The following is a 72,089-nucleotide window of genomic DNA, read 5'->3' as shown; positions in this document are numbered from 1 at the left end:
GAACACAAATGTCACTTTGACAGAGCTCCAGAGTTCTTCTGTGGAGATGGGAGAATCTTCCAGAAGGACAACCATTTCTGTAGCACTCCACCAATCAGGCCTTTATGGTAGAGCGGCCAGACGGAAGCCACTCCTCCGTAAAAGACACATGACAGCACTGCCAAAAGGCACCTAATGGACTCTCAGACCATGAGAAACAAGATTCTATGGTCATGATTGAACACTTTGGCCTGAATGCCAAGCGTCACGTCTGGATGAAACCAGGCACCATCCCTACGGTGAAGCATGGTGGTGGCAGCATCATGCTGTGGGGATGTTTTTCGGTGGCAGGGATTGGGAGATTAGTCAGGATTGAGGTAAAGATGAACGTAGCGAAGTACAGAAAGATCCTTGATGAAAACCTGCTCCAGAGCGCTCAGACTGGGGCGAATGTTCTTCTTCCAGCAAGACAACAACCCTATGCACTGTGCGAGCTAAATTACAAGATTATGTTAAACTACTTATGCATCAAATAAGGTTTGATGAGTACTCTTTCATCTGTGTCTGTGGGTAAGATTTGGTGGGTGAAACCGAGAGAGAGATGGAGGAATCGAACAAAACCCTCATTGTCTCTAACCATTCTTCATCTGGGAAATGGCACCGGGTGCAGATGACCACAGGATGAACCCAGGATGGCTTGTGGTGCCCCCCAATCAACATGGGAGGGGTGGAACCAGTCAAGAGTAAGCATTTTTAGTGTCAGCTATATAAAAACTCTGAATTGTATGTAAAGGTAAAGCTCTCTGCAACACACTCAAGAGTTTGGGGTCGACGGCTTCAATATTGCAATAATGCATCGATATTAAATGAAGATGATTGTTTGAAAATATGACAAAGTCTCTCTCAGTATGAATTTCCACGACAGCACACAGCCAAGACAAAGCAAGAGTGGCTTCTGGACAAGTCTCTGAATCTCCTTGAGTGGCTTAGCCAGAGCCCAGACATGAACCTGATCAAACATCTCTGGAGAGACCTGAAAATATCTGTGCAGCGAAACTCCCCATCCAACCTGACAGAGCTTGAGAGGATCTGCAGAGATGAATTGGAGAAACTCCCCAAATACAGGTGTGCCAAGCGTCATACCCAATAACACTCGAGGCTGTAATCACTGCCAAATATGCCTCAACAATGTACTGAGTAAAGGGGTCTGGATACTTATGTGAATGTGAAATTTCAGTTGCTGTTTTTTGGCAAAAAAACTCAAAAAAGTGTTTTTGCTTTGTATTTATGAGGTTTAGAGTGATGAAGAAAAAAAACAATTTAATCCATTTTAGAATAAGGCTGTAACTTAAATGTGGAATAAGTCAAGGGACCAAATACTTTCCGAATGCACTGTAAAAAGACTGACCCACCCCATCAAACACTTTCCATATCAAAACTGGGACCATTCGTATATCAGACACATCTCCCGTGGGGCTTTGGAAATTGTATTAATGATGAATATAATTTACAATGTCTCGATGTCTTGTCCTTTAACCTTTCTAGCGCAGGAGTTGCGAAAATCAAAAATATTTTTTAGAAATATGTAACTTTCACACATTAACAGGTCCAATACAGCAAATGAAAGATAAACTTCTTGTTAATCTACAAATCATGTCCGATTTCAAAAATGCTTTACAACGAAAGCACAACATAAGATTATGTTAGATCACCGCCAAGTCAAAAAAACACACAGCCATTTCTCCAGCCAAAGATAGGAGTCACAAAAAGCAGAAATATAGATAAAATTAATCACTAACCTTTGATGATCTTCATCAGATGACACTCATAGGATACCATGTTACACAATACATGCATGTTTTGTTCGATAATGTGCATATTTATATCCAAAAATCTTAGTTTACATTGACAAGTTACGTGCAGTAATGTTTTGATTCCAAAACATCCTGTGATTTTGCAGGAATACTCACAATAAACATTGATAAAAGATACAAGTGTTATTCACAGAATTAAAGATAGACTTCTCCTTAATGCAACCGCTGTGTCAGATTTAAAAAAAACTTTAGGAAATGCAACTTGACTACATAGACACTGTGTATTCGGTAGGCCAAGCTTTGAAAAACTACAAACCTCAGATTTCCCACTTCCTGGTGGATTTGGCTCATGTTTTCGCCTGCCATATGAGTTCTGTTAAACTCACAGACATCAGTCAAACAGTTTTAGAAACTTCAGAGTGTTTCCTATCCAATACTAATAATAATATGCATATATTAGCATCTGGGCTGTTCACTCTGGTCACGCTATTCATCCAAATGTGAAAATTCTGCCCCCTATCCCAAAAAGGTTAATGTCCCACGGACTGAGACACATGTTCCACTGAGGACGTTTCTCAGTAGCCTAAGAAGTCAATGTTACCACTATTGGCACTTGCATGTTTTGTACAGCACTGTAATGCAAGTGGCTGAAAACACATCATTGGGGAGATGGGCTCTAACAAGATGTTTAATTGTATTACCTTAAATGCATAAAGAGGTGTTATTAATCAGCGCAGCAATTTCACCGACTTATGAACCAAGTCCAAAGTCTATGTCATAAATAAGGGTCAGCAAGTTTGATGTGTTGCAGTATAAAGAAAGATTCATTACAAGTTGCATTTTAACAAGATTTTCTGCATGAATGCGTTTTATTTTTGTTTTATGGCGGGGCCTGATCAGGGCACTGTGTGAGAAAGGCCAGATAAATTGCCTGAATAAAAAATGTATCACTCTCACTGTCAATTAGTCATAGGCATTGGAATACTCACTTTTATTGGCGTATATTTCAAAAATATGGTACAACCCACCAAAGTCAGGACAGCTAGAATGTTCGATTCTCACCGGATTCATTAGATAATCCGGTCCTCATGTTGGCTAAGTGGTTCGGCCAAAGAGGTTGATTAGTGTGCGAGTCGGGAGAGTCAACAGTATTAGAATTTATGTGGAATGATGAATTAAAATTGGTTGGCAGTAGCCTGTTCTCTCGAGTTTCTGCCTGAACCGATAATATCTGCCTGCCTGCTTGCCTGCCATCCCTCTTCTGGAATCCTGACACATTCTTCTGTACTATATCAGGTTTAAAGGCCCAGTGCAGTCAAAAAATGTGATTCTGCTGTGTTTCACATTGTGAGGTTGGAATAATACTTTGAAATTGTGAAAATTATGATAATGCCCCTTTAGTGTAAGAGCTGTTTGAAAAAACCTGCCTGAAATTTCAGCCTGTTTTAGTACGATAGAGTGTTGGCCTGTCTGCTAAATTAGTTAATAGACCAATCCTCTCCGCCAATCATAGCTAGTTGTCCATTTTACCCTTCCCAATTAGACCACTCCCAAACGGTCCTAGCTAAATTCTTGCTTGAGTAATTGCTCTTTGCTAAGAAACTATTTTTGTTTATTTTTTAAAACATTTTTTAAATGAAAACAATCACCTTACAGTACTTAACTGTTACCCAGAAATGGTTTGATATTGATATAAAAAGACTACATTGGACCTTTAAGTAAGATGGATTTTCACACATTTCATTCCTTTGAAGGTCTAGAGGCTGACGCACGGCTGAAGAACATCCTCAGACTGTAATGTCTCGGAATATAAAGTGATGGATGTCTACATGAAGAAGAGTGCACATTAGCTGTTGTGTGTTGCAGACTTACACTCAAAGATTAATATAGAAATGAAAGGATGAGAAAAAAAAGAGAAAAAATAAGAACATTCAGGAACAAACGGCTCCACAGCCAGAGTCCCCACATCATCTCCAAGTCTCATTTATTGATCTTGAATGTCCTTAAAAAAATTGAGCTCTTAGTGTCTTTCAGCTTCCCAACATTGAGATATGATTTACTTTGCTGTCTTTTCTCCTAACACATTGGTTGGGAAAGGTATAACACATAGCAGAACTTTTATAGCAGTGTTGTAGCAATATTTACAATAATTGATTGTGTAGTGGGGCAATGCGACACAGTAGGGTGCATTCAAAATCTTGATAGTGTCGATTCATTTGTGTATTCATCTGAAATCCTCCCCTTAGATAATGAGCGCACCTGCTCCGCTTCATAAATTGCCATCATGCTTTAATAACACACCACTTGAATGTCACAATGTTATCTTTGTGTTGGTATTCCTTAGGCCACACCAGTATAATCACACAATCTCAGATTTGACTGTGCTTGACATAAAGCTGTCAGACGTGCTCAACAAAATGAATGACTCAATCAACAACCAAGGATACATGCTCATTAATTTTGATTAATTGAAGAGTTTTAAGATTTTTGAAAGATGGATTTCATATATCAACAGGGTCATTCACACATAAACATAAGACAGTGACAAAGTGGCATTACACTCGATGGACTATACTCATTTCTTAGAGGTATTTAGATTTGACATTTGTGCACGTAAATCATTAGTTGATGTCAATGGGACTAATGTGAGAGTTCCTTATGAAAGTATGAGGACTTGATTTTGTTTTGTAAATCACCTTGAATATCTATGGAGATAGAGCTTGTGACCAGAAAATAATTAATACAGCCTATTGAACTGTTCCACATTTTGGGTTGAACTAATTTCTCTTCTCGGGGACACAACGTCTCTCTCCCCAATCTCTCACGTGTATTCGTTTATTTTAACCATTTCAAAACAGATGGGGAGACACAGACAGCAATACACTGCTAAGGCAGTTGTGTATGTGTTTACACAAGAAGTGATTAATAATCAACATCAAGCCTCCAACTGGCTCATATTAATAGATAGGTGTTGTAATTACGATCGCACAACTGGCCTGGTTTTTAGTGCTCACTACCAGCGCTTGTTTCTGACGTTGTAATAGACTACAAAAAGTTGGATATTTTTCTATGGGATTTTGGCAAAGGGAGGAGGCAGTTAAAGAGGCAACATGAACTGTTAAGTTTTGGTGTCACTGAATTAGGGGGTAACGAATGGTGGCCTCACTGGAAAAAACAACACACTTCTAACAGTTTTTTGTGTCAATCAATTATTCCAAACCAATAGTCCACATTATATGGCTGGCAAGGAGTTAAATGAGAATGAAATGCTGCCTATATGCAAGCCATCTTTTTTACATTATAGTTGATTAATTGTAATAATGATAAAGATTCAATGACATCAAGCATTCAATGATGTCAAGTTTTTCAGATATTCAACACTCAGATATTCAACAGTCATTCTCTTTCTCCAAAACACCCCTCACAATGTGCCAAGGTCTAAAATAAAAACCTTACCATTTCCTTTCATGATAGCCACCTTCTGATGGTCTTCATAGAACATGTGCATGATTCCCACTACAGTATTGTAATTATGAATGCACTTTTAATGTAGCTCAGTACAGTTTTGTCACCCCCAAAATGTCCTATTTTTCCTCATGTAAAAACCCTGTTTTCACACCACCCGTCAGGATGTCAGAAACCCACTTGTTTTCCCGAACACTGTGACGAGGCACTTTGATCACAAAGAAAAGGCTCAGAGAGCGGATGGACAGGTGTTAGATACCTTGACAATGTCACTGCCATCTGGTTTTCCATCACTATCCATATGCATGGAGCTCTATCCTGCCACGACCACACACGTTACACCTCTGTCTCCCCTGTCACAGAGATAGCGGCGGTTGAGCATATTTCCCAAGAGCACCTTGATATGCCCTTCCAAGAGCAGGAGCTACTTGGGAGAACGAGACTATTTCCGTTCACATAATTAAGGGCTATGGAATCTATTCAAATTGTAATTAAATCTTCACCTGCGATAATGTGTAATGATATACAGTGGGGCAAAAAAGTATTTAGTCAGCCACCAATTGTGCAAGTTCTCCCACTTAAAAAGATGAGAGAGGCCTGTAATTTTCATCATAGGTACACTTCAACTATGACAGACAAAAAGAGGAAAAAAAGACACAAAATCACATTGTAGGATTTTTAATGCATTTTTTTGCAAATTATGGTGGAAAATAAGTATTTGGTCACCTACAAACAAGCAAGATTTCTGGCTCTCACAGACCTGTAACTTCTTCTTTAAGAGGCTCCTCTGTCCTCCACTCGTTACCTGTATTAATGGCTCCTGTTTGAAGTTGTTATCAGTATAAAAGACACCTGTCCACAACCTCAAACAGTCACACTCCAAACTCCACTATGGCCAAGACCAAAGAGCTGTCAAAGGACACCAGAAAAAAAATTGTAGATCTGCACCAGGCTGGGAAGACTGAATCTGCAATAGGTAAGCAGCTTGGTTTGAAGAAATCAACTGTGGGAGCAATTATTAGGAAATGGAAGACATACAAGACCACTGATAATCTCCCTCGATCTGGAGCTCCACGCAAGATCTCACCCTGTGGGGTCAAAATGATCACAAGAACGGTGAGCAAAAATCCCAGAACCACACGGGGGGACCTAGTGAATGACCTGCAGAGAGCTGGGACCAAAGTAACAAAGCCTACCATCAGTAATACACTACGCCTTCAGGGACTGAAATCCTGCAGTGCCAGACGTGTCCCCCTGCTTAAGCCAGAACATGTCCAGGCCCGTCTGATGTTTGAAGGAGAGCATTTGGATGATCCAGAAGAAGATTGGGAGAATGTCATATGGTCAGATGAAACCAAAATATAACTTTTTGGTAAAAACTCAACTCGTCGTGAATTGCATCCAAAGAACACCACACCTACTGTGAAGCATGGGTGTGGAAACCATGCTTTGTGGCTGTTTTTCTGCAAAGGGACCAGGACGAATGATCCGTGTAAAGGAAAGAATGAATGGGGCCATGTATCGTGAGATTTTGAGTGAAAACCTCCTTCCATCAGCAAGGGCATTAAAGATGAAACGTGGCTGGGTCTTTCAGCATGACAAAGTTCCCAAACACACCGCCCGGACAACGAAGGAGTGGCTTCGTAAGAAGCATTTCAAGGTCCTGGAGTGGCCTAGCCAGTCTCCAGATCTCAACCCCATAGAAAATCTTTGGAGGGAGTTGAAAGTCCGTGTTGCCCAGCAACAGCCCCAAAACATCACTGCTCTAGAGGAGATCTGCATGGAGGAATGGGCCAAAATACCAGCAACAGTGTGTGAAAACCTTGTGAAGACTTACAGAAAACATTTGACCTCTGTCATTGCCAACAAAGGGTATATAACAAAGTATTGAGATAAACTTTTGTTGTTGACCAAATACTTATTTTCCACCATAATTTGCAAATAAATAAATTAAAAATCCTACAATGTGATTTTCTGGATTTTTTGTCTCATTTTGTCTGTCATAGTTGAAGAGTACCTATGATGAAAATTAGTGGGAGTGGGAGAACTTGCAAAGCGCTCGAAGAAAAGCAGTTTAAAACTTCTTCGGGATCGGTGTCCCTTCCACAGGATGGTTGAGCTAACATAGGCTAATAAATTAGCATGAGGTTGTAAATAACAAGAACATTTCCCAGGAGATAAACATATCTGATATTGGCAGAAAGCTTAAATTCTTGTCAATCTAACAGCACTGTCCAATTGACAGTAGCTATTACAGTGAAATAATACCATGCTATTATTTGAGGAGAGTGCACAATTTTGAATATGAAAAGTTATTAATAAACAAATTAGGCACATTTGGTCAGTCTGGTTACAAAGTTTGAATAGAAATGCAATGATTCATTGGATCAGTCTACTTTGCACGTACATTGGTGCAATCTAGTGGCCAAAATCTAAAATGCACCTCGGCTGAAATAATACATTATGGCCTTTCTCTTGCATTTTGAAGTTGATGGTACAAAAAAATACAAAATAATAGTTGTATTATCTTATAGCAGATATATTGTGTTATATTCTACTACATTCCTTTCAGATTTCCAGAAACTTCAAAGTGTTTCCTTTCAAATGTTACTTAGAATACACATTTCCTTGCTTCAGGGACAGAGCTACAGGCAGTTAGATTTGGACATGACATTTTAGGCGAAAATTGAAAGAAAGAGGCTAATCCTTACATCGCCTTTGCCCAATCTTGATCTGTCCATATAACCAGTGACGAAAACCCAAAGACCAAAACAACTGCAGCTCATTATCTCATGTATCACATTCATTCCCGGCAGATTCCTCAGTCTACACACAGAACCTGCCCACGGGAGATTAGCTATATTCCAAACTGAAACAATTATTACGGACCTATTGTTTTCAGCTTTATCTCTCAACCCCTAGTGTTTTCACATCTGGGGAGAAGAGAAGAAGAGGAAGAGCATACATACTGTTGAGGAATCTACATCTATACAAAGACAAGTGTGATAGTACATTGCAGCAGATGGCAAAAGCATTACTCTTGTCTAATTTCTTTGTGGCATTGTTGATTACATTGATTGGTTGTTCTGTCTGACAGTGTCACACTTGATGCATTTTGCCTCATGTTGATCTAATCTGATGACAAACACCACCTCAACATATTTTGTTATGGGAGACAATTTGCCCTCCGCATCCATGAGATGAAGAGAAATTGGTGTGGCCAGATCTAACCCATTGTTTTTGCTACTTAAATCATTAGAAAAAAAGCTGAATTGTACTTGTGTGGAGTGTAATTTAATAAAAAGCTTTCTATTTCTCTATTTCACTGACAAATGAGGATATTGTGACATGTCTGCCATGGATAGAGCACACAACCTCCAAACAACTATTTATGTTACTGAAATAACATTTCAGAGGACAGGTCAAACTACTGATGTAGCACAAATGCGCAGGGAACTACCTGACTCCTGAAGAACAGAACAATGGCAACTTGTACATTCCTGTATACTAGGAGTGTACAGGCTGACAAGGTAATCTTATCAACAACAAAAAATAATTCTATAGGATGGTAAAAATATGCTGTTTTGGTTAAGCATAATGTAAAAAAGCAAAGGTGTTTATGTGAATTTTGAGAACCGTAATAAAGGTACATGCATTCCATATTGCGATTGTGGACATAATGGGGGTATTGATGTGAAATATGTAGCAAGAGTTACGTAGTTTAGTTAGCATCCCAAAGTGACATTGTCTCCCTGATACCTGTAGGATTTAATTGCGAGAGATAGAGCAGTGTAGATACAGGTCAACCATTGATATCTCGAAGAAACCTATTGACGTTTCCTAGCGGGGCTGCAGCGCAGAGAAATACCACCATCGCTTAAATTACACAGCAGTGTGGAAGACAATATAAATCATTTCAAACTATTGACTGGAGCACGGAACTGTTTTGATAGAGGACTGTGTAAAGGCATACCACAACCAGCATTTCAAACACTGCACCACTCCATCATTATGAACCTCAGGATAGAAGTTATTTGATTGTTGTCTTAGCGTTGTTTGCTTTTTGTTCTTCCAGCCAATGCTTACTGATGTTTTATGGGTAAATAAATCATATTTCCATCCATGGCTATTTGAGTTGGATCTTTGTATGGAAATGTCCCTTTATACTTGTTCCACGGGACATGACTGTGCAAAGCTACGTGGTCTATTTTAATTTTTTATTTTATCAATCCAGAGTTAGGAAATCAACAATCAAGCCTTTGATTATGCCTTGAGATTTGGTGAGAACTAACACTTGAATGAAACATTTACGTTCCCCCAGTGAGCAAAACTCAAGGCGTTGTGGTTTTGTTTGGTTGATTGCCTCACAACTAAGACAGGAAATCAATTTTTGTCCTTGGATCATGCAGGAAGGGAGTCCTCGACTGTGTTATTGTGATGTTACACCTGAATATGCATTGCAAAAACATTGTCCTTCTCAGCTTCCGCCTGCTATAATGGTTGTCAATATTGGGAGAGGGGGTGGCCCCTGTGTAGTGTGACAGTGCTTAAGTGTGCCAGACAGCAACAGGATCAGTTCTGGGTCAGAGACAGGCCATGAATAAGGTCAAGTCCTTTTTTCCATACTCATGAAAAAATGATTCAAAAAATACTGTCTTGTTTCAAATGGTCAATATTAGTGAAATGTATTTCAAATAAATAATCCTGATTTGCATGATCGTGTATTAAACTGTATGTTTGATTTATTTGATACCTTTCCACCTAATCCACTCAAGTCATTAACAGGAGCCCGCTCTTCCCAATTAAGGTGCCACCAACCTCCTGTGCTAGGAGGTGGTGTCACGACTTCCGCCGAAGTCGGCCCTTCTCCTTGTTCGGGTGGTGTTCAGCGGTGGACGTCACCGGCTTTCTAGTCACCATCGATCCATGTTTCAGTTTTGTTTTGTTTTGTCTGTATTACACACACACCTGGTTTCTATTACATATCACGTTCCTTATTTAACCCTCTGGCATATAATTCCTGTTCTGTCCGTGATTGTTTATGTCGTTAGTGGTTGTGTTTTGTGCTAGTGTTTTTTTGTAGGTTCCTATTTGGAATTTTGCTGATATTTTTAGTGAACTCAGTTATGTTACTCAACACCTGTGTCCTGCGCCTGACTCCGCTATAACTCTGTACCCAAACGCTGACAGGTGGATCCAACTAGCCTGTTTTAGTTTTATTATTTCGTATTCTGTTAATAGTTCAAAGTCTATTGCAACGGGGGACACCACCCGAACAAGGAGAAGGGCCGACATACTTGTTTTCTTTCGCCTATTATTGTTCGTCTACAGCCTTATTTGCTCATCTTTATCAAGGGTGCCAATACTTCTGTATTTTTTGATGATAAATTCACTAAACCGTAGCCTAACTTAGCAGTTGCATTGATACATTCTAAATTGACAACAACCTCCCCTCCTAATCTTATTGGAATCTATAGAGATGTTCCACTTTGTAATTATTTACCAATTTCGGGTTAATGTGCTCTATACCCTTCCCCTGACTCAGAGGAGCTAGCTGTGTTTCTCTGTGTGCAAACAATCAATCACAGGAGATGGCGAGTGGATTACAGTCAACTGTCTGTGAACATGTGCTCTTAGGCCACAGAGGAAACAGATTTCCTGGGCATATTGAAATGGACACCACACTGGCTTGCTCCATGACAGTTTAAGACTATTGTCTAAAAGTCTTTAATGAAATATGAGATGAGAACTTTACTGGCGTAGAGACTTCCAACATCCTCCCACTTCCTATGGAGAGTTGTCACAATTCAGCTCAGTGAAAAGTCTTGGTATGTAGGAAGGTTGTCAGCACAGATAGATCAGGGAGGATTCATAGAAAGATACTGAGCAGAATACTCAGTATATTAAAACTAATATTAAAATGTCAAAGCAAGTGGCCTTATCATCCTCACTGTTTAAATGCCAATACTGATTTGAATAATACTGCTGCTGTTTCTTTTTGACATGATCACGTGTACACATCTCTCTCACACACACACACACACACACACACACACACACACACACACACACACACACACACACACACACACACACACACACACACACACACACACACACACACACCAGCTTTTGTCAAATATAAAATTAGGTTCACCTCTGATGCTTCCAACTAATGAGTTTCATTTACTCTCTGTCACAGTCACAGATTGATACATTTGCTCCAGTTAATTGTGACATTCTGATGGACATTTTCAGAAGTGAGGCCAGTTTTTGGAATAGACTCCTTTAGCAAGGACATCTCAGATGCAGATCTTGATGCGTTATCATTTGCAAGCTGTCAAACTGTACATAATAGGTAAATGTGGGGCAATTTCAAATGTCACTTTACATTAATATCTCTCAGGTGAACATACATGCTGTATGCAAATAGGCGTGTAAATATAAACATTATATATTCAGTTTATACTGTATGTGCCCATGTAGCTCCTACAAAATCACGGTCCCATTGTAGCATATTAAAGAGACGGTAGCCTTTGTGGTTTTAGGTTAACATTGTTTCCAAGGCCATTCCTCCACATCACTATCCAGATTCCAGACAATGCTCAAGGCAACATGATTTAAAAGCTTATACAACCAACTTTGGGAACAACTGTGGTGAAAGGTAACAGAAAGAAATACACTTTTCATAACAGAATCCTTCATTTTGCTCGCTTGTTTTCCTATTCGCCAAAGACAATCCTTTTTCTCCATCATGGAGAAAATAGTTGAGAGAAAAACAAACATTCATCATGACTTTTTCAATTTTCTCCTGATGCAGATATTTTTCTCTCTGAGATAACAAGAGAGCAGATAATCAGAAAATGGACAATACTCGCACACACAGATGTCTCACCCATCTCACCCTTCTCCCAAAAGCTTGGCTTCATGTTTATTTCCCAGATATCCTTCAGTTTGTGTTTTCATTTTCTCTCTGCATTTAAGGGGCCCCATCGTTCATTCCTGTCTTGACCCCTCCGTGGCTCTAGATTTGCATTGATTCTCTCACTCGCAATCAATAATAATTAGAAAAGCATTTAATGACTTCATGAACTCTCAACCTCAACAGCTACGTAATTGCGTATTGAGGCATTTATTACTGTTGGGTTATGAGAATATGAAATATATTTATTAATGTCACTGAGGGAGAGAGGGTAATGTAAAACGTTTACATAATGTCAGGATGTTATTTTTAGCCATCAGGGATCCTATGGGAGGGATCCTCTGGGAGGAGAAGAGACACAGTCTGGTACCAATCACCATGACAGCCTTGAGTTGGGGAGGAGTGAGCACTTTGGGGTATAGGTCAGGTCAGATGAAGTGAGGAAGAACAGATATCACTAAGGTTCTGTCTAGCAACAGAGATGCATTGGCTGGTCAGATGTGTAGGAGGAGACTCAGCATAGGAGAACGGGTTATATATCAGTGCTTGTGTGAACAAAGTCTTTGTCTAATGCAGCTGTATTGACTCTCTGGGAAGAATAAATTGCTTTACACTTTCATGGTGTCTGTTGAGTTTTTATTCTGAAAATTATAACCTAACATTACTAATCAAGAGGGTAAAATGTTATCTTTGGGGGTGACGGGGCAGTTTATAATACTCTAACTTGCTATTATTGGGAGTATAAGATTTTCTGAGTGATGATTTAATCCCAGTTAAATTGTGTTACTGTAGGCCTACCACAGTAACAGAAAGGAATGTGCAGCGAATGAGAAAGAGTATGTAGTAGGAGTGTATTCACATACCTTACCTTCAAATTAGCAAGTCTGCGGGAAATGTTTTTTTTTTTGGGGGGGGGGGGGGGGGGGGGGTGGATTATATCTAATTGCAGTTTGTATCTCATTTTAGCTGTGTTTCAAATCTCCTGTTTTATCACCTGACTAACCCACCGGGACCTGGCAAAATTAGATTAAAAGATTAAAGCAGCCATTTGTATATTAATATCAAATCATTTCTGAGTAACAATGAAGTACCTTGCCATTAAAATGGGCAAAAATAGCTGTTTAGCAAAACAACTATTTCTCAAGCAATAATTGTCTTTGAACGGTCTGAATGGGGAGGGAAAAACTGAAGTGAGCTCTTATTGGCAGAGGTTTGGAACCCTCTTTGTTATTGGTCTATTAACCAATTTACCTCATGGTGATGCCACCACAGAAATGAGAAACTCCCGCCTTGCAAAGCTGCTGATCCTGTGGAGATTGTATTTTCAATCAGTAACTATCAAAAAAACGCTGATCAAATGTGTTCACACTTTTACAGTGTTAGTTTCATCAGCTGTTGTGCAATATGATACAAAACACAGGAAAAACAGAATTTCGACTACACTGGTCCTTTAAAACCTGTTTGGGATAGGGGGCAGCATTTTCACTTTTGGATGAAAAGCGTTCCCAGAGTAAACTGCCTGCTACTCAGGCCCAGTTGCTAATATATGCATATTATTAGTAGGTTTGGATAGAAAACACTCTGAAGTTTCGAAAACTGTTTGAATGATGTCTGTGAGTATAACATAACTCATATGGTAGACGAAAACCTGAGAAAACTCCAACCAGGAAGTGGGAAATCTGAGGTTTGTAGTTTTTCAACTTTTGCCAATTGAATATACAGTGTCTATGGGGTCTAATTGCACTTCCTAAGGCTTCCACTAGATGTCAACAGTCTTTAGAACCTTGTTTGTTGCTTCTACTGTAAAGGAGGGGGGAATGGGAGCTGAATGAGTCAGTGGTCTGTCAGAGTGGCATGAGCTGGTCACGCGAGAGTTAGCTTGCGTTCCATTGCATTTCTGAAGACAAAGGAGTTCTCTGGTTGGAACATTATTGAAGATTTATGATAAAAACATCCTAAAGATTGATTCTATACATCGTTTGACATGTTTCTACGAACTGTAACATGACTTTTCTTCTGAACTTTCGCCTGGACCTGCCCGCGCGTCGTGAGTTAGGATTTGTGAACTGAACGTGCTAACAAAAGGAGGTATTTGGACATAAATGATGCACTTTATCGAACAAATCAAACATTTATTGTGGAACTGGGATTCCTGGAAGTGCATACTGTTGAAGATCATCAAAGGTAAGTGAATATTTATAACGCTATTTCTGACTTCTGTTGACTCCAACATGGTGGATACCTGTATGGATTGATTTGTTGTCTGAGCGCCGTACTTAAATTATTGCATGGTTTATTTTTTCCGTAAAGTTATTTTAAAATCTGACACAGCGTTTGCATTTAGGAGAAGTATATCTCTAATTCTGTGCATAACACTTATATTAAAGTTTATGATGACTATTTCTGTAAATTGATGTGACTCTCTGCAAAATCACTGGATGTTTTGGAAGCAAAACATTACTGCACGTAACGTGCCAATGTAAACTGCGATTTTTGGATATAAATATGCACTTTATTGAACAAAACATGTATTGTGTAACATGAAGTCCTATGAGTGTCATCTGATGAAGATCATCAAAGGTTAGTGATTAATTTTATCTCTATTTCTGCTTTTTGTGACTCCTCTCTTTGGCTGGAAAATGGCTGTGTGTGTTTTTGTGACTAGGCTCTGACCTAACATAATCATATGTTGTGCTTTCCCTGTAATGCCTTTTTGAAATCGGACACGGTGGGTAGATTAACAAGAAGTGTATCTTTAATTTGGTGTATTGCACTTGTGAATGTATGAAAGTTACATATTTCAAAAAAATACTTTTGAATTTTGCTCGCTGCCTTTTCAGCGGAATGTTGTCGAGGGGTTCCGATAAGAAGTTAAGAAAAAACCCATACTGAATTGAGATATTCATTCAATATGAGAAATATAATTACCAACAAAGCAGTGAGGAATATTAATAACTCACCTGTATCAAGATCATAAACTTGATATTGATATCGTTGTGAATAGTTATATATTGATTGTCTGACTTTGGACAAACTTGTTTCTACCTCTTAGCTATAATATCATAATCATGTGCAATTTGGGGACAAATGCACATTATCAGCTCAATGAACTATGTACATGAGTAATTTTCCTAAAAGAGCCATACTGTACTCTATGCTTGAGTCACCATCACTATTGTGTGTCAGGAAAGTGATGCAAATGAAAATACTTGAGCGGGCCCCGACTGCTGTGGAAGCCCACAGTGAACAGCATTCATCATAATTGCCCCGCTAATGTTTATTACAATACAATCTACCCAATCAAAGTGGTGTCTGCTCTCACGGTGTAGTTTGATCCACCTGAGGCTGCAGCTGGGGCAGACAAGAGGAGGAGATGCCTATTCTGCCCCCCAAAGAAGGACTGTAAAATAAATGCTAAATGCTGCACATGTGAGAAATACATCTGCAAAGTCCAGGCACACACAATTGCATACTGTCCTACATGTGCTAATTAGAGTTGATTGATTTATGTCATTCATGTTTTTTGTTTTGTATCTATTATCTTATTTTATTCTTATTTAGTGTTGTCTATATACCTTGTGGTTATGGTTCCATAAAATGTGAGAAGACTGGTATTTTGTCGTTGAGTTCTTCATTGTACGGTATATAAGAATATATCACTATGTTGTCAAAAAAAAGACTGTTGATTGTTGCCTTTCAATAAAATGCATTCAAAACTACTTTCCCAACATTTCAACAACTTTCTTAGGCTATACCAGTGTTACCTCTTGCTATAAAATATATGTTTACAGCTGTGCAGTACCTTTAGCAACAATATTAATAATAATAAAAAACCTCTACTTTAGTAAAGAAAACAATTAAGGCAGGAGTTTTGCAATAAAAATGAGTGGTGTCCACTGATTGAACATCTTTCTGCATTGTGAAGAGGAACATGTTCGACCCTTAGGACAAAGGGAGTATACCGAATGTTAAGACTGCACAAGGGTTAAAGATAGAATCCGTTGTAAGGGAAACAAAGTGCCATTGTCCGCCCCACGGCCTTGTTTATTGTTTTGGTTGAATTGATGAATCAGGTGGGGCACATCACACATCAAGGTAAAATAAATTGCGCTAACATGCAGTATGCTGGTGTTCCATCGCACATGCAATGATATCGGAGAAAAAAACAACAACTGTGTTCATTGTTTGCAGTTACCTCTTTGTTGTTGTAATATCGCAAATAGATAGCTCCAAATTCTCAAAGGGTCTCAAATTCTGAAAAACTTAGAAGAAAAACCACAACTGTTTGCCCCATTTCATGTTGAACAACCCTAGTCCTGAATGATTCAATGTGTCAAAAGAGATACATCTTTGGAGGAAAAAAACGGTAGAATTCTTTCTATTTTTGTCTTCTGTCCCATAAGACCACAGCAATGCTCTGCCATGAGTCTGTCTAAGGCCACAGATTGTGCCCTTTCCCATGAGAGACACATCTCTTCCAGCTCAGCAGCCACTGTAGCTTTTGGCTATTAAGGGAGATTCAGGCAATAGATTTTACATTTCCATAATACTGAATTCTTCTTCAACATAACAGGATCTTTTTTTCATCATATTGGTAGAGAGGACATCGTTTATATGTTTCTGCCTAATTCTTCCACAGTTGATTATAGACTTTGCCAACAATGTAGAACTGTGATTCCCACATTTCCAAAACCTTTCCTCGTGTTGACTTGTCACGGTTTAAAAAGTGTAATTGAGTTCATCTCCCCCTCAATTTTTTGGGGAGGGATCACAAAAGTATAAAGGATTCTAGGATACTAGTTCTGACTTTGCTGATAGCTACTTCGTTGAGGAAAAATGGACTTAATATGTTGTTGTCCCACCTAGCTATCTTCAGATGAATGTCGCTCTGGATAAATGACTGAAATGTAACAAGTAAATGTAGGCTCTATCTATCTTGGATGATGGGAGATAGAATATCTTCCCCGATAATAAATATTTTTATTTCCTGCATTAATTGTCACTGCCTCTCTGTGAGTGGGTGTTCAGGGTATGCACATTCCTTTAAACTATTATTACGGTGTAGCGCTGTGCCTTGAACAGTTTCCCTCCTCATTTGCTACTATCTTCACACGCCATTGTTCTGCTAGTGGTATAATCACAAGGATAGGCATTGACAATGTGTTGGTCTATGTATCACTCTGCTCGTAATCCCTGCACTCTGACAATGTGTTACGACCCTATGAGGGCTTTTTGAATTCCCAATCAGAGATCTTTTCTTAGGCGAAAGCATTCTCTCTCTCTGAGTGGTTATCTCCTAATCTCATTTGATTTGGTTTAATAATGTTTTTATTTCTGGGGCATATGTCAACAAAAAAAACAGATGTTACAAACTCTCTGTAACCCCAAATGTTGCAGAGTTTCCACGACCAGTCAGACATGGTATCCATTTGACTAAATGCTCCAGAGGTAAGGATTCTACCCATCTGTCCCTGTTGCTTTTGTTTGAGTGCCACTACAGACAAACAAATGCCAATTTGGATGAGGCTCTATTCACAAAATACCAACTGGGAAACTTTTGTGTGTCTAGACACCACTTACTTTTGAATCCTTAACATCCTGCAGTTCACAGATGTAAAAGTAATTGCTTACATGTTTTTTTATATTTATTTTTTAACACTCTATAGCAAAATGCAAATGAAGTTGCTTACATATCTACTGCCTTGTGCTTCTGCTTCAGAGCTTGACATTAACTTTTCACTTTTTCGTAGGATAGACAATGTAGGATAGATTTGTTTTTACTTGTCTGCTTAAAAAAATCCCTTGTTCAATGAACCATGGATCAAATGGCTAAGTTGGGCGAGGTGGCTAACTAAGATGTTTATCTGTTTCTAAGGTTAAAATATTCAGTGTTCAGGGGAGAGCCTGACTGCATAGGAGTTACTTGACAATTAGGCTATTCTAAGAGTTTTTTTTTTTTTACTTTACTTTTTTAAAAACTTTAAACCTATATTCTTCTTGTCCTACTGTTTATTTTACTTGCCCCGGGCAAGCGGACAAGCATTAATGTTGAGCCCTGTGCTTACTTGTATCCCAGCTCTGAAGTCATCCTCATTGGCAGAAGAAGAAGAAGAAGCATCTTCCTTCCTGCCAAAGGGTCTCAGCTGTTAACAGGCTTCTACTAGACGAGGGCTTCGTTCCCAGAGATGTGTGTACCTTTGATCCATTAAAATAGGTATTTGAAGCCTCCTGAACCTTGTGAATCTGTGTACTTTATATACTAGATAAAGTGTTTGAAACTATGTCTTGAAATGTCCATAACGGCCTGACCTAGTTTGTGCAGTATAATTCATTAATCCCTGGCCTTAATTTTGACGTGTGACATAGTGTAGATCCGTTCGCAATAAATCTGTGTTTTTCATAGAACACTGATGCTCAAGTAGAGCTAAGAAAACAGTGCCCACCCTTTTGCCAGTGACAGACTGACTATGTACCCAGGCCATTCACGCAATAGCTTGTCCATGGTTAGGTATTGTCACCATCCAATATCTCAATGATGAAGCAATGCTTGCTTCAGGCATTTTAGTGTGTGCTATAGGAATAATGATCATTACTGTTCCAGTGGTAAAAACTGGTGATTTGCTAATATTTACACTTTGAGGGCTACTCAGTCTTTGCATACATCATCTTGTCTGTAAACAAAAGTTACAGACATGACAGAAGCCTCACTGAAGCAGTTTGTTTATTGCTTTCTGAATGTATTATCATAAGGGCGAGAGCAAGTTAGAATTAGCAGCTTCCTACTAAAACAGAGGTCTCCATTAATTACACCGAAATCTTTGATGAAAATGCAAATCAAACATCTCATAAATTGTATTAAACACGGGAGGTGGTGATAACCTGCTGGCTGGAACAGTGGGAATTCCACATTTAATAGTGTGTTCTCAGCTATGGCAGCAAGATGATTCATTTTCTTAATGGGCTGAATTCAAAGATGTCTGCTGATGTCTCTCTTCTCACAGACTCTGAACTTTCTATGCTAAATATCCAGGTGACAGTTTATATGCTGGAAAGTAGTTATTAATGTGCCACAGCAATGAAACAAAAGGATCACAACATATGCATTTGTGTGCGCCCGAGTTAATTAGATTGGCGTTTAGGTTAATGCTTGCTCTCTAGATGCGCAGATGGGTTTGGAAGATGATGGACGTTAAAGAGGATGGACGTGCCCCCCTACCGTACCCCCACCCATCCCCATTTTAACCAATTAAATCTGCATACTGTATAATCTGATGTAGTAGACTATTATAATAAATTACATCATTGAACAGTACTTTTCTGTCGACCAAAACCGTTGTTCATAAATTCCAGCTACTTGAATCAAGATAATTTTCACTACAGACACATCTGATAAACTGATGCATGCTTAATTAGTGTAGTCTTGCTATGTGCAGATATAGGTGTAATCAACTGAAGCTGTAATATGTTAGAACTATATCATGGATGTATCACTTGTAGTACCAATGTAATGATGGGGTCAATTTGCAGTTTAGCATTGGCTAAACTGGCCATTTGATAGATGGTTCAGTCTTCAAAGCCTGTAATTGATTTTAGATTGAATTCCAATACCCACTAGGTAGGAGGGTTGCATACCATTATTAAGCTGTGTCCAACAGCTCATACTGAACTAAAGATTAAGAGTCGGTAAATGGTAAACAGGGCTGTCTTTGTAACTATATTTTGTTTCAACTTCTTTTTAGACCACACATCAATAGATACTAATAACTATTTGATTAAACAGAATATAATGAAATATTTACCCTACTGGTATTAGTCGAATGTTTGATTCTCATTGAAGCTTTTGTCAAGGTTACCATTTAGTATTTGATGCCTCATTTTGGGGCAACAGGGTTTGATGTTCACAGGAGAGGTGTACAAGCCCAGGTGAATCAATCTTTATCTACGATGAGCAGAATGATTGACAGCCATAAACCATTGCCCACCATGACCCCTGTCTAACTTGATCCGGTAAATGTAATACTTGCAGTCTGATAAATTGTGAGGGCTACTTTGTCCATTAATTTGTTTTATTTTTAATTGATTGGACTGTAAGACAGTTTTCAATTCCTCCCATGGGAAATAACCCCATGGATAAAAACTAAACAATTCAAGCATATGTATAGCGTTAATAAATAAAAATGTTCAATACCAAAATATCCATAGCCAATTTGTATGGCTTACTGTACACACCGACTCACCTTCCCTAACAAAAAGGTCTGCTTCACAATTTTAATCAAGAGCCTAGGCAAGTACTCAGTGTTGCCATTGACACAGAGGCGCATCAATGTACACACACAGAAACACCCTTCCCACCCAACCCCCACCTATTTGTTTATTAAGATCTCATAGATGTGACACTATGATATCCAGGCCGTTAGTTTACAAGCCCTCCAGTACCTCAGTGAGTGCTAGGCACCAGGTCTACTGAGAGGCCTGTTGTAATAAGCATTACATTTGGATGACAGTCCCCACCAACAGTCTCCTGACACCACAGCTGTCCAACACTTCCACAACACGTCACTTAGAAAGCTCAACCGTATCCCAACTGGGGAAAGCTTGGTCTGTAGCCCTCAAACTAAACTTTGGACCTCATGCCAGTTCTACTGCTTTTTTTTTTCATTGTGCCCCTCTTATCAGGGACTGACAGGTGGGACAGGAAGTCAACATTGAGCTGTACAAGCCCAGATTAATCATACTGTATCTACGATAAGCAGAATGATTGACAGCCAGAAACCATCCTGACCTCTTACTAACTTTTAAAAAATGTAACCTTTATTTAACCTGGCAAGTCAGTTAAGATCAAATTCTTATTTACAATGCCAGCCTACCCTGGCCAATCCCTCCCCTAACCCATACAGTGTCTTGCAAAACTATTTACCCGCCTTGGCATTTTTCCTATTTTGTTGCCTTACAAGCTGGAATTAAAATAGATTTTTGGGGGGTTTGTATCACCCACCCAAAGTCAATACTTTGTAGAGCCACCTTTTGCAGCAATTACAGCTGCAAGTCTCTTGGGGTATGTCTCTATAAGCTTGGCACATCTAGCCACTGGAATTGTTGCCCATTCTTCAAAGCAAAACTGCTCCAGCTGCTTCAAGTTGGATGGGTTCCTGCTGGTGTACAGCAATATATAAGTCATACCACAGATTCTCAATTGGATTGAGGTCTGGGCTTTGACTAGGCCATTCCAACACATTTAAATGTTTCCTCTTAAACCACTCGAGTGTTGCTTTAACAGTATGCTTGGGGTCATTGTCCTGCTGGAAGGTGAACCTCCATTACAGTCTCAAATCTCTGGAAGACTGAAACAGGTTTCCCTCAAGAATTTCCCTGTGTTTAGCGCCATCCATCAATGCTTCTATTCTGACCAGTTTTCCAGTCCCTGCCGATGAAAAACATCCCCACAGTATGATGCTGCCACCACTTCACTGTGGGGATGGTGTTCTCGGGAGGATGAGAGGTGTTGGATTTGTGCCCGACATAGCTTTTTTCCGTGTTGGCCAAAAAGGTACATTTTGGTCTTATCTGACCAGAGTACCTTCTTCCATATGCTTGGGGAGTCTCCCACATGCCTTTTGGCAAACACCAAAAGTGTTTGCTTATTTTTTCTTTAAGCAATGGCTTTTTTCTGGCCACTGTTCCATAAAGCCCAGCTCCGTGGAGTGTACAGCTTAAAGTGGTCCCATGGACAGATACTCCAATCTTCGCTGTGGAGCTTTGCAGCTACTTCAGGGTTATTTTTGTAGCCGCTCTGATTAATTCCCTCCTTGCCTGGTCCATGAGTTTTGGTGGGCGGCCCTCTCTTGGCAGGTTTTTTGTGGTGTCATATTCTTTTTATTTTTGAATAATGGATTTAATGGTGCTCCGTGGGATGTTCAATGTTTTGCATATTTTTTTATAGCCCAAACCTGATCTGTACTTTTCCACAACTTTGTCCCTGACCTGTTTGGAGAGCTCCTTTGTCTTCATGGTGTCGCTTGCTTGGTGGTGCCCCTTGCTTAGTGGTGTTGCAGTCTCTGGGGCCTTTCAGAACAGGTGTATATTTACTGAGATCATGTGACAGATCATGTGACACTTAGATTGCACACAGGCGGACTTTATTTAATTAATTATGTGACTTTTGAAGGTAATTGGTTGCACCAGATCTTATTTAGGGGCTTCATTGAAAAGGGGGTGAATACAAATGCAGGCACAACTTTTGTTATTTTTATTTTTTCATTTCACTACACTAATTTACACTATTTTGTGTATGTCCATTACATGAAATCAAAATCAAAATATATTTCAATTACAGGTTGTAATGCAACAAAATAGGAAAAACTCCAAGGGAGATGAATACTTTTGCAAGGCACTGTATGACACTAGCCAATTGTGCACCACCCTATCAGATTTCCGATCACGGACCATTGTGATACAGCCTCGGATTGAACCCGCATCTATAGTGATGCCTCTAGCACTACAATGTACAGTGGTTCCTCCTTTAAAAGTTGTGTCATACTGCGGCACACCTTGCGTGCTGCCTCAGCATTCTGTGGCACGTCATTTAATTATCAGCCATTTTTATTGTGTTATTTGATAATTGTGATGTCTTCACTATTAATCTACAATGTAGAAAATTGCAAAAATATAGAAACATCCTGGAATGAGTAGGTGTTTCCAAACTTTTGACTGGTGCTTGCTTCATTTAATTGATTAATATTATGCTGTTTCTATTCCATGAAAAAAACTAAACCCTCTGGGTAAATTCAGACCGTTTTGCTCTCGGAGCACACACTGGATATTTGTGCCAAGGCAGTCAAGCACCCGAGCTAACGTTGGCTAGCTTGCTAGCTACTTCCAGACACAAATGAGACCCCTTTGACCATTTTACTCACCCTAGCAAAGCTAGTTAGGCAGTTTCCGAGTTAACCAGAGCGTTGGTGACTGTAACTGTGATGCAGGAAACAATTTAATTATGCTTTTTTTGCTGACGTTTACTGACACCGGCCATATTGAACGGGTGTTGAGCGCTTTCATTATTCATTATTCTTTATTTTGATGTATTACACTTGTGATGTTATAAAAGTTAAATACTTAAAATACTGTAGGTTGAATTTCGTGCTCTGCAATTTCACCGGACGCTACCATCCCACCTGCCCATAACAAGTTAAGTACAGAGGCGAACCTGACACCTCACCAGCTGTGGCATATTGGAATGCTCCAAAAACCTGTGCACATTTTTGTTTTTGCCTTAGCACTACACACCTGATTCAAATGATCAAGTCATCATCAAGATTCAAGTGGTATTTATGTCTAATAATGACATTATCTTATTTTGTTTGTCCTCATGTGTCTGTTTTTCAGCATAAAGTACTCTTTGGCCACTTAGTGTGGACACCAGGTGAGACCACACACACACAATAACAGTCTCTCTGCTTCACTTCATACCTCTCCCCCTTCTCCCTAAGTTATATTATATCACCTGTGTTGGTAAACCCCTCCCACATCTGAACTGGCTGACACAGAGGGCACAGCATGATCATAGGTGAGAGGTCAGGTCAACAGGAAGTATTATTAAAGAGATGCTTTACATTGAAATACAGATAGAGATGTAGTAGTCCCAGAGTTAATGATCCAAGGTCAGTTTTGCATTTCATCTCCTGATGATTATGATGACTGACTGTGTTTGAAAAAAAAACAAGGCTTAATCATGCTCTCTCTCTATCCATCTGTCTCTCATCTGCAGGTATGTTTTGATGTGAGAGAGGAAGCCAGTCCCATCATCGCCACCTCACCCGCTCTTAAGATAACCTTCGGGCCAACTGGGGGCCCAAGGCTGGTTAGGAGATACCGCTAGAGACACTGTAATTGTGATGAATTGAGATGATATTAGGGTAGCACTGTAATTCATTAATCATATGCTGTCTACCTCTGTTCTTACCTCTTTCCCTTTCTATCTTCTACACCTCTCTCCCCACCTCGTCTTTCTTCATCGCTTTATAATGCACACCATTTGTGCATTGAAGTACAGATCGAACTTGTATTTATAATATAATATTACAATTATCATAATTAGAATGCATGTATTATGTATTCATAACACCTGGATAATGAACTCTTTCAATAAAGCGTTTCACATTCTCCACTGAATGAAATTAAGTATCTCATTGAAATACTATCCTGTGTCCTCAGATTAATGCAGAGGACGGGAGTAAGATATGCATAGTTTTTTTAATTCTGTATATATGAATTATAAATCACCCTTTACTTAAATCATGTTTCTAGTCTATTGCATAGTTTCAATGTGTAATCATTCATGTCCCAGGAGCATGAATGGTAAACACTGTTGAAGTGTATAATTGTAATACATACATGCAGACACAGCATCATTCAAAGAACGGAGTTTGATATATCCAACACCAGGTGTGACTGAAAAAGAATGTCTCAGAGATTCATACCTGAACCACACCTTTATTTGCCAAGGAAGAGTACATGATCAGTGAATATATTAAATGTACAGGCTACAATGTGGGAATGTCATGTGTGGTGATAACTACAGTAGATGTATATAGGACTTGCATCCTTGGCACAATACAGTTATTTTTTCTACTCAATCCATAGGCTTCATTAATGCCATTCAGACTTGAAGTTGATACAACAACTATGATAGCTGAGGTTCATAGATTGGTATGAATATTAGTTCAGAATCTAACGTTTTGGGGTCCATACACAGATCGGCTACACAGATCGGCTACACAGATCGGCTACACAGATCGGCTACGTAATTTAAGTTATTTTTATCCTCCACTACACAATAAGCATGTAAATAGTTAGCTAACGTTAGCTATGTTACTTCAGCTGCATTGCATGGCAAGTCAAGCTACACAATTGTACATTCAATTACAAATCAAATCAAAGTTTATTTTTCACGTGCACCGAATACAACCTTAAGGTGAAATGCTTACTTACAGGCTCTAACTAATAGTGAGGAAAAAAGTGTGTGTGTGTAGCAAGGCTATATACAGACACCGATTAGCCTGGCTTATTGAGGTAGTCTGTACATGTCGGTATGGTTAAAGTGACTATGCATATATGATGAACAAAGAGTAGCAGTAGCGTAAAAAGAGGGGTTGGCGGGTGGTGGGACACAATGCAGATAGCCCGGTTAGCCAATGTGCGGGAGCACTGGTTGGTCGGGCCAATTGAGGTAGTATGTACATGAATGTATAGTTAAAGTGACTATGCATATATGATAAACAGAGAGAAGCAGCAGCGTTAAAAGAGGGGGGGGGGGGGGGTAACACAATGCAACTAGTCCGGGCAAGCAATTGGTTGCCTGTTCAGGAGTCTTATGGCTTGGGGGTAAAAACTGTTGAGAAGCCTTTTTGTCCTCGACTTGGCACTCCGGTACCGCTTGCAATGCGGTAGTAGAGAGAACAGTCTATGACTGGGGTGGCTGGGGCCTTCCTCTGGTTTGGGCCTTCCTCTGACACCGCCTGGTGTAGAGGTCCTGGATGGCAGGCAGCTTTGCCCCAGTGATGTACTGGGCCGTACGCACTACCCTCTAAAGTGCCTTGCGGTCGGAGGCTGAACAATTGCCGTACCAGGCAGTGATGCAACCGGTCAGGATGCTCTCGATGTTGGGCTGTAGAACCTTTTGAGGACCCATGCCAAATCTTTTTCGTTTCCTGAGGGGGAATAGGCTTTGTCGTGCCCGCTTCACGACTGTCTTGGTGTGTTTGGACCATTCTAGTTAATTGTTGATGTGGACACCAAGGAACTTGAAGCTCTCAACCTGCTCCACTACAGCCCCATCGATGAGAATGGGGGTGTGCTCGGTGCTCCTTTTCCTGTAGTCCACAATCATCTCCTTAGTCTTGCTTCCGTTGAGGGATAGGTTGTTATTCTGGCACCAGCCGGCCAGGTCTCTGACCTCCTCCTTATAGGCTATCTCATCGTTGTCGGTGATCAGACCCACCACTGTTGTGTCGTCTGCAAACTTAATGATGGTGTTGGAGTTGTGCCTGGCCATGCAGTCATGGGTGAACAGGGAGTACAGGAGGGGACTGAGCATACACCCCTGGGGAGCGCCAGTGTTGAGGATCAGCTTGGCAGATGTGTTGCTACCTACCCTCACCACCTGGGGGCGGCACGTCAGGAAGTCCAGAATCCAGTTGCAGAGGGAGGTGTTTAGTCCCAGGTTCCTTAGCTTAGTGAAGGGCTTTCAGGGTACTATGGTGTTGAACGCTGAGCTGTAGTCAATGAATAGCATTCTCACATAGGTGTTCCTTTTGTCCAGTGTAGAGTGCAATAGAGATTGCATCATCTGTGGATCTGTTTGAGCAGTATGCAAATTGGAGTGGGTCTAGGGTTTCTGGCATAATGGTGTTGATGTGAGCCATTACCTGCCTTTCAAAGCACTTCATGGCTACGGACGTGAGTGATACGGGTCTGTAGTCATTTAGGCAGGTTCCCTTTGTGTTCTTGGGCACAGGGACCATGGTGGTCTGCTTGAAACATGTTGGTATTATAGACTCAATCAGGGACATATTGAAAATGTCAGTGAAGCCCCGCAGCCTTGTGTATGTTGACCTGTTTTAAGGTCTTACTCACGTCTGCTTCGGAGAGCGTGATCACACAGTTGGCCGGAACAGCTGCTGCTCTCATGCATGCCTCAGTGTTGCTCAAAGCGAGCATAGAAGTGATTTAGCTCGTCTGGTAGGCTCGTGTCACTGGGCAGCTCACGAATGTGCTTCCCTTTGTAGTCTGTAATAGTTTGCAAGTCCTGCCACATCCAACAAGCGTAGGAGCCGGTGTAGTAATATTCAATCTTAGCCCTGTATTGACGCTTTGCCTGTTTGATGGTTCGTCTCAGGGCATAGCGGGATTTCTTGTAAGCTTCAGCATAGTGCAAATGTTGCCTGTAATCCATGGCTTCTGGTTGGGGTATGTACGTACAGTCACTGTGGGGACGACGTCCTCGATGCACTTATTGATAAAGCTATTGACTGATGTGGTGTATTCCTGAATGTCATCGGAAGAATCCCGGAACATGCTCCAGTCTATGATAGCAAAACAGTCGTGTAGTTTTGCATCTGCTTCATCTGACCACTTTTTAAGTTTCCCTGCATTAAAGTCTCTGGCCACTAGGAGCACCCCCTCTGGGTGAGTGGTTTCCTGTTTGCTTAATTTGCAATACATGCTTTAGCTAACTAGATTCTTTACATCCACTGTTTCCCAAGATGACAGCCTTGTTTGCTGGTTTTCTGAGGAGTACCTAAAACATTAAACAACATGAATTACAATGTCATACTGTGCTCATGTCATAACACCAGCTGGCTAGCTGGCTAATGTAGCTAGTTAGTTATCTTGCTAAATTGCAATTTTCATAAATTAACTTTATGACAAAAAAATATGCACAATCGTTTGTCTCTACATTAACTAACATATTCCTCCAAATTGTACATTTTTAGCTTGACTCGTTATGACATTACATTACAACATTACAACTACTTACATCTGAAAGCTACCAGGGACGGGTGGCTCTCGTCAAATTCATCATTGGAACCACTCGATATGATTGGTCATATAAATACCTTGGGACCCAAATGCTCCATGAGTGCTCTAATTCCCCCTTTCTGGTGGTCTGGAGCAATGAAGCTGTGGCGCTGGGTACCTCAAGGTCCCGCGGTGTAAAGCTCTCAACTTTTAAAGGAGGATCCACTGTTGTGCCTTAGACCGCTGTCCCACTCGGGAGGCCAACTGGATCCGGTATATGAGTCTGATTATTGTAAGATCTAATTTGTCCATTAATTTGATTTTTGTTTAATGATAGGACTGGAAGGAAAATTTAGAATGATTCTGAATTCCTCCCATGGGAAACAACCTCATGGATAAGACATGAGCAATTCTAGCATATGCATAGAGTTAAATTATTAAATGGTTCAGTCACAAAATATCCATAGCCCATTTGTATGGCTTACTGTACACACCAGCTCACCAGCGAGAGTGTAGGGCAAAACCTAACAAAGAGGTCTGCTTCACAATTTTACTCAAGAGGCAAGTGCCCAGTGTTGACACAGAAGCAACTGTATGTACACACACACACACACACACACACACACACACACACACACACACACACACACACACACACACACACACACACACACACACACACACACACACAAACCAACACCCTTCCCATCTATTTTTCTCTTAAGATATCATACATGTGACACTATGTGCATCAATGCTGGGGCGGCAGGGTAGCCTAGTGGTTAGAGCGTTGGACTAGTAACCGGAAGGTTGCGAGTTCAAACCCCCGAGCTGACATGGTACAAATCTGTCGTTCTGCCCCTGAACAGGCAGTTAACCCACTGTTCCCAGGCCGTCATTGAAAATAAGAATTTGTTCTTAACTGACTTGCCTGGTTAAATAAAGGTAAAAAAAAAAAAAAAAAAAAAAAAAAAAAAAAAAAAAAAAAAATGCTCATGTAATCTAGGCCGTTAGTTTACAAGCCCTCCGGCACCTCAGTGAGTGCTAGGCACCAGGTCTACTGAGAGTAGTGTTGTGATAAGCATTACATGTGGATGACAGTGCCCACCTACAGTCTCCTGACACCACAGCTGTCCAACACGTCCACAACATATCACTTAGAAAGCTCAACCTTCACCCAGCTGGGGAAAGCTTGGTCTAAAGTCCTCAAACTAAAGTCTGAACCTCAAAGCCAGTACTACTGCTTTTTCTCATTGTGTCCCTCTAATTAGGGACTGGTTTAGACTTGAGACACCAGGTGGGTACAATTAATTAACAGGTAGAACAGAAAACCAGCAGGCTCCGAACCAGCAGGCTCCATACCTCGTGGGGTAACCAGCAGGCTCCATACCTCGTGGGGTAACCAGCAGGCTCCATACCTCGTGGGGTAACCAGCAGGCTCCATACCTCGTGGGGTAACCAGCAGGATCCATACCTCGTGGGGTAACCAGCAGGCTCCATACCTCGTGGGATAACCAGCAGGCTCCATACCTCGTGGGGTAACCAGCCAACAAGATGAACAATATTAACCAGGGGCCAACAAGATGAACAATATTAACCAGGGGCCAACAAGATGAACAATATTAACCAGGGGCCAACAAGATGAACATTATTAACCAGGGGCCAACAAGATGAACAATATTAACCAGGGGCCAACAAGATTAGCAATATTAACCAGGGGCCAACAAGATGAACAATATTAACCAGGGGCCAACAAGATGAACAATATCAACCAGGGGCCAACAAGATTAGCAATATTAACCAGGGGCCAACCAGATGAACAATATTAACCAGGGGCCAACAAGATGAACAATATTAACCAGGGGCCAACAAGGTTAAAACAATAGGACATTTAGGAGAGATCACATTACCTGACTAGTACATAAGGGCATAAAAGCAATGAAAAATAGGAAGTACCGTACTCACTTATTCAAGTAAAATGTTAAACCCTAACAACAATCATTGTGTACCTAACTAGGTGAGCAGCACAGTCGGCACTTAGTTAAATATACCCCCCCACCCCCCCACCCCCCACCCACCATTGGTACATGCATTGCAAGCTGACAGCCTAAATCCTCTTCTCAGAATAGTAGATGCAGTTAAATCATTGAATTCGGTAGAAATTCCTTTCCTGTTTTTATTTATTATTTGTATTTATTTTTGGTCAAATGGGCTGCACATTTTGAAAATCCTATTTTTAGCAGACGACTTACCTAATGGGGAGGTTTAAATGTGCCTGCTCGGAAGAACAGACAGTCCTCCTACCCTGTAGTACCACAAGGATGCATAGGGCAATTGGGAGTCTAAATGGGAAAATTAACTCACCATTAAAATGTGCATCACTACAAAGAAAATGTTCAGCATGGGCATTCTTTGAATCCAAAGAAAATGCACTTTGAATCACCAACTTTCCTTTACTGGAAACTTCTGGAGGCATTTACCCCCTGTAATCATTCAGTCTAAAACAGGTCTCTAAGGTTGATTCCTTAGATCCTTCCTTCCTTCCTTATTCCTTCAGATAATAGCCTACTCTACTTTCCCATTTCCTCTCAATTTGCCATTCTGTCTCTATGATATACTCTTATGGACCTCGCACACCGCACCGAATGTTGATCTGCCATTCATCTGCCGTCACTCTGTGTGTTTTAGGGACAACCCACCTGGTGGACGTCTGACTGCTGAACATTTTGCAAGATTCTAGATGTAGAATCGGTTGGCAAATTACATCTGGCACTCTATTCAGAAGTGCTAAGTACTCTTGGACAAAAACCGCCACCGGTGTGTCCGTGCCTTTCCTAATGTTGGGGTTCTATCTTCCTCGGTCTCTCTGTCGACATGCCAACATGAAATGGGTGCTGCCAATCACTATTCAAACTGCTGTGGTGATGTGAAATAGTGCATTTGAATTGGAGGCTCACATTTCGCTTGCATTCTGGTCAATCAATGAAATCCCAACAGCTACTCATGGTTCAGACTAATCAATTGCACCTTGGACCTCTGCAAAATGCAGCTGAGAACGGTGCTATAACTCAGTCTGACATTGGAGAAACCCAAATAATGTGGGAAGTAGAGGCTTGGGTGCCCCGTTGTACTTCTCATCTGTAAAAGGAGCACTTCAAAAGCTTGAATCAATAGTTAATTATATAGAGCATAAACATAAATAAAGTTACATTGCCCTGTAGGGAGTTGGAAGGATTGTGTTCAGTAGTTTGCAGTACTTTTCTAAGTCGTTTCTATTGTTTTATTGTGAGAAAAGAGAGAAGGAATGAGAGAGAGAGAGAGAGAGAGAGAGAGAGAGATAGAAAGTCAAAGCCTGTTTGTTCTCCAGTATAGAGAATAAGAGGCGGAGTATGGCTTAGCTTGGTGCAGGGCTCAAAACGTTTCACCAAACATATTTAATGTAAAGTAGTAAAGAGTTGTTTAGCCCCCCTCACCGCCCCAAACACACACACGCACGCACACACACACACACGCACACACAATCTCTCCATTTAGTAAAAGAGTGGTGTGCCTAATTGCTCAGTAACTCTTTATGTTTGCATGGCTTCCCCGCGTGTTTAGAGGTCACAGCAGGTGCTAGTTTAACTGACTTTGGGGGAATACGAAATCCACGGTACAGATCTGACAATCAAAGAGCCAGCCGCTGTCTAATCCCAATGAATCACCAACCTGGAGAGCTACGGTAAGATCAGCTCGTCAAGCACCTGCTCCATGCCTCTGATCATTTATTCTCTGTGTTCCTCAGCTGTGTTAAACACTGCAGATTTTTTGGGGGGGGGTGTGGCTCAACTTGGTTGGATCCATGAAATGAAAGTGGACTTTAATCCAGTGTTATGTTGGGGGAAAGAGAGTTGTGCATGTGATGTTGGTTGATGATGTCACACATTGTATGGCAGCCATTTTGTGATGGTACGTACTATTAGGGTCTATGTGTAGCTGGTGCAGAGGAGTCAGGCGCAGGACAGCAGAGTTGAGTAAATAAAGGTAACTTTACTCAAAGTCATCAAAATACAAGATAAATACAAGCCCAAAATAAGGACCACAAATACAACAAACAATCGCTCACAACCAGAAATGGGGAACAGAGGGTTAAATACTAAACAGGTAATTGGGTGATTGAAGTGTGTAAGACATAGACAAAACAAATGGAAAATGAAAAGTGGATCAGCGGTGGCTAGAAGGCCGGTGACATCGACTGCCGAACGCCGCCCGAACAAGGAGAGGGACCAACTTCGGCGGAAGTAGTGACACATACCATCAAAGAGGGCTGGGATTTTTACAAACATTTACATTTTTGTATGGTTTTCTTTCTTTAAAAGTCAAGCTGTTTTGCATATAATTCACTTTTGATCTCTGAAATGACGAACACCAGCTCTCTTAACTTTATGTCTTGTGTATGCCTTTCGGTGTCAGCTATCTGATGTTCGTGTCCCTACGCAGGGTAAAATGCATAAACATGAGATCGGCCATGTTTTAGGACAGTTTCTTCCATCCACCAGTCTCCCTTTCTTAATTTGATCCCGCTTCCTAGGCGAACCATCTGCCCCCTTGCCCAGGCTGGGTCCTCTGTCTCTTCCTACTTGTCTGCAGATGTCTGCCACCCGCTGACTTTGTCCCAGGACGCACGCCATATAGGTGACTCTATTGGGGAATGATGTATCTAACCTTTACCTATTCCCCTTCTGCTAAAACTTTACAGGACTTAAAAGTCCAGCTTCTGGCTTGTGTATAACAGTTTGATGATACTGTATCAGCTCTTTCCTCAAACTTCAGTGTAAGTTACTGAATTTTTTTTTGCTGAATCTAGAAACAGCTATGGTGCAATTTATACTAGAAAAATGCCTCAAAACGTTATCTTGCCAATGTGACAGCTCTACTAATTCAATATTCTGCAATATACTGGTAATTCTATTTGATCCATTGTATGCGGTGCAAACTATACTTCACGTGACTCCTACATGGATTGCAATTTGGATGTAGCACCAATGAGGTGTCGTAAACAGCTACTGTTAGCCAGCTAACGCACCTCCCGGTCCATGTTTTGGTGTATGGATCATTGGGGGAATTAATCACACCGACTCCCTCCTCTACAGCATGACCCATCTGTTCTTTTGCTTGTCGCACTCCTTATGTAATTTGTGAAATTAGCCAAGAAACCAAGATGTGCATGTTTAATCAACAGCATATAACTCATTGGACCTATTGTGTGACGCAAATATGAACATTTGGATCATTGGTGATTTAATTGTAACAGCCCATCTAAATGAATGACATATCAAGTTTTTAATCTAAACCTGGGGCATGCAATTACAGAGATATATAATACTAATCTATGTTGAAAGGTTAGAGGTCAAATCATATGGTTGATGACTTCGAATCAGGAGTCAATCATGTCCGTAAGTGTGTGGCTATGTTGTCCCAAGCACACATGATCATTCTTGGATAGTTCCTCTGGAAAAGCCATTCAAAAACAACTGAATCGGTTTATTGGGTAGAGAAAGATCTAAGGCGAGAGAGAGCTGCGTTCATGGAGCACACGGGTGTTATGTCCCTGCAAATGTACTGGCGCCTGTTAGAGGGGGGTGACAGAATCACAAATAGGTGTTCAGTTGCCTTGAATGTCAATGAGTCATCTCCAAGTATGCATGACTCAGTTGGCGAGGACATACACCAGTCTACTGTCTGTTCAGTAATACATTGTCCTTGAGACTTTGGACATCAAGTTGACTTTACCACAGTTACAGTGCCTTGTGAAAGTGTTGGGCCCCCTTGAACTTTGCGACCTTTTGCCACATTTCAGGCTTCAAACATAAAGATATAAAACTGTATTTTTTTGTGAAGAATCAACAACAAGTGGGACACAATCATGAAGTGGAACGACATTTATTGGATATTTCAAACTTTTTTAACAAATCAAAAACTGAAAAATTGGGTGTGCAAAATTATTCAGCCCCTTTACTTTCAGTGCAGTAAACTCTCTCCAGAAGTTCAGTGAGGATCTCTGAATGATCCAATATTGACCTAAATGACTAATGATGATAAATACAATCCACCCATGTGTAATCAAGTCTCCGTATAAATGCACCTGCACTGTGATAGTCTCAGAGGTCCGTTAAAAGCGCAGAGAGCATCATGAAGAACAAGGAACACACCAGGCAGGTCCGAGATACTGTTGTGAAGAAGTTTAAAGCCGGATTTGGATACAAAAAGATTTCCCAAGCTTTAAACATCCCAAGGAGCACTGTGCAAGCGATAATATTGAAATGGAAGGAGTATCAGACCACTGCAAATCTACCAAGACCTGGCCGTCCCTCTAAACTTTCAGCTCATACAAGGAGAAGACTGATCAGAGATGCAGCCAAGAGGCCCATGATCACTCTGGATGAACTGCAGAGATCTACAGCTGAGGTGGGAGACTCTGTCCATAGGACAACAATCAGTCGTATATTGCACAAATCTGGCCTTTATGGAAGAGTGGCAAGAAGAAAGCCATTTCTTAAAGATATCCATAAAAAGTGTTGTTTAAAGTTTGCCACAAGCCACCTGGGAGACACACCAAACATGTGGAAGAAGGTGCTCTGGTCAGATGAAACCAAAATGGAACTTTTTGGCAACAATGCAAAATGTTATGTTTTCAAAGTCCAGACCTGAATCCAATCGAGAATCTGTGCAAAGAACTGAAAACTGCTGTTCACAAATGCTCTCCATCCAACCTCACTGAGCTCGAGCTGTTTTGCAAGGAGGAATGGGAAAAAATGTCAGTCTCTCGATGTGCAAAACTGATAGATACATACCCCAAGCGACTTACAGCTGTAATCGCAGCAAAAGGTGGCGCTACAAAGTATTAACTTAAGGGGGCTGAATAATTTTGCACGCCCAATTTTTCAGTGTTTGATTTGTTAAAAAAGTTTGAAATATCCAATAAATGTCGTTCCACTTCATGATTGTGTCCCACTTGTTGTTGATTCTTCACAAAAAAATACAGTTTTATATCTTTATGTTTGAAGCCTGAAATGTGGCAAAAGGTCGCAAAGTTCAAGGGGGCCGAATACTTTCACAAGGCACTGTATATCACTAGCATCATTGCTGTCATTGATGTGATGAATGTAATTCATGGTTATTCAATTCAAAGCAAGTCTCATGTTTCGAAAGAAACGCAAACTTTAAATTAAATTAAAACTCTTTGCCCATATTCGGGAGAGTTACAAAATTATATCTAGAAATTAAAATGTGTCACTATAATGGACATACTGTAGATATCCATTTCAACCATTAATAACAGTATTGACACTAATTTTAAATGAATATAGCCCCAGACAAAAGTATTATTGATTTACTTGCCATTTAATCAGGGCACTAATGGCTTCTGATTATTTGATCTGCACTGCCTCCAGGAAGATGTGTATCTTAACAAATCTAGCTACAGCATTTATCATTGGCTGTTGGCATATTTTTTTGCTCAGTATTACTTGCCGTGATTGCTTGCATTAATTGAAGCCGATAACTAACATTCCAAATGTTGACTAGACTGTGGCTAGTAGAAACCATTAGAGAGATATAGTAGAGACATATGTAAATATATTGGGTCGCAATTGACATGCTATCAATCCTTATCTTATGCAGCACAAATGAAACATAAAATGCACCTACTCAATAACTTCATGGTAAATTGATTTTGTTCTCTGTGGTGCCACTGCTGTTTCCATTGTCATTGAAAAGGGCCCCAGACAACAGAACATCTGCTCAACATGTCAAATGACTCTCTCAGAGGAACTACCAGGGTCCCTCACCCAATTTAATGATTTGGCAATTCCTCTGGTTGCCTCATTTAATAGAAATAGAAGGAGAAACCCAGGCTGACACAGATTTTAAAAAGGAGGGACGGATGAATGGGAAATGCCAGAGGGCAAACAAATCATACAAGATTTAGAGGTTGAATATCATGAAATGTTTGCGTCATCTCCAATCAATCTCCTGGTCTCTGAGAAGATAAGAAAAGTTGTAAGGAGGCTGAAATGTCACACAGGTCCGTTCTCAGGTGGAAATAGCACTGTGCACAGGAGACACCTCTCAAGAATGATGGATAGCTATGACTGGACAATACAAAACAGTATTTTATCCAGTACAGTAGGTGTCAATGTTATAGGTTGTTGAGGCCCTGTGGAGAAGTCAAGGATAACAGTTGTAATCCTTGGGGATGTATACAATATTGGCACTGATATACTACTGAATGCATACTTGACCCCTATGCTGGTTGAGTGGCCTACAGTATATGGAAAGCTTGAACTACTGCCTGTCAACAGGAAGGACGGATAAGCAAGACAGAAATATCACTATATCATCGTAAATGCTCATATCCCCAGGCAGAACACCACATTGAAACCAAAATATATTAAATATTGATTGGTTTTATATAAATTTTCAATTAGCTTAATCCTTTGATGTTCTGAAAACACAGTAATACAATTTTATTTTACACACACACACATAATGTACAGAAGCAAAACCACACACACAATGTACTGCACATAAATATACACACTTCTATCACAGAGAATGTTATTTTCAGAGTTTGGTTTTGTTTAGGTCGTTTATTTCCATAGCATTTTGGGTTATGGATATTGCTAGTGGGTGGCCGCTTGTCAAATTAGGCCATGGTATAAATAGCAGTAGTTTGGGGAATAGGAAACTGAGAGGTTGGACCAGAAGTACAGCACAGTGTTGATACAGTGCCTTGCAAAAGTATTCATCCCCATTGGTGTTTTTCCTATTTGTTGCATTACAACCTGTAATTGATTAGATTTTTAATTTGGATTTCATGTAATGGGCATACACAAAATCTTCCAAAATGGTGAAGGGAAATGGAAAAAAATACTTGTTTCCAAAAATTCAAAATAAATTTAAATGGAAAAGTGGTGCAGGCTTTTGTATTCACCCCCTTTGCTATGAAGCCCCTAAATAAGATCCGGTGCAACCAATTACCTTCAGAAGTCATATAATTAATTAAATTAAGTCCACCTGTAATCTAAGTGTCACATGATCTGTCACATGATCTCAGTAAATATACACCTGTTCTGAAAGGCCCCAGAGTCTGCAACACACATAAGCAACTGGCACCACCAAGCAAGAGGCACCATGAAGAACAAGGAGCTCTCCAAACAGGTCAGGGACAAAGTTGTGGAGAAGTACAGATCAGGGTTGGGTTATCAAAAAATATCAGAAACTTTTAACACCATTAAATAAATACATTAATAAAAAATGGAAAGAATATGGCACCACAACAAACTTGCCAAGAGAGGGCCACCCACCAAAACGCATGGACCAGGCAAGGAGGTCATTAATCAGAGGCAGCAAAGAGACCAAAGATAACCCTGAAGGAGCTGCAAAGCTCCACAGAGGAGATTGGAGTATCTCTCCATAGGACCACTTTAAGCCATACACTTCAAAGAGCTGGGCTTTATGAAAGAGTGGCCAGAAAAAACATTTGGTGTTCACCATAAGGCATGTGGGACACTCCCCAAGCATATGGAAGAAGAAGAAGGTAAGATGAGACAAAAATGATGCTTTTTGGCCAAGGAAAACGCGAACATCCAGTCCCTGCCGATGTTTTTCATCAGCAGGGACTGGGAAACTGGTCAGAATTTAAGGAATGGATGGAGCTACAAACAGGGAAATTCTTGAGGGAAACATGTTTCAGTCTTCCAGAGATTTGAGACTGGGATGGAGGTTCACCTTCCAGCAGGACAATGACCCTAAGCATACTTTTAAAACAACACTCGAGTGGTTTAAGTGGTAACATTTAAATATCCTGGAATGGCCTTGTCAAAGCCCAGACCTTAATCCAATTGAGCATCTCTGCTATGACTTTAAGATTGCCAATTTCACACACTCAAGTTTTCTGTTTTTTATTTTTTTATTTCTTGTTTGTTTCACTATAAAAAAATATTTTGCGTCTTCAAAGTGGTAGGCATGTTGTGTAAATCATATGATACAACCCCCCCCCCCCCCCTAAAATCTTTTTTAATTCCAGTTTGTAAGGTAACAAAATAGGAAAAATGCCAAGGGGGTGAAACCTTTTACAAGCCACTGTAAATGCATGAGGTAACCGGAAGGTTGCGAGTTCAAACCCCCAAGCTGACAAGGTACAAATCTGCCGTTCTTCCCCTGAACAGGCAGTTAACCCACTGTTCCTAGGCAGTCATTGAAAATAAGAATTTGTTCTTAACTGACTTGCCTGGTTAAATAAAGGTAAAATATATATTTTTTTTAATTAAAATCGCCAGTCTCTGTGCTCAAATAGGGTCCCTGATCCACCATAGAGCTCTATGTAATAAGCCTCCAGTCAGTCTCTGTGATCAAATAGGGTCCCTGATCCACCATAGAGCTCTATGTAATAAGCCTCCAGTCAGTCTCTGTGCTCAAATAGGGTCCCTGATCCACCATAGAGCTCTATGTAATAAGCCTCCAGTCAGTCTCTGTGCTCAAATAGGGTCCCTGATCCACCATTGAGCTCTATGTAATAAGCCTCCAGTCAGTCTCTGTCCTCAAATAGGGTCCCTGATCCACCATAGAGCTCTATGTAATAAGCCTCCAGTCAGTCTCTGTCAAAGTGAAGACATTCAATTGATTTGTTTCCAATTTATGACACAAACACTGGAAAACTAGCTTGTATCCTCAGCAACTTGTATTAGTGCATTAGTACATATCCACAGAAACGCCAATATTAGTATTAATAACATCAAAACAAAACAACCACATGGATGCCAGGATATGTCAGCATAATAACTATTATTATTTCTTAGAGCAGTCAGAGAATTAATCATATTCTATATTTGCTCATTCAGCGATCTGCTGCCAGGGTGAAAAATAGCATTTTCTCTTCTCCCTTTTCCCCCATGTAAGAGTAAAATGATAAATCATCTCCCTGCAGACAACATTTCATGCTTGGTGGGTGAGCAACACCAACATCTGGTAGGGTTCCTCTGATTCTCCCTTCCCACTTAGGCTGTGCTTGTGCAGGGCAAACATCCTGCCAAAAGAAATGCATGTGGTGCTGAAATGATAAGAACAAATTAATATTTAGACTAGTGTTTGTCCCTCTTGTGAGACTCCAATGAAGCCTAGCTGGCAAGTAAAATCACTGTGTTGGATTCATGTCACAACGCTGTGTACACCTGAGCAGAAATTCCTTCGGTCAACACAGCAGAACCCTGGTTTCTAAAGCGAAGCTTGAGGTAATGCTTTGACTTCTGGCTCAGTCTCTGGATGCATATTATCAGTTAAATCTAAATGACTCGATAGCAAGCCCCGATTGGCTGGTATGTAGGGATCATCAGTGTGCCTCAGCAATTCTACAAGCATTTTAAAAGAGCCATTGCAATAAAAACCAATACAAATAGCCTCATTAAAACATGTTAAAGTAGCTTTGTTCTACCTTTTCAAGCAACATTTAACAACTTGAAATACTTGGCCATTCTCTCAAAAACATATGGGCCAGCATTCTTCCCTTACTGAAAGTCAGATTTTTCCCTCTCTCACTGAGCAACAATTAGGTATTGATCCCTCCTCTAAAGAGGGTTGTAATGGTGGAGGGCAGTTACGTTAGAGAGAATCAGTCATGCTATTTAGTGGCGGCTTTTCAAGGAACCATCATTCATCTGAGAAAGTGCTGCAATGCAGAAGAAATGCCCTAGCAGATCTCAGAGCCCTAACTGAAAACCATGGGTCTGAGTGCTCTACAGTACCACAGCCAGACCAACACCAAGTCAATTAGACTCGATAGGAAGTAGATAGGTCTGCCAAATGTAAATCATTGCAAAATATCAAATATCACAGCTATTGTTAACAAGTGTTGGTAACACTTTGCTTGACACCCAGCGTCATAACACATTATGACACGGCCATAATCACGTCATAACAACTGACCTAACATGTCATAACAGATTCTAAAAAGGTCATAACACTGTCTTGACACATATATTTAGACTTGTTGTGACGTATATTGTGTTATTATATGGCTGGTTACGATTCCTACATAAGAGTGTAAAAACCTACAAAACCTATCACGGTAGTCATGTTATGACTGCTTATGACACCTACATGAGAGTGTAAAAACCCGCAAACCTACAACGGTAGTCATTTCATGACTGGTTATGACACCTTCATGAGAGTGTAAACACTCACCAAACCTACCACATAAGGAAAAACATTCATTACAAAATAGCCTACGTGTCAACAGTATTTTTATGTTGTATAAGACACTGCTCAAAGAAATAATGGGAACACTTAAACAACACAATGTAACTCCAAGTCAATCACACTTCTGTGAAATCAAACTGTCCACTTAGGAAGCAACACTGATTGACATTACATTTCACATGCTGTTGTGCAAATGGAATAGACAACAGGTAGAAATTATAGACAATTAGCAAGACACCCCCAATAAAGGAGTGGTTTTGCAGGTGGTGACCACAGACCACTTCTCAGTTCCTATGCTTCCTGGCTGATGTTTTGGTCACTTTTGAATGCTGCCGGTGCTTTCACTCTAGTGATAGCATGAGATGGAGTCTACAACCCACACAAGTGGCTCAGGTAGTGCAGCTCATTCAGGATGGCACATCAATGCGAGCTGTGTCTGTCAGCGTAGTGTCCAGAGCATGGAGGCGCTACAAGGAGACAGGCCAGTACATCAGGAGACGTGGAGGAGGCCGTAGGAGGGCAACAACCCAGCAGCAGGACCGCTACCTCCGCCTTTGTGCAAGGAGGAGCAGGAGGGGCACTGCCAGAGCCCTGCAAAATGACCTCCAGCAGGCCACAAATGTGCATGTGTCTGCTCAAACGGTCAGAAACAGACTCCATGAGGGTGGTATGAGGGCCAGACATCCACAGGTGGGGGTTGTGCTTACAGCCCAACCCCGTGCAGGACGTTTGGCATTTGCCAGAGAACACCATGATTGGCAAATTTGCCACTGGCGCCCTGTGCTCTTCACAGATGAAAGCAGGTTCACACTGAGCACATGTGACAGACATGACAGAGTCTGGAGACGCCGTGGAGAACGTTCTGCTGCCTGCAAGATCCTCCAGCATGACCGGTTTGGCGGTGGGTCAGTCATGGTGCCGGGGGGCATTTCTTTGGGGGGCCGCACATCCCTCCATGTGCTTGCCAGAGGTAGCCTGACTGCCATTAGGTACCGAGATGAGATCCTCAGACCCCCTGTGAGACCATATGCAGGTGCGGTTGGCCCTGGGTTCCTCCTAATGCAAGACAATGCTAGACCTCATGTGGGTGGAGTGTGTCAGCAGTTCCTGCTAGAGGAAGGCATTGATGCTATGGACTGGCCCGCCCATTCCCCAGACCTGTATCCAATTGAGCACATCTGGGACATCATGTCTCGCTCCATCCACCAACGCCACGTTGCACCACAGACTGTCCAGGAGTTGGCGGATGCATTAGTCCAGGTCTGGGAGGAGATCACTCAGGAGACCATCCGCCACCTCATCAGGAGCATACCCAGGCATTGTAGGGAGGTCATACAGGAACGTGGAGGCCACACACACTACTGAGCCTCATTTTGACTTGTTTTAAGGACATTACATCAAAGTTGGATCAGCCTGTAGTGTGGTTTTTCACTTTAATTTTGAGTGTGACTCCAAATCCAGACCGCAATGGGTTGATAAATTTGATTTCCATTGATAATTTTTGTGTGATTTTGTTGTCAGCACATTCAACTGTGTAAAGAAAAAAGTATTTAATAAGAATATTTCATTCATTCAGATCTAGGATGTGTTATTTTAGTGTTCCCTTTATTGCTTTGAGCAGTGTATATATTTTTTCAATGTACCATATTAAATTATCATTGTAAAGGCACACACATTAATGTCAGACATGCATCTTTCCCAATTCTCTGTAGCTGATGACTAGGATAAATGCAGAAGCAGATTTCAGAAGCAGGACAAGACACCCTCTTTTTGACTGATGACTAGTATAAGGTCATGTACACTACCGGTCAGAAGTTTGGACGCATATACTAATTTAAAAAAAAAAAAACTATTTTCTACATTGTAGAATAATAGTGAAAACATCAAAACTATGAAATAACACATGGAATCATGTAGTAACCAAAAAAGTGTTAAAGAAATCAAAATATATTTTATGTTTGAGATTCTTCAAATAGCCACCCTTTGTGTTGATGACAGCTTTGCACACTTTTGCATTCTCTCAACCAGATTTGTTAGGCAGTCACCTGGAATGCATTTCAATTAACAGGTGTGCCTTCTTAAAAGTGCATTTGTGGAATTTCTTTCCTTCTGAGCCAAGGTAGGGGGGTATGCAGAAGATAGCTCTATTTGGTAAAATACCAAGTCCATATTATGGCAAGAATAGCTCAAATAAGCAAAGAGAATCAGTCCACATTACTTTAAGACATGAAGGTCAGTCAATACGAAAATTTTCAAGAAATTTGAAGTTTCTTCAAGTGCAGTCGCAAAAACCATCAAGTGCTATGATGAAACTGGATCTCATGAGGATCGCCACAAGATTGTAAGACCCAGAGTTACCTCTGGAGCAGAGGAAAAGATCATTTGACTTACCAGCCTTAGAAATTGCAGCCCAAATAAATGCTTCACAGAGTTCAGGTAACAGACACATCTCAACATTAACTGTTCAGAGGAGACTGTGTGAATCAAGCCTTCATGGTCAAATTGCTGCAAAGAAACCACTACTAAAGGACACCAATAAGAAGAAGTGACTTGCTTGTGCCAAGAAATGGACATTAGACCTGTGGAAATATGTCCCTTGGTCTGGAATCCAAACTGTCGTGTCTTTGTGAGACGCGGTGTGGGTGAACGGATGATCTCCGCATGTGTGTATTTTCCACCGTAAAGCATGGAGGAGGAGGTGTTATGGTGTGGTGGTGCTTTAATGGTAACACTGACTGTGATTTATTCAGAATTCACACTTGGTAGCATGGCTACCACAGCATTCTGCAGTGATAAGCCATCACATCTGGTTTGGGCTTAGTGGGACCATCATTTGTTCTTCAACAGGACAATGACCCAACACACCTCCAGGCTGTGTAAAGGCTATTTTACCCAGACGGAGAGTGATGGAGTGCTGCATCAGATGACCTGGCCTCCACAATCATCCGACCTCAACCAATTTGAGATGGTTTGGGATGAGTCGGACTTCAGAGTGAAGGAAAAGCAGCCAACAAGTGCTCAGCACATGTGGGAACTCCTTCAAGACTGTTGTAAAATCATTCCAGGTGAAGCTGGTTGAGAGTGCCAAAAGTGTGCAAAGCTGACATCAAGGCAAAGGTTGGCTATTTAAAGAATCTCAAATATACAATATATTTTGATTTCTTTAACACTTTTTTTGTTACAACATGATTCCATATGTTAGTTTATAGTTTTGATGTCTTCACTATTATTCTACAATGTAGAAAATAGTAAAAAATAAAGAAAAACCCTTGAATGAGGAGGTGTTCTAAAACTTTTGAACGGCAGTGTACACAATAGGCCTATCTGGCTTATATGATTATGATGGTTATAATGCATCTTGACAGTGTCATAAAGTGTATTTACTTAGTCCAAGTAAAGTGATACAGGATGGTCATAATGCTTCTTGACAGTGTCATAATGTTAATTTTCTTAGTCCATGAAAAGTGACACAGGATGGTCGTAATGCTTCATGCATGTGATGAAAAAAACATGACTATAAAGAATTCATTACACTCTCATGTAGGTGTCATAACCAGCCATAAAATAACACTCTATATGTCACAACAGGTGTAAATATATGTGTCATGACAGTGTTATGACCATATTATGACAGGTTATGGTAAGTTATGTCTGCTGTTATGACATGTATTGATATGGTCATGACCGTGTCATAACGTGTTATGACACTGTGTGTCAAGTAAAGTGTTACCTTTTAAATAGGGCAGGTTTCTGACATCTTTGATTGTCACAGTCTTTTTCAATATATTGATTTTAAGACTCAAGTTCATATTCCCTGTCAAAGGATTTTGAGTCATCTTATTTTTGGGGAGAATGTCAATGTTAAAATTGCTTTTATGGATCACTCCTCTTTTTTTCTTTAGCTCTGTAGACATGAGATTGACAGGGCATGTCAGGACATGTCCCCCGTTTTCATCAATATCCACAAACTCGCCACTGACCGACTGCTTCACTGTCTTCTACGAGGAAATGCACTGCACATTGACTTATACATGTCTTCTCCAGTTGTTTGACCACTTTCGTCTTCCTGACGTCATTTACACCAACGCTGGTTGAACTATCAATCGATTATCATCGCACAGGATCTTTCATTGAGAAATCCATATATTACAGAGGACACTTTACACTGTTCTTTACTTTCATACAATAGTTTGACCATAAAATAGTGTAGCTTATAATTGCAACCATTCTTGAGGGTCTTGAGCATGTTTTTTGTGATTATCCACTTAGGAAATGTTTTTACCCATGAGGATACCATACACTTGTAAAGACAAGTAAACAAGTACTCAACGTAGCAACTTTGGCATCGCCATGTATCACCAAGACAAGAAAACATCCTTTCCATACGTCTAGGCATATGGTTGGTCCTGTTAAATGAAACGCTGTGTCACCTTGCTAGCTAGCCACCTGTTGGCGGGTGACCAACAGAGATGGGATTTGAAATGACAAGGAAAAACAACCGAAACACGTATTCTCTGTTGATTTTATGCAAATGGCCATATGTTTATCTTGTTGACCTTTGAGGTGTCCAACGGCATGTCGCCATAGCTACAAAGGCATGAAGAACAAAGCGTAGGGGTCAAGAGCACAGAGGCTTTGAAAAACATACCCGTCTGTTCTCGCTCTGTTTCTCCCTCTTTCCCCCCCCCCCCTTTCTGATGCAGCGCACGTCCTAACAAACGACTGCGATTTGCATGATGTGATCGGCTACTGCTTTCCTGTAGCTCTTTGTAACAGCAGGACTGACTGCCAGAGCTGTGAGGGAAAAGGCTGTAGGCCTGTAGATATCTCGCAGAGCAATCAGGAAAATATGGTGTGCCCAAATGTGTGACAGGCACAAAGTGTCACATCACATTAATCTTTTATCCTGTTGGGGTTTATGTGCCGCAGAGTTGCAGGGTTTAGGTGAGCTGGTTGTTAAAAAGTGGGACAGGTCGGCTGGGGGAGATAGTTTATACTGGCAACAAATGGTCCATTCATTGGAGATACTGATCTACCTGCCAAGGCTGCATCCTACTGATCTAACGGCAGTAATCTTTACTGTTTTTTTTTTCTCTCTTAACAATATACATATTTTAGACACTCACATAAACAAAAGTTGCGGAAACTTTTAATAGGATGTCTTCAACTTCAAATGGAACTTTGCACATGTTAAAGAATGACGACGGAAGGAAGCAAGTTCAATCTTCGTGAGTAAGCCAATTATTGGTGAAGTATGGGAAATACTACACTTGAAATACTATCACAAATTTGCCGTTAACACAGATTATTAAGGTACAGCTGGTCGGAGCAGCAGACGCGCCTGCAAGATTATTCAAATAAAGCAAATAGAATGTACGGCAACGAAAATAAGACTCATTTGATATTCGGAAATTCAGATATGGGAATAATTTACATCAGTGAATTGAGAGTGGCATGAGCAAACTTTGGGGCCTCACATTTGTATTTATTGGAATGCAAATGATATATTTATCACACTGGGCCGGGAAAACAGCAATCACTCGGATGTTGCTTGTTCTGCTTGTATGATAATTGTTCCAGCTGGGTGGTTAACGCCGCTAGTTTCTTATTTGGTAAAAGGCAGTTCCTATGTGTATACTATATATAAACTATCTTGTCAATGTTAGGTTTTACCCATTGTTCCAGTGCACATCCTGCAGGTGAATTTCCTGATTGTTAGGAATAAAACATGTTTAGAATGTGTGTTTCATTGCAGTTCAATTTCTGTTAAGCATCATTGCTGTTAAAACATCACCTTTATTTACCTAGACTAGGAATTATACAACCTGCACAAATAGTGAAATACAGCCTTGCCAAAATAGATTGTGTTGAGGGGAAACATGCTGTAAACCTACTTTACTCACATCACAACTACTGCTACCAGACTCTTATTATACTGCTTTTTATACATTGCCACCCATCCCCCCTTTCCCAAAACACGTATTAATATTTAAATATAAATTGTGCCTTCCTGTATTATAGTTATGCTAAAATGTTTATTCTATTCTACTGAGCCATTTACTTTTTGTTCTTATTCATATATTTATTTATTATTCGAGAACGAATGTGCAAGTAAGCATTTCATTGGATGATTTATAACATGCGTATCCCATACATACGACTAATAAAATGTGAAACTATTCCACATGCCCTCTAAGGAGAGAGTAGGTTGTTATAATGGTAGAGACCTTCTACTTTAAGTTGTCAAGAGTAATAATTCAGTAACAATTCAGCTGCAATGGTGTAGATCATTCTATCTGCATTTCATACATTCAAACAGAGCACTGACCTTGTGTCTGTTCAGTACAATGACAGAACATTCTAATAGACATGTTGACATCACCACTGAGGAGGGATAGAAGAACCTCTCAGGAGTTTGGTGTATATTTAAATAAAATCGGTCTTGATTCAAATAAATATATATAATTAAGAAAACACAAGCAATAAGATAGCTACATACAGGGTCAGTGCCAATACCAAAATATACTGTCTCACCTAGCTATCTTAAGTTAAATGCACTAATTGCAAGTCGCTCCAGATAAGATCTTCTGCTAAATGACTAAAATGTCAAATATACAGTGTGCAGGGATACTGGAGTTTTGTACGTATAGGCGGGGATTTGGAGAAAGTGACTGGTAGCAGGATAAATAATAAGTGACTGGTAGCAGGAATATCTAAATACTTATGGCAATATTCTTATGGCTTTCTCATCGTCGTTGGTGATCAGACCGACCACTATCGTACCGTCAGAAAATATAGTAGAGGTAATATATACATGTAAACAGGAGTACTGGTGACCAGTAGCAGGATCAAATAGATAGGAACTAATGGTAATGGCAATCAATAATCAATTAACAGAAGCGCAGTGGTAGTAATACATCTAGTCAAGAATCATTTTAGCATCAGCAGTAGTTGTTAGCCAATTAACAGTTATATGGCCATGACATAAATACTGCACCGTCTGCCATACGGGAGTATTGAGAACAGTCCATGTCTTGGGTGTCTGGAGTCTTTGGAAATGTTTTGTGCCTTTCCCAGACACCGCCTGGCATGTACAGTGCCTTGCGAAAGTATTCGGCCCCCTTGAACTTTGCAACCTTTTGCCACATTTCAGGCTTCAAACATAAAGATATAAAACTGTATTTTTTTGTGAAGAATCAACAAGTGGGACACAATCATGAAGTGGAACGACATTTATTGGATATTTCAAACTTTTTGAACAAATCAAAAACTGAAAAATTGGGTGTGCAAAATTATTCAGCCCCCTTAAGTTAATACTTTGTAGCGCCACCTTTTGCTGCGATTACAGCTGTAAGTCGCTTGGGGTATGTCTCTATCAGTTTTGCACATCGAGAGACCGAAGACAAAAGACATGCTCAGTATTTTGCCAAGCCAAGTATAACTCAGACTCGGACAGGCAAACACGTTGAGTAAATGCACAGTCTTATGCACCACAACCACTAAAGTTCATTAGCAGCTGTTTGTCTCCTCGGCATCGTTTTGGCTGTCAGTTTACCTTCATCCACAGTCGGGCCTCGCGGTGCTGAGAGGGAGGAAGGACGCTGTCACAACGACCTCCAGCAACAAACACACTCCGCGCTAAGCTGGACGTACACATCTCCTGTGCCAGACCCTCAAGGTGTGTGTGTGTGTGTGTGTTTGGAGTGGAGGGTAGTGGAGGGTGCAGGCACTGACAACAGCATTTAGAGACAAACCCACGTCTCTTATCCACACCACTGAGAAGGAAGCACCACAACCGGCCAATTCATTGGACTGGAAGAGTTTGGAGGCCACAGTCGGGTTATTTAAGTTTAACTTAATGCACATCTTTTTTAATACACTTCCCTAAGATTGAGTCTGTATGGCTATGCATTATCCTAAAGGCAAGATAAAACAGTGGGGCACAGTGGCACAAAGCCAAAAAGACAATGTCAAAAACACTATTTACACTTTTTTACCCACAAACCGCATACGGGTTGAAATGACAGATTTGGTCAATGATAAGCGCCTAAATTGGAACGCAGTGGCTGTGCAGTAACATGCTACCCATGACGACAGAGCTCAGGTTCTCCTCTTTACAATGCTGTATGGGATTCAACTGTGAGCACCAAGTCAAGAATAATATGCTCCCATCCCTCCTGCTAATGGGCTACTTTTGCTAATGTTTTGTTGTCCAAGAGAAGGGGCTGCTCTAAATCAACAGGACTCGATTTGTTCTGAAAGATAAGACGTTGAGGATTATAATAAATACAGCTTTGATGTCATGCATGCAAAACACACACCCGTCCAAATGTGCAAGCCAAATTATAAAACTAATTTTACAGTGCCTTGCGAAAGTATTCGGCCCCCTTGAACTTTGTGACCTTTTGCCACATTTCAGGCTTCAAACATAAAGATATAAAACTGTATTTGTTTGTGAAGAATCAACAAGTGGGACACAATCATGAAGTGGAATGACATTTATTGGATATTTCAAACTTTTTTAACAAATCAAAAACTGAAAAATTGGGCGTGCAAAATTATTCAGCCCCCTTAAGTTAATACTTTGTAGCGCCACCTTTTGCTGCGATTACAGCTGTAAGTCGCTTGGGGTATGTCTCTATCAGTTTTGCACATCGAGAGACTGAAATGTTTTCCCATTCCTCCTTGCAAAACAGCTCGAGCTCAGTGAGGTTGGATGGAGAGCATTTGTGAACAGCAGTTTTCAGTTCTTTCCACAGATTCTCGATTGGATTCAGGTCTGGACTTTGAAAACATAACGTTTAGCATTTTTGCCAAAAAGTTCAATTTTGGTTTCATCTGACCAGAGCACCTTCTTCCACATGTTTGGTGTGTCTCCCAGGTGGCTTGTGGCAAACTTTAAACGACACTTTTTATGGATATCTTTAAGAAATGGCTTTCTTCTTGCCACTCTTCCATAAAGGCCAGATTTGTGCAATATACAACTGATTGTTGTCCTATGGACAGAGTCTCCCACCTCAGCTGTAGATCTCTGCAGGTCATCCAGAGTGATCATGGGCCTCTTGGCTGCATCTCTGATCAGTCTTCTCCTTGTATGAGCTGAACGTTTAGAGGGACGGCCAGGTCTTGGTAGATTTGCAGTGGTCTGATACTCCTTCCATTTCAATATTATCGCTTGCACAGTGCTCCTTGGGATGTTTAAAGCTTGGGAAATCTTTTTGTATCCAAATCCGGCTTTAAACTTCTTCACAACAGTATCTTGGACCTGCCTGGTGTGTTCCTTGTTCTTCATGATGCTCTCTGCGCTTTTAACGGACCTCTGAGACTATCACAGTGCAGGTGCATTTATACGGAGACTTGATTACACACGGGTGGATTGTATTTATCATCATTAGTCATTTAGGTCAATATTGGATCATTCAGAGATCCTCACTGAACTTCTGGAGAGAGTTTACTTCACTGGAAGTAAAGGGGCTGAATAATTTTGCACACCCAATTTTTCAGTTTTTGATTTGTTAAAAAAGTTTGAAATATCACATAAATGTCGTTCCACTTCATGATTGTGTCCCACTTGTTGTTGATTCTTCACAAAAAAATACAGTTTTATATCTTTATGTTTGAAGCCTTAAATGTGGCAAAAGGTTGCAAAGTTCAAGGGGGCCGAATACTTTCGCAAGGCACTGTACGTCCTGGATGGCTGGGAGCTCACCCCAGTGATGCGCTGGGCTGTCCGCACCACCCTCTGTAGGGCCTTCCGTTCGAGGGTGGTGCAGCTGCCATAAAAGACGGTGATCCAACCAGTCAGGATTTTCTTGATGGAGCGTGCCAACTCATTTCAGCCTCCTGAGGGAGAAGAGGCACTTCTGATCTGGTGTGAGAAGACCATTATAAGTCCTCGGTGATGTGGACAAAGAGGAATTTAAAGCTCTTGACCCTCTCCACTTTGGCCCGTCAATGTGGATGGGGTGTGCACCCCCCCCCCCCCCTGTTTCCTGAAGTCTACAATCAGCTGCTTGTTCTTGATGACGTTGAGGGAGAGGCTGTTGTATTGGCACCACACTGCCAGGTCTCTGACCTCCTCCCTGTAGGCTTTCTCATCGCTTTTGGGGATCAGGCCACCATTGTGTCGTCAGCAAACTTGAGGAAGGAGTTGTAGTTTTGGTGTTCACAAAGTTGTGGGTGAACAGGGAGTACAGGAAGTGGTGAAGCACACAACCCTGGGGGGGGCCCTTGTTGAGGGTCAGCGTGGCGGAGGTTTTGTTGCCCACTCTTACCACCTGGGGTTGGTCCATCAGGAAGTCCAGGATCCAGTTACAGAGCCCCAGGGTCCTGAGCTTAGTGATGAGATTGGAGTGCACTATGGTGTTGAACATTGACCAGTAGTCGATGAACAGCATCCTCACATAGGTATTCCTCTTTTCTATGTGGGAGAGAGCAGAGTGGAGTGTAATGGAGATTGCGTTGTCTGTGGATCTGTTGGGGCGGCATGCAAATTGGAGTGGGTCCTGGGTGTCTGGGATGATAGAGTTGAAGTGAGCCATGACCAGTCTTTCAAAGAGATTTATTATTACAGATGTGACAGCTACAGGGCGGTAGTCATTGTGACAGGATGCCTTAGAGACAGGAATGATCGTAGTCAGTTTGAAACATGTTGGGATTACAGACTGGGACAAATAGAGGTTGAAAATGTCTGTGAAGATACCTGGTAACTGGTCTGCGCATGCCCTGAGGACATGGAATATTGTCTGACCCTGCGGCCTTGCGAGTGTGGTGATCTCTCAGAGAGAGAGAGAGAGAGAGAGAGAGAGAGATCACCCAGTAGGGTTCTGTGTTGTTTTTGTCAAAGAGGGCATATAATACTTTGAGTTCGTCTGGTTTGTTCCTTTCATTAACTTGAAATACTGTATGTCTTGCATTTAAGTAATACAGTATATCCGTAACTATCATACTCAACAATAATCCCATATCATGTCTACCTTGCACATGAACCTCTGAACCTCTGTTCTTGTCTGTGGAAACATCGGAACAATGTCGGGTCCTCAACATCTACCACTTCAATAATCAACAAGACATGTTGTACTTCTGAGTCACTCTGTGTCGCCTGTTTGTGTGCTGCCATTCTGCAGGGTGGAAGGCACACATAAATACCTTCTCCATCTACAACCACATCCTCCGAGTGAGATTGTCTTTGTTGATTTGCCACTTTGAGCGTGCAATGAGAGATTTCAGTCCCTGGCGGTCTGTCTATCAGACAATGTGAGCAGGGTACACACTCACCGGAAAAGGGGGAAAGGAAAAAAGGGAGAGTGCAGAGGAGGAGAGGGGAACTCGGGCCTTGATGAGTCTGGCCAAAGGTTCACGTCAGAGGCGTGAGGTCGCTGCCAGCACGTGGCATCTGCACATTGTCCGTACAGCAGCGTTCCACAGTGCACTGTGGTCCTCGAGACCTCAAACGCCCAGACCATCCATTAGCAGTCCAGCAGAGGTCGGTCCCCAGAAACAGACTCACTCTGTCATGGCTGCGTCGAGGTAATGACTGGTCCTGGGCCACAGGACACATCACTGCACTTTATACTCACCTGTAAAATGTTCATCTCTGTATACCCGTCGCAAGAACCACTGGTTGATGCTTATTATAAAACCCTCGTAGGCCTCACTTCCCACTGTGTGAGATATCGACTGCAGCCCTCATCCTCTACATACAACACTTGTTCTGCCAGTCACATTCTGGTAAAGGTCCTCAAAACACATCCCTGGGTTGCTCGTCTTTGCAGTTTGCTTCATCTAGCGACTGGAAAGAACTAAAACAAACACTCAAACTGGACAGTTTTATCTCAATCTCTTCATTCAAAGACTCAATCATGGTCACTCTACTGACAGTGATGGCTACTTTGTGTAATGTATAGTATACTCTACCTTCTTGCCCTTTGCACTGTTGTCTTGTGCCCAATAATGTTTGTACCCTGTATTGTGTTGCTACCATGTTGTGCTACTGCCATGTTGTGTTGCTACAGTGGTTCCTCCTTACACCGTGGGCCTTAGAGTTACCCAGTATCACGGCTTCATTGATCCAGACCACCGCAAGGGGGAGTTAGACCACTCATTTTGCATTTATATGCATTTATATGACCAATCATATTGAGTGGTTCCAATGACGAATTTGCCCCGAGCCACCCGTCCCTGGTGGCTTTCTTCAACGAAGAAGGCTGACAAAATTCCAGCACTGCTCTGAGACAAGCATGGAGAAACAAACATTTTCAAATATTCCATGATATTTTTAAGATATGCGTTAACTGAATATAAGCAAGTGAAGTCTGCTAAATAATCAAGTTGTGTTTCTCCAGATATAAATAATTCTAAATAACAAACTGGCTTTATCTACAAATGAGTGATAATGTCTCATCCCATTTTGAAGAATTGCCTTTTCTCGCTCACTCTAGGTTAAATGAAAACAAGATCTCCCGAAATATTGTTACTTTTAAACAAAGCGATTATTATTAATAATAATTCATTTAGAATGATATAAAAGCCCCTTAGATATTCTCAGACATTCTCACAGATCCTAACATAAAATGCCCCTGAGATATTAATTTTGAGTCCCCCAATCGTCTAAATGTAAATATTGGCAGAGAGTCACATGATTGAAAAAATATTTGTCGATATACTGTAGGCTTACCATAGGCAAAATGAGTCTCACTTGTGTTGAGTAATGTGCTATTAAAATTGTGTACTGTAGGTGATATTTATTTAAAGAGCATATTGAACTTAGAAGCAAAATCAATCCCATATACTATATTATTATTTAAAAATATATATATATATTTCACCTTTATTTAACCAGGTAGGCCAGTTGAGAACAAGTTCTCATTTACAACTACGACCTGGCCAAGATAAAGCAAAGCAGTGCGACAAAAAACAACAGAGTTACACATGGGATAAACAAACGTACAGTCAACAACACAATAGAAAAATATACATACAGTGTGTGCAAATGGAGTAAGGAGGTAAGGCAATTGTAACGCTCGAAGAGTGAATGGGTGTGGAGTCAAGCGCAGAGAGCAGAGGATTTGGGAAAACACACTTTAATGTCCAACCGAAAACGTACAACGGGTAACGCCGAACACAGGCGCAATACACTCTACCCAAGTACACACTGGTATCTCACCGGACAGCGGAAAAACCCACAATAATCAAGAACACCTCTTTACATAACAGTAACAAGCCCGCACAAACACAGGCGGGCTAACCGAACTTAAATAACCCTAACCCCCAAACCCCAACAAGGAACAGGTGAAACCAATTAGACAAAACCAAACGAAAAGGGGAAAAAGGAATCGGTGGCAGCTAGTAGACCGGCAACGACGACCGCCGAGCGCCACCCGAACGGGAAGGGGAGCCACCTTCGGTGATATTCGTGACAGCAATAAATAGGCCATAGTGCGAAGTAATTACAATTAAACAAATTAACATTGAAGTGATAGATGTGCAGATGATGATGTGCAAGTAGAAATACTGGTGTGAAAAAGAGCAAAAAAAAGTAAATAAAAACAATATGGGGATGAGGTAGGTAGTTGGGTGGGCTAATTACAGATGGGCTATGTACAGCTGCAGTGTTTGGTAACTTAGTCAGATAGCTGCTTAAAGTTAGTGAGGGAGATAGTTCTCAAACTTCAGCGATTTTTGCAATTCGTTCCAGTTATTGGCAGCAGAAACTGGAAGGAAAGGCAGCCAAAGTGGGTGTTGGCTTTGGGGATGACCAGCGAGATATAATTTTCAGTTCTCTGGTAATTCCAATACGGAATACTATCAAAGGCTTCTCAAAGATGCCCTCTAGTGGTCAAACTAGCAATAACTTGCATTAACAGAAAAAAAAAGCTGACAAATAGATAACGTGCCATAGAATGCTGCAGCAGCCTGCAAGGTGTGCTGCAGTGTGATGCAACTTTTAAAGGAAGAACCATTGTACCATGTTGTTGTCATATTGTGTTGCTAGCATGCTGTGTTGTTGTCTTTGGTATCTCTTTACGTAGTGTTGTGTTGTCTCTCTTGTCGTGATGTGTGTTTTGTCCTATATTTGTATTTAATTTATTTTTATTTTTAATCCCAGCCTCCCACAGAGGCCTTTTGCATTCTCATAGAATTTGTTCTTAACTGATTTGCCTAGTTAAATAAAGGTTAAATAAAATACAAATCTGAGGATGCATGCCATGTGCCTTCTAAATAAAGAAGAAGAATATGTGAGTAATACCAAAACCACATACACTCTGAAAGAGCCAGCACCCAAAATGATTAGGATGATTAGTATTTACTTCTGTGATTGATATTGTCAATGCCCTGATTGATAATCCCACTGTCATTACGGGTTTTCAGGAAATTGCACTTTTTCTTTAACAATGGCTTGTTGGTGTCAAGATGTTTTTGGGAAACTCATTCACTGCTGTTCTTATAACCCATTTCGGAAACATTTTGGTCTCTTGTCTCTCTCTCTCTTAGTATTCTCTGCCAGTGCCAAGCACCATTGATTGGTTGCCACTTTTTGTTTTGCATAATCCCATTCATTGACATGGTTTTCAGCGACTCTTATATTCTGTTTACTCACCTAATCCTCACATATGTTTGTCGACTGCTGCATCTTATTTGCCAATATTTCTTCAGAGGAGAGACGGCGTACTGTCTACTGTCAGTTCATTAATGCCTTTGAAACAAAAGGGTCATGATGCATTTTGAGCGACTAAATGCGTATGCATATTCTCTGTGTATAGTTCATTAATATATCTGTCAGCTCATAGCATAGGCTTTATGATACGTTAAATCCACCAGTACATTTAAAAACACCCTTTTACAAGTGATCCGTGTGCCGCTGCCTTGAAAAGGTTACGTCTCATAGCCAGTAGTATAACCGATACAGTCTGATCAACAGATCAAAGCCAATTTTGTGAACCACCACGAATGAAGAGGGAACAAAGGTTGTGTCAAGTAAAAGCGTATGACTCTCTAAAAAGAAAAGAAGGAGCCCAAAAAAAGGGAATGTCATTTCAAAAGTAGGCTAAGCAAGTCAGAAATAGCTATGAAGGGCTCTGACTCTGAAATACAGATTCCCAAGAGTATGGCCTCTGAGGTGAGAGCCAATGGAATCGAGGTTAGAGACGTATCCTTGTACGGTACTACAGACAGTATTTTAAAGACATGGTTTGCTTACCTCGTTGGTATGCTAATTGTGTCATCAATCAATCAATCAAATTTATTTTTTATTTTTCAATCAAATTTATTTTATATAGCCCTTCGTACATCAGCTGATATCTCAAAGTGCTGTACAGAAACCCAGCCTAAAACCCCAAACAGCAAGCAATGCAGGTGAAGAAGCACGGTGGCTAGGAAAAACTCTCTAGAAAGGCCAAAACCTAGGAAGAAACCTAGAGAGGAACCAGGCTATGTGGGGTGGCCAGTCCTCTTCTGGCTGTGCCGGGTGGAGATTATAACAAAACATGGTCAAGATGTTCAAATGTTCATAAATGACCAGCATGGTCGAATAATAATAAGGCAGAATAGTTGAAACTGGAGCAGCAGCACAGTCAGGTGGACTGGGGACAGCAAGGAGTCATCATGTCAGGTATTCCTGGGGCATGGTCCTAGGGCTCAGGTCCTCCGAGAGAGAGAAAGAAAGAGAGAATTAGAGAGAGCATATGTGGGATGGCCAGTCCTCTTCTGGCTGTGCCGGGTGGAGATTATAACAGAACATGGCCAAGATGTTCAAATGTTCATAAATGATCAGCATGGTCGAATAATAATAAGGCAGAACAGTTGAAACTGGAGCAGCAGCACAGCCAGGTGGACTGGGGACAGCAAGGAGTCATCATGTCAGGTAGTCCTGGGGCATGGTCCTAGGGCTCAGGTCCTCCGAGAGAGAGAAAGAGAGAAGGAGAGAATTAGAGAACGCACACTTAGATTCACACAGGACACCGAATAGGACAGGAGAAGTACTCCAGATATAACAAACTGACCCTAGCCCCCCGACACATAAACTACTGCAGCATAAATACTGGAGGCTGAGACAGGAGGGGTCAGGAGACACTGTGGCCCACTCCGAGGACACCCCCGGACAGGGCCAAACAGGAAGGATATAACCCCACCCACTTTGCCAAAGCACAGCCCCCACACCACTAGAGGGATATCTTCAACCACCAACATACCATCCTGAGACAAGGCTGAGTATAGCCCACAAAGACCTCCGCCACGGCACAACTTAAGGGGGGGGGGGGGGGGGGCGCCAACCCAGACAGGATGACCACATCAGTGACTCAACCCACTCAGGTGACGCACCCTCTCCAGGGACGGCATGAGAGAGCCCCAGTAAAGCCAGTGACTCAGCCCCTGTAATAGGGTTAGAGGCAGAGAATCCCAGTGGAAAGAGGGGAACCGGCCAGGCAGAGACAGCAAGGGTGGTTCGTTGCTCCAGAGCCTTTCCGTTCACCCTCCCACTCCTGGGCCAGACTACACTCAATCATATGACCCACTGAAGAGATGAGTCTTCAGTAGAGACTTAAAGGTTGAGACCGAGTTTGCGTCTCTGACATGGGTAGGCAGACCGTTCCATAAAAATGGAGCTCTATAGGAGAAAGCCCTGCCTCCAGCTGTTTGCTTAAAAATTCTAGGGACAATTAGGAGGCCTGCGTCTTGTGACCGTAGCGTACGTGTAGGTATGTACGGCAGGACCAAATCAGAGAGATAGATAGGAGCAAGCCCATGTAATGCTTTGTAGGTTAGCAGTAAAACCTTGAAATCAGCCCTTGCTTTGACAGGAAGCCAGTGTAGAGAGGCTAGCACTGGAGTAATATGATCAAATTTTTTGGTTCTAGTCAGGATTCTAGCAGCCGTATTTAGCACTAACTGAAGTTTATTTAGTGCTTTATCCGGGTAGCTGGAAAGTAGAGCATTGCAGTAGTCTAACCTGGAAGTGACAAAAGCATGGATTAATTTTTCTGCATCATTTTTGGACAGAAAGTTCCTGATTTTTGCAATGTTACGTAGATGGAAAAAAGCTGTCCTTGAAATGGTCTTGATATGTTCTTCAAAAGAGAGATCAGGGTCCAGAGTAACGCCGAGTAACGTGTCATGACATCATTTTTCATAAATACTCATTCAGTATGGCCATTGCTGTATTTGAAGCCCTAGGTCCTATGTTGATTGGTCATAATAAACCTATAACCTCTCCAACTTAATGTCTTATCTGCCCCAATCCATTGTCAGAATATGTCAAACTGGACACAGTAGGCACTACAGTAAATTCACCATAATCAAGACGTGTATTCTGAATCCCCTCTGAAAAAAAGGTGCAAACCTAACACTATTACAAACACTTCACAAATCTATCACCTTTGTATATTAGCACATCTTATCTTGTTGTTGTAGTAGGGTGGAGTGATCTACTGTGATGCACTCTGGGAATATGTATCTCCTGCAATAAAAGCCCGATCAACACAAATGCACATCAGCGGGCCACAATATGGCAGCCTCCTCCAGCGTCACAGAGAGGGAAATAAGGAAAGGATGACAGGCCAACACGGCCAGGCCTGATTCCCAAGAGTCACACGTCATGATTACGCGGCGACTTGAGCCCAGTTCGAAGGCATGGGAATATCAGATGTAATGGACGGTGTTGTGTCATTGTCAGAGCACATGGGTCTACCACAAAGATACACTGACCCCAACAACGCATGTGTCCAGAGCGCTTATGAATGCAGCAAAATGACAAGTATCGTTCTTTACTGAAGTGGAGATGAGTGCGGAATCAAAAGGGAGACATGAGAACAGTATCAGAATTTGAACTACTTAGAATGCAGTGAGCTTTAGGAATACACTGGTGTGCATGAGAATACATTTCTGAAAGGTTGTATATGGGTCGTTCCACCAATTCGGTGCCTTTTGAGAAGGATAACTTGGTCAAAAATAAATTGGGATTCCACCTCATTTTAACATTCTGTCATAAAGAGAACATGTTCAATTTCATAAAAAACTAATTTTCCCATCTCAAGAGGTTAAATCAAAAATGTACTATAGTAAGTGCCAAATAAAGCAGGGTTGACCGTAACAGGGTTGACCGTAACAGGGTTGACCGTAACAGGGTTGACCGTAACAGGGTTTGACCGTAACAGGGTTGACGATATCATCTTAAATCAGCCATAAATCCCCTTGTGACATGGTAAATTGAAGCTTGTCGTGTACAACAGAGCTTGTCGTATACCAGTTTCACAAAAAATATGTAATTGTTCAAAAATATCGAGCCTGTCTGTCTGTGGGTAACAGGGTTGACATGTTATGCTCGATCCGCTCAGTTTACCACCACAAAACACCAGAAAAAGACCAGAAAAAGACCAAAAGTATTAGAACCAGCTCACTTGCTTTTACACTATGATTTGACTATTAAATGTTCAATGTTTCTTTTGAAAAAACATTTTTAAAAGGAACAACAGGGTTGACCTTAAAATGAGGGTCAGACGGAAATGAATCACTCATCACATTAAATAAATAATAATCTTACAAAATGACTTAGTCAAAGCAACAAATTAACTTGAGCTTTACAATGATGGGGAATCTTGGAGAGGTTCAAAATGGGTCAAACTCTTCCTAGACGTGAGACAGGGTTGACAGAGGTACATGTCAAAATGCTGAATTTGGCCATTTTAGCAAGTCTTTATTCATAATTACAAATCTGCTTTATTGAATTCTCCATGTGGTCTAAAATTCAATGTTGGTCTACAATTTCTGCTAAAAGGATGCAAAATATGGCCGTTCCACCCATTACATGGAATGGTCATGTGCAATCCTACTTTTGCCTTGGCTGTGACTGTCTGATGTGCTTAAAAAATGATTGGCTTAACAGCCATTCAATCTAATAATATCCTTTCAATGGATGAGGTAGAGAATGTTCTTGAAGAACAAGTTTGTCTTGAGGCAGTAACCTTCATGGCATCCTCTCCATTCGAGTAACCAAGAAGTTTAATTAAACTAATAGAATGTCATATATTTTTTCATGAGTCATATAAAGAATTTTCGAGCTATTGAAATGAGAAATAAAGTATTCAAGGACCAGGACAAAACAAAACATATAAAAAGTATTAAGATTTCTTTATTTGGGAAATACTTTATAACTTTGTGTGAAGGTATCTCTTTCATGGAGGCGGTACACACGATCATGGCTTTTGTGAACATAATTAAGAGTACACATGTGAAGTGTGAGAATCAGTTCAATTTGCTTCAATTCCCTTGGCCTTTATCACGATAATGATAACTATTGGTTTGGTTAGTTAATTAAAGTAATACATAGCGTTCTTACTGATGGCCATTCAAAGGTAGAATTCAAATGCCCGCTTAAAGAATAACTGTACTCCCCACAAACCTGAAATAACAAATCCATCTGAATATCTGCCAGTAACAAAAATTATAATCCAAATAGCTATTTTGTATTGCATTTCTTAACATTGATTTAAGCCATTTGTCTCATCAAGTGCTTGCAGTTTGTCAGTTGACATGCATTTGCACCTTGTTTGGCAGGGAACAAAATGGCCTGGGAATTCACTCAATAAGCGGTATTGCAGAGTGCTTACAGTATATTCCATTTATATTGAACTGTTCAACTCGCTGGGGGCCAGGGCTGTATCTGTTTTGGTTTTTGGAAACGCATTATGATAATTAAGGAGAAAGAATTGAACCATCCACATAATATTATAGGTAATTCACTGGTAGGATTACCGTGTTTGTCTCAATTCATTTGGCCAATTGTGATGGGATTCCCAAAGTAGGCTGCCTCCACTCATTATGTTCATTTTGATTCATAAGGCAATACCCCCAGAAGACCCGCAGATTCTCATTCAAACCAATGTTTACTGGAGCTCTGGACAACTGTTACATGTGATTGTGCCATTAAGCTCGCCATTTCTCCGACACCTTAGAGAGACTCTTGTTGTTCTCAAAGAGTAGTGTACTTTCCATCTGCAGCTTGCTAGTCTACTCTCCTCTTATTCTGTCACCTTGACTCCTTTAGCAACTCTACAAGGTTTTGTTTGGGGTAACAATCGACTGCAGGAAACTAATCAGACATGAAGTCACTCATTCCAATGCCCCTCTCTGAGCTCTTAATTGAACTCCTATGACAGATATGCAAATTATGGACTCAATTTAATCACCTTCTCATCAATCGAGCATGTGACTTCCATGCCCTGTCATCTAGGAGACACGGTATGAGGTCTAGGTGAGGATAATGTGAAAGTACTATCATTGTCTAGGGGGAAAAGAAAAAAAAGACACTTAGGCTAGACGAAGTACAATGATGATGTTAGATGTAGGAATTTTGTTAAAATATATTTAAGGATGTTGTCACTTCCACTGTGAACAGAATCAAAGAACCCACAAAAAGACTGACATATTGGATGCAAGATAAAATGATCATGGCAAATGTCATTGTAGAATGATATACAAAGGAAAGGCTGCTTCGTCCCCTCTCTTATCTTGTCCCTTAGAATAGAGATTTAATTGTGCAGGCAGGGAAACATTATAACACAGTAAAATCACTTTTTTGACAGCACTGAGCCTTTAAACTGTAGCTGGTAACAAAGCAAGCAGGCTGGTGTTTAATACACAGATTACAGCTTTTCATTTATGACCCACAATACTCTGCCTGTATGTTGTGAATTTGACTCACCACTGAAACACTGTTTATGTGAATCAGTCACACTCCTCTACCCAGGGTTCTCTGGTGATTGAATGTTCTGTGCTGTGCTTGTGGGAATAAATTCTTTCTTTCTTTTCAGGCCAGTCAATTATGAAGTTACAACTATGTAGTATTTGCTAAGCAGTAAGTACATTGTTGAGACTGTTATGTTGGAATGTGCACTCAGACAATATTTTCTCAGTCACCTGTGTAACAGACCTTGCCTTTTGTAAATCTTTATCAATAAATGTGTCTGAGTTATGTTTATAGTTGTTCTCAAAGTCAACGAAAAGTTTCATATTTATGATAAAGTTAATATTGTACCCTCTCAAATGAAAGGGAATATCTTTGAGATGAACTTTTCTGTGGAAACAATTTCACGCTGAGGAAAAATATCTGCATCTTAGATTAATCTTTCTTTCTCTTATAAATACTGAGAGGAAATAGTGAGAGAGTTGTTGACAAGTTACCCCATTTTTTTGTTAAATGCTTCTGTCTACCTACTGTCTGCTGCCATGGATCTGTGCATTAGCAATAACGGTCGACTACTGTGAAATGGAGGGTCCGGACACAAAAGCCACTTAATGGCATTACCATAAGCATAATGCAGTACCAGGGATCTTTTTCACCAGTGTCAAATGCACATTTCTGAATCATATAACTATTATTGAGAGTTAGCTAAAACAATAAGGCTGAAAGTAGCCCTTCATAACGAGGAGGCATTTCAGCAAGGGCCCAACAGAGACTCAGTAGCTCAATGTGAAACAACACTGAGAGCCAAAGAGCCAGATAGATCCCTCCTTTCTAATTAACCTCCCATTCCAATAAAACCTGAACCATCTTTGCATTCAGCTGAGGACATCTACCGCCCCATCGGTAACAAGGGTAGTTAGTTGCTTCACTATTTTTTTATACATCTTGGCATGGAAACTTGTATTAATGCTGAGATGTGGGCTCTTTTTCCCCTGGTTTAGCGGGAAGGCAGATCCTCAGATGCAGAGCTGAGCCTGTAAACTGGAGCACCAGGCACCTTTGTTAACCCCTTTCGAATCAAATCTACTCAGCTTTGTAATGGTAAAATGATGGGGGTCGGTGACCCTGCCGAAACCTGCCATACCCTGCTAATGTCAGTTGCTAAATGATTTAGAAAGCTCTATTCCCCAGTCTTGAATGACAAACGTCTAATCAGATGATACAAGTTCAAACCCCCACCCCCCCCCACCCCCCCACCCCCTTCGCTCACGAGAAATTTAAACTTTCCTGTGCATACAATATTTATGTGAGACATCAAACAGGTTATAGCAATACTAAATTATGTGACAGAATGATGATAAGTTATGTTGAGTGAGGCTGTAAAAGAATTGTGGTGATGAAAAAAAACAGACTGATCAGGGTGACTCGCAGGAAAAAAATACTGGGCATCTTCCCCTGTGACGCTCACTCCTCTGTGAATTACAGTAGGAGAATTAACATCAAACCAATGATAGATGGAACCATCATATCTTATCAATGTCTGGTGGATTTGAATAAATCAAATTGTACTCTTTCATGTTTCAAGTACAGGTTCCTGCAATTCTTATCTTTTTAAACATAGATGACAGTTTCCATCCACAATGGTTGTCATCTCGGCTTCTTCCTCCACTTAAACTGACTTATTCTTGAAGCATCAACTCCATTTTAGAGCCTCAAAGTGAAATATGTATCAGGATTGAGACTACAAAATGATATACCGTTCATTTACATTTTGTAGTTAAACTTAATTAAGTTTGCGTTGCAGTACCTTAACCAGTAGCATATAAACAGACCGTTTTACTGTAGTAAAATTAGATAGCAAAATGGTTTTGGCACTTTACGAATAACAACTATAGACTCCACTCACAGGTATGGTTCTAGTTTCCAATTGAAGGTCAAAGTATGCATAAGAACAATATTTTACATAAAATATGTACAGTAAGTAATCTGGCCCTGTGTACAAGCAGTCGGAACAGGTGTATAGTAGTAATCTGGCCCTGTGTACAAGCAGTCGGAACAGGTGTATAGTAGTAATCTGGCCCTGTGTACAAGCAGTCGAAACAGGTGTATAGTAGTAATCCAGCCTGTGTATAAACAGTCAGACCAGGTGTGTAGTTGTGCATCCTTTGTGTGACTCACCTCTTGAAATCTTATTAGTAACATGACCTCTAAAAGTAGACTTGAGTCTTTGGTTTACACAGGTTTGATATATGAAAAAAAAAACGAAAAAAAAAACACTCAATTAATTTTCTCAACAAGCAAAGATCCCCATTGACATCATCAATTTTGCAAGACAAGAGGAAACTAATGGGAAAGTCTCGACCATGTTTTTGACAGTTATATAACCATAAATAACCAACAGGGGTCAAAAACGTTATAATTTCTTAACCCTTTTTTTTAATCCTTCTGATATTTTAAGACTTTGTCAAGAAACTAGTTTATGGACCAAAAAAATAAATGTAGAATGATTTCAGTGGTAATAAGGATAAATTAAAAATATTATCTATTTTGTATAGTAGTGGTGCACCGGTAAGATGAAAATGTTGACTCAATAGTGCACTTTGTGATAAAAGCACCAGATTTGGCACAGAGGTAGATGTATGTACCATGAAAAGGTAAAGATATGGAGCCAACCCCATATTTGGCCCCTGGGAGGCTAGGCAACCACTATAATAAAAATAATATAGAGTAATGATAGTTGAAAAACTAAAATACATATTTCGATTCCAGTCAATGTCTCTGTACCAAGTTGAGAGTGTCATCTTTCAGATGCAATTGGATCTGAGTTGACAGGGTCCTAGCTTTCCAAAGTTAGAGCTAAAAGTCTGATGATCGCCTACGGTGGTCGCTATCTTACAGTAGGTCAGTGGTTCCCAACCCTTTTCAGTCAGTGCACCACCAACTGAATTTTGCTCTGCCTGGAGTACCCCTGAAGTACCTCCCCATGTGCATTTTACCAGTAAGTCTATGGCCTCGTGAGTCTTCTCAAGTACCCCCTGTGACTCTAGTACCAACCAGGTCATACCAATACATCAGATTAGCTCAATAACCAATTTCTGAGCTTCTGAGTATCACAGAAACACACCACTTTGAATGAATACAATTGTTAATGACAAGTGGCTATGGATGAAATTGATGAAAATAACAGTTTTTAACTGTAATATAAATGTGTAAAAATGTTAATATACTGTATATGCTTATCTGAGGAATTTAAACCATTTACTTGTGTTACAAAAGGTTAATTAAATAAAAAAGTGTTTCTACTTGAAATCATTACAAATTTGGGGTGCTTTTAAGATAAAAAATATCTAAAGATGTTGGCGCTTTTAGGGTTTCAAGGGCATTATAGGCATTATAGGCATATCGGCTGTCACAGGCCTGGTCATAGGCATACATAAGCATCAATGAACGCATATAGCAAGCCTTGAGATACTTTATATCATGCTACTTTTGTATAATACATTATGCATGTGTTCATAAAACCTAAATGATGTTATGGAGGGACATGATTTTTATGAATCCTTTTATATAACAATTACCTTCATTTACTATTGGCTAACGACACTCCAAAGCCATGAATAGTGCATTGTTCACTGCTGCTTTACAGAGAGTGTGGAGCAAACGTGACTCATTAACATAATGAACATGTTGGAAAGCACACCAAGGTCTAGCACACTCTATAAATTGGAGCCTTGTAAATTTCCGACCCTGGCCATATCACAGCAGTAGCCTTCCGTTATCCTTTCTTTTTTATTCTCTTTCACCTTATCACAAATCTCTATTATCACTCTGTCCTCTCTGTGCCATGCAGCGTCTGTCTCTCTCAAACACCGCCTCTTCACTCAAGCATGGTGTTTCCTCTGGAGGAGAGAACCAGAGCCTTCTTTCATTTCCTCTACTTGGCTAAGCAGCTTTGCCCCCTTCCATGGTTCTGGTAGCTCCTGTCTGCCCCCGCGAGAGCCCCATCTAGTCCACAATCTGAGGCTCTGTAATGCACTCCCGGGCCCATGATGATAGCTCTTATTACATGGGGGACGGCATTGTCTGCCTCACTGATAAGCCAGTGGAGTAGGGAGTGGTGTGTGCATGCGTGTGTCTGGGTATGTGTGTGTGTTTGTGAGTGTGTATGTGTTTGTGTGTTTGTCTCCTTTCTTCCTTGTTTCTCTAGTTATTGTGTTGCTGGGTCGGACGGACATGATCCTATTAAGAATGTTGAGTCATTTCATGAGAAAGTCTGGCTTCGCAATCTTAAGCAAAGAAGTATGATAGTTCCCAAGAGGCAATGAGTCAGTACTGCCTGATACAATTGTTGAAATATTCCCAACTAGATATAATTGTGGTGTGCAACAACGTGCCCGTGGAATCAGAAGTGAACCTAATTGTAGACTTGACAGAATCAGCTTTGTGTGTGAGCGTATGAGAGTTTGAATCCTTCTGAAATGTAATATGATTTGTGGATTCAAATACATTATTTAGTGTGTGTGTGTGTGTGTGTGTGTGTGTGTGTGTGTGTGTGTGTGTGTGCATGCGTGTGCACGTGTTCCATCATTTATGTGAGTCCTAAAGAGAGTATGTATTAATTGACGAAACTCGTTGCTTGTTTGTATTCACACATTTTTGTCTGTGCAATCTGGAGTTATGTTTTACATCTAACCCTTTATAATGATTGACCTACACGCATAGGGCCAAATTGAAATGGACCAAACAGAAAAAACACGAGAAACCTTATGCATAACTGAGGTAGCGAGTGAAAGGGAACACTTATAAGACAAAAGATGAGAACACAACAGTTCACCTGACACAAGACTGAATGCAGACATTACCCTGTTGATTGTATCTGCATTTTACATGAACTGTACTTTGTGTAGAATTTGTCAATAACAAAATCTGAAAGTACTCGGTATATATTCAGTAACGTAATAATACAATTCCTGATAAATGTGGGGTAGGTGCAACATAAGACCACAAAAAAATACAGGGTTTGAGTCAGAGGTCTAACTGGTATCTCCAAGTCGTCACACATCTCTCCAAAGTGTGCACAATTACTGAATCATTTCGATGCACTTGGCTCAAGGAAAGAGCCTTCCACTGTGAGATGCTTTTGTGAGCTCTCCGAGCTGTGCCGTTGAGCAACTGAAGCAAGCACACTTTTGTTTTTTAGGTTTGGAACACAGCCCTGCTTCCCCGCCATCACACCATTTCTGTTGCTTACACGATCCAAAAACAGGCCAATATAAATTGCAATCTGCGTCAGGTGGGCATTTTGAATGCTGATTCTATTTCCAACTTGACTAGCTAAGTTGTAAAATAAAATCTTACACTGCTAGGCTTTCACAGGGCACTTCAGAGAAACAGCTAGCAATATTGGTGCGTGTTCCGCGGCTAATTATGTTCACAATAAGGAAAAACAGGCTCATTCTGTTCTGAACCACCCAGGGTATGACACCATGTCATCCTTGTAACTGTACCTCAGACATAGTGATCATACACGTCGATAGTGTATATAAAATTAGTTTTATAGTATGGAAATGTGACGTGCACATTTGGACGGGTGTGTGTTTTGCATGCATGACATCAAAGCGGTATTTATTATAATCCTCAACGTCTTATCTTTCAGAACAAATCGAGTCCTGTTGATTTAGAGCAGCCCCTTCTCTTGGACAACAAAACATTAGCAAAAGTAGCCCATTAGCAGGAGGGATGGGAGCATATTATTCTTGGCTTGGTGCTCACAGTTGAATCCCATACAGCATTGTAAAGAGGAGAACCTGAGCTCTGTCGTCATGGGTAGCATGTTACTGCACAGCCACTGCGTTCCAATTTAGGCGCTTATCATTGACCAAATCTGTCATTTCAACCCGTATGCGGTTTGTGGGTAAAAAAAGTGTAAATAGTGTTTTTGACATTGTCTTTTTGGCTTTGTGCCACTGTGCCCCACTGTTTTATCTTGCCTTTAGGATAAGGCATAGCCATACAGACTCAATCTTAGGGAAGTGTATTAAAAAAGATGTGCATTAAGTTAAACTTAAATAACCCGACTGTGGCCTCCAAACTCTTCCAGTCCAATGAATTGGCCGGTTGTGGTGCTTCCTTCTCAGTGGTGTGGATAAGAGACTTGGGTTTGTCTCTAAATGCTGTTGTCAGTGCCTGCACCCTCCACTACCCTCCACTCCAAACACACACACACACACACACACACACACACACACACACACCTTGAGGGTCTGGCACAGGAGATGTGTACGTCCAGCTTAGCGCGGAGTGTGTTTGTTGCTGGAGGTCGTTGTGACAGCGTCCTTCCTCCCTCTCAGCACCGCGAGGCCCGACTGTGGATGAAGGTAAACTGACAGCCAAAACGATGCCGAGGAGACAAACAGCTGCTAATGAACTTTAGTGGTTGTGGTGCATAAGACTGTGCATTTACTCAACGTGTTTGCCTGTCCGAGTCTGAGTTATACTTGGCTTGGCAAAATACTGAGCATGTCTTTTGTCTTCGGAGAAACTAGACTTGTTGTTGAAGTCAGGTAAGAGGCACAACAAGGACGCCAACAGCATAGTACATTTCTCCAGTGTGTCCTTGGAGTCCATTAGCATTGCTTACTGATTTTATGCTAGCTTTGTATGAGTAATGTACAATCGGTGGATCAATAAAATCCTGAAAATGTGGCATTATTCAAATGTGAAAGCTCAAGTTGGATACGAAACCTGACTCCCACTTCTGACGGCTTCAAGGCACGGATTATTATACTGATGCATTACACGTTCCCTAAGATGCACAATGAGTTATAGATTTACGTTGTTACTGCACTAATTTGCGGGAAGGTCACAGAGTAACCTTGTCGCTAATTTAATTACTCATGAATTCATCCTATTTCAATCAGGAGCATATCTGTGGACACGAGATAATGACGGCCATAAATGGATTAGCGTTCAAATATGTGAAATTGGACACGTGGCAGGCAACAACCTAATTCCTTTTGCTGATGAGGGTGTGACATGATCATTAGTGTTTCCTTGGGGAATCCTGGACAACAGGTCCTGGACTGACCAGGACTTTTGCCCCAAAGTAACATTACATGATTGAAGTCTCTTGCATAATTAGATATGTTTAGATTACACCTATTACATAATCATATGCATGTCTGTTCAGTATCCCCTGGTGTTGTTTAAACGGTGTCTACGCAGCGTACATGTCGACAATCAAGTAGATCATGCCATTGGATCTGCCAGCATTCACTCATTCATTGTACAAATAATTGTAGTCTTATGCAATATTTGAAAAAAACTTTACAGGGCACCGTGTAAAACATATGCAACCAATACGTTTGACCGCAACTAGAGGATAATACAGTCAGTTATTGCATCAGTTTCACAAATCTCCATGTAACAACATCATGAGAGGAAAGCATGTCTCTTCCGATCCATTCCCAAATGAACAGATATTAATGGTACTGTACATTTCTGGCACAGCGTTTATGATGACACATCAGGGCTCTATTCAATTTTCTGTGTTCTTTTTATGAACCGTGTGCAACTAATTATTTACCATTTTCATGCTAATAAAAAATAATGAAGCATCAATGAAGTGCAGGGAGGAAAATAGTTGCATGTTTCAAAACACGCTGCGAGCTAAGAATTAACGAGATTTATATCTCGTTGTGAAGCTGCCAAAAAAACAAAATGCTACACTAAGAATAGATGAAGACAAAGGGTTTGGAGAGAGAAAGAGAGAGAGAGGTGGGGGTAGGATGGAGAGAGAGAGAGAGGCGGGGGTAGGATGGAGAGAGAGGGAGACTTGGGAGAGAGAAGAAAGCGAAGGGGAGAGGAAGACTGAGAGGGAGAGAGATAGAAAGCACATTAAAGGGGAATAACAAGGGAAGTTGAACATAACAAACAAAAGCAAATCAGGAGTCTCTTATAATGCTATTCTTTTCCCTGAGAATTCTCAGTGATTAACTAACATCAACATCAAGGCTCGAGAAAAAAATCTGTCACTTCAAAACGGAATAATAATGTTGCTATAGAACCAAAGAGGAGTACTGAGGAATGTACATCTTTTGAACATTTCCTTGGATCCTAATCAGTAATAACATATTGTTATTTTCCCCCCTTCTTTTCCCCATTTGAAATAGAACTATGGTTGTGTGTGTGTGTGTGTGTGTGTGTGTGTATATATGTTTGTGTGATTGTGTCTGTGTGCGTGTGTTTGCGTGCGTGTGTTTGCGTGTGTGTGTGTGTGTGTGTGTGTGTGTGTGTGTGTGTGTGTGTGTGTGTGTGTTTGTGTGTGTGTGTGCGTGTGTTTCCTTTTTTGTGGGTGTGTGTGTGTGGTTGTGTGTGTATGTGTGTGTCCGTGCGTGCGTGCGTGCGTGCATGTGTATATATGTGCATGTAATTGTCTGCCTATGTGTGCTTGTGTGTGTGTGTTTGCTTTTATGTGTGCGAGTGGTTGTCCCCAGATTATAGTAATCAACCCTGTGCTTGAACCAGAGAATGTCTCTCTTTGCACTACAGATAGCCTCTTCGGCAATAGTCTGTAGACCCTATCCACTGCTACAGAATAAATCACACACAAATGTCCAGCAGCAGTAGTAGTAGTGGACCGAGCCCGTTGGTGGAAGTGGAATGTGTGAAGAGGTGTCTTGCAGATAAGTCATGCTAATAATGGTGTGGTTAAGCGCTGTGGAAAGCATGCTTTGAGTGTTTTGTCCACTTACAAGGCCCTCTCCATGGCTCACTGCCCCTTGGAGGATTACTGTGTAAGGCTGCTGTGAGGGGCTAAGCGCCCAACTGTTCAAGCAGGGGGTTGGTGGCAGCACTGAGTGAGTGGCCAGGTGTGAAGCAAGACAGAAGGGCTTATTAAGTTGCATAATATCTGTGATAACCAGTACCAATGCACAGTGCCTTTGGAAAGTATTCAGACCCCTTGACTTTTCCACATTTTGTTACGTTACAGCATTATTCTAAAATGGATTTCAAAATACCTTATTTCCATAAGTATTCAGACCCTTTGTTATGAGACTCGAAATTGAGCTCAGGTACATCCTGTTTCCATTGATCATCCTTGAAATATTTCTACAACTTGATTGGAGTCCACCTGTGGTAAATTCAATTGAATTAACATGATTTGGAAAGGCACACAACTCTCTATATAAGTTCCACAGTGCATGTCTAATCAAAAACCAAGCCATGAGCTGGAAGGAATTGTCTGTAGAGCTCCAAGACAGGATTATGTCGAGGCACAGGTCTGGGGAAGGGTACTAAAAAAATGTCTGCAGCATTGAAGGTCTCCAAAAACACAGTGGCCTCCTTCATTCATAAAAGGAAAATGTTTGGAACCACCAAGACCCTTCCTAGGGCTGGCCGGCCGGGCCAAACTGAGCAATCGGGGGAGAAGGGCCTTGGTCAGGGAGGTGACCATGAAACCGATGGTCACTCTGACAGAGCTCCAGAGTTCCTCTGTGGAGTTGGGGGAACCTTCCAGAAGGACAACCATCTCTTCAGCACTCCATGAAGGCCATGTCTGGAGGAAACCTGGCACTATCCCTACGGTGAAGCATGGTGGTGGCAGCATCATGCTGTGGGGATGGTTTTCAGTGGCAGGGAGTCTAGTCAGCATTGAGCGAAAGCTGAATGGAGCAAAGTACAGAGAGATCTTTGATGAAAACCTGCTCCAGAGCACTCAGGACCTCAGACTTGGGTGAATGTTTACCTTCCAACAGGACAATGACCCTAAGCACACAGCCAAGACAATGCAGGAGTGGCTTACTGAGTAAAAGTACTGAGTAAAAGGTCTCAATACTTATGTAAATTATGTACTTATGCATATATAATATTTCAGTTTTTTATTTTTAATACATTTGCAAAAATATCTAAAAAACTGTTTTTGCTTTGTCATTATGGGGTATTGTGTGTAGATTGATGAGGGGGAAAAACAATTTAATCAATTTTACAATAAGGCTGTAACGTAACAAAATATGGAACAAGTCAAGGGGTCTGAATACTTTCCCAATGCACTGTACATTCACAGTGGCATGCTGTTTTTTCTCATAAACTTACAAGGGCTGTTATGACCCTTGATGAGATCAGTTATTTATGTCTTATGACAGCGTTATGCAGGCCTTATGAAAGAAGGGTCAATAAATGTGTTGCCACATTAATAAAGTTTTAACAGTTTACCATAGTTGTACAAGGGGTGCTACTTTTGCAAGGGGCAATGATTATTTTGGTGACAGTGACACCCTCACCCTCAGCCTCAACCTAACAGCATTACAGTACAATGCAGAATAGAGTCCCAACCAAAGTGACATTGCGTCAATTTTGTTTTCATTTCAGAAATGGGAAACATCCCTCTAACTGAATTAATCAAGAAGATGATTAAACATTGAAATGGGGTGAATTAATCTAACAGTCTGAGACAGACAATTGTGCATTGTGTAAGGGAAATAGCCCATGCAAAAACAAGTTATTTGAACAAAACAAAAATCTGTTCAAGCTGAAGCAGGTGTATGCAAAACTGTTGTTCCCACCGTGAACTCAATCAACTAAACCGATTGAAATTGTGTTATTTTGGTGTTAAAATTTGAAATCAAATGGGCCATTGATTAGAAAATGGTTTTCTACATAGCTTACATTGAGTGACATTGTTGAATGTCAACAAGCTGGGAGTGATACGATTCTATCATGTGGAAGATATGAATGTACTTATTCTTACAGAAATATATTTCCACTTTGACATGTCTGCTTTTTACACAGATCACTGCAGGATCCTTATGTCCTTAAATGGTTACTCTCAACCCCAATTTCAGCCTTTGCCCAACCCCTTCAAATAAAAAAATATATTCAGGTGAGATGTTGTTAGGTGGGGGGAATTGCTCATAAATGTTCATTTCAAGGGGTGTGTAAACGTAGTTGTAACTGATCCCAACACTTTCTCACTAAAGCATACAGTTCGTACCAGAAGTCTACTGGCACGCTCTGATAATACAATGATGTGCATCTTGAGCAAATACGGCTCTGGACAGTTAGCTCACAGTGGTAAGGTACCGAGTTCCTGACATCTGTTGCCACTTATGGTGTAAATTCAAATCCCCCATGTGGTGCAAAAAATGACATCTTTGAAATGTGGCCTCACATTTATTGCGGTATTGTGCGGGGAAGAAAAGTGCAATCCTCACCTTGAAAATGAAGATTAGTGGCTCAATTCAATCCACCCACGTTACAGTATTTACGCAGTAGTTCTTTTTACCATGGTCAGATCAACTCACAGATTGGTCTTGGGTACTGTATACAAATCCACAACTACTATCTTCCCAGAATTGGAAGGAGGAATATTGAAAACAAAGGATTTTAAAAAGAAAGGAATCTTTCTGAAGTGGGATTAAAACTCCTAGCCATTAGACTATGAACCAACTGTTTTAGCAGACTGTGCCACCAATCA

The 72,089-nt window shown here is 40.8% G+C and overlaps 2 long non-coding RNA genes across 2 annotated transcripts; one reads left to right on the top strand and one right to left on the bottom strand.

Moving 5' to 3' along the window:
• Nucleotides 1-18,255: 18,255 nt before the first annotated feature.
• Nucleotides 18,256-24,353, top strand: LOC149982323 (uncharacterized). Its single transcript, XR_016497106.1, has 3 exons — nucleotides 18,256-18,394; nucleotides 23,563-23,599; nucleotides 23,945-24,353. It is a non-coding gene; the product is annotated as an uncharacterized LOC149982323 (long non-coding RNA).
• Nucleotides 24,354-55,173: 30,820 nt separating this feature from the next.
• On the bottom strand, nucleotides 55,174-57,064 carry LOC149982322 (uncharacterized). Its single transcript, XR_016497105.1, has 2 exons — nucleotides 55,733-57,064; nucleotides 55,174-55,576 (listed from the first exon to the last, which is right to left on the bottom strand). It is a non-coding gene; the product is annotated as an uncharacterized LOC149982322 (long non-coding RNA).
• Between the last annotated feature and the right edge of the window lie 15,025 nt (nucleotides 57,065-72,089).

This window comes from Oncorhynchus mykiss, chromosome 7 (assembly GCF_057628025.1).
Source record: "Oncorhynchus mykiss isolate SJ-2025 chromosome 7, ASM5762802v1, whole genome shotgun sequence".
Classification (NCBI taxonomy): Eukaryota; Metazoa; Chordata; class Actinopteri; order Salmoniformes; family Salmonidae; genus Oncorhynchus; species Oncorhynchus mykiss.
Note: the sequence above shows the minus strand (reverse complement) of the source record. Positions and strands in the feature narration are given on the sequence as shown.